The sequence below is a fragment of the Lactuca saligna genome, chromosome 3, assembly GCF_052625555.1.
Source record: "Lactuca saligna cultivar CGN05327 chromosome 3, ASM5262555v1, whole genome shotgun sequence".
NCBI lineage: Eukaryota > Viridiplantae > Streptophyta > Magnoliopsida > Asterales > Asteraceae > Lactuca > Lactuca saligna.
Genome location: NC_136419.1, coordinates 22,470,319 through 22,542,407, shown reverse-complemented (window position 1 = coordinate 22,542,407; position 72,089 = coordinate 22,470,319). Strand labels below are relative to the sequence as shown.

The window sequence follows — 72,089 nt, the reverse complement described above, 5'->3', positions numbered from 1 at the left end:
AAAGCCTCAAAACTAACCCAAATAAACATCACTTGGGTACCGCATTCCTTCATAGATATTAAAGTTGATGACCTCCCCATCAAATTCCATGGACAATGTACCATTGTAGACATTAATTTTTGTCCTTGCTATTTTTAAGAATGGTCTACAAAAAGTATGGAACTCGAGGTTGGGTGGTCATCATCTCCCATATCAAGCACATAAATGTCTACATGAAAGACAAGCTTATTAACTTGCATTAAAACATCCTCTAATACACTTTTTCGGTGTACTATAGAGCGATCTGCAAGTTGGATAATCACCATGGTTTTTGTTAAAGTGCATATGCCAATAGATTTATAAACAGAATATGGTAAAACATTAACTGAAGCTCCTAAATCTATCATAACACGGGGGACATATAGGTTTCCCAATTTTCAAGGAACGGTGAAAACATCCGGATCCTTGCACTTTGGGGGCATCCTTTTCTGCAAAACTGTAGAAACATTTTCACTTACTTTCACTGTCTCCTTACCTCGCAGCTTCTTTTTAGATGTGCAAAGTTCCTTAAGGAATGTAGCATATCTAGGTACTCGTTTGATGGTGTCCAAATGAGGGATGTTGATTTCAACTTTCCGGAACATCGCTATTATTTCACTATCTTGTCTCTCTTTTTTGTTGTTGCTCAATCTTGATGGAAAAGGTGGTGGTGTGATCTTTGTTTCTTTCTCTTCCGAAATTCTTTTTCTCCACCATTTTTTCTTTCTTTTCATCCTTCTTTGGTGGTTCGTCTATCACCAACTCCTCTTCTTCTTCTTCAGGCATCTTGAGGCCATCATATTTCTTTCCACTCCTCAAGCTAGTTGCACAAGCATTGTGCTTTGGCTTCTTTTCAGTTTGAGGAGGTAGCTTTCCTTGATTCTCTATTTTGCTCACCGATTGAGCAAGTTGTGCCATTTGGTGCTCAAGATTCTTGATACTTGCCTTGGTTTCTTGTTGAAAATTTTGAGTGCTAGTGGCAAGGCTTTTGACTGTCTTCTAAGGACATGCTTGAGGACCCGACTTGTTGAGGAGGAGGTTGTGGTTGCCTCGGTTGGTAATTTTGTTGTGGGAATGGAGGTCTTGCTTGGTAATGGGGTGGTGGTCTTTGTTGATAGCCCATGTTTTGATTGTTGTTCCACCCTTGAATGCCTCAGGGATGATCATAAGTTCTTTGATTGTGCCCGGGATAGCCTCCCATAGTATTTGCTTCTTCATATTCTTGTTCTTGCAGTTGAGGACACATATCAGTCGGGTGTCCCACTTGAGTGAAAATGCCACAAGGGAGGGGTGTAGATTGCATACCTTTGTCCTTAGAAAACATCATTACCACCTTAGTCAACTCGGATAGTTGAGCTTCAATTTGAGGAATGTGCACCTCTTTTACACCTCGCGGTGCTTCCGTATACCAGTCTTCATCTTGACTAGTATGCTTTGAATCCTCCGCCATGTTTTTTATGTGATACCGAATCTCAGTTGGGATCTTATCGGTCAAAGATTCTCCACTTGATGCCTTAAGAAGTCTTCTTTCCCAAGGATTCATGCCTTCAATGAGGTATTAAAGGATTTGGTACTCACTAATAACATGATTTGGGAAACGGGCACAAAGCTTTTTGAACCTCTCCCAATATGTATGAAAGGATTTTCTCTTGTGTTGTTTGATCCCAATTATCTCTCTTCTTAGGGCCGAGGGTTTCATTTCTGGGAAGTATTTGTCTAAGAAGAGGCGTGCAAGATCTACCCATGTGTTGACCGTCCCCAGTGGGAGGTCATAAAGTCAATCTTTTGCTGAGTCTTGCACTGCAATGGGGAATGCCCTAAGCTTAATTTGATCCTCTATGACATTGTGTGGTTTCATGCCAACACACACGACATGGAACTCTGTGAGGAACTTATGGGGATCTTCATTTTCTAAGCCTATAAAGGTTGGGAGTAAGTGGATGAGACCGGATTTGAATTCAAGGTTTGTGGCTCCTGGATAGGTGATACAAAGAAGTTGTTGAGTAACCTCTTGCCTCGCCTATTGGCGAAGCGTTTGTTCGAGTGGTGGGTTTGGAGGTGGATTCCATCCATGGTTATCTCCCAGGGTATGAATAGGAATTAAGGATTCTATAGGTGTAGTGTTTGGGATGTAATGAGTAGGTGAACATAGTGGGTGGTATTTATGGGTGAGGATGGTTGAGATGATGATGATGGGTTTTTTCTGTTTCAGCTTCTGACACACTTTAGAGGGGTATATCCTGCCAAATGTTGATGATCGGAGGGGTAGATGATGAAGAAGTTTTAGAAACCGGTTGCCTCTTACAAAGCTTGGCTTGCTTTCGTAGCTTCTTTGCAGTCTTCTCTATCTCCGAGTCAATTAGAAGTGGTGTACATGTACGAAAAGATCTAGGCATAAACAATTAGTAACACCATGTCCCCAGCAACGGCGGCAAATTTTTAGGTGTGTCAAACCCAACAAATGATAGGGGTACAATAGACTCTAAGTACAGTAATTTAATGCACTAAAAAGTGGTACAAGGCAAGCAAGGTCGAACCACAGAGACACCGGAAAAAAGTCTATACCTCTTTACACAAGGCACTTCGCTCACAAATGGGGATTTGTTTGCAAAAGTGAAATAATAAAATAACAATTTACTTTAAATACATGCACAAAATGAAATAGATTTGTAAACAAGTTGTAAAAGTGTTTCCAGTTCTAGTTCTCAATGTTGTTGTTCAACTTGATTATGACTTGATGTAATTCAAGATTGCTATTCTAAGTTGGTACTGAAAGATATTAACACGCTCTAATACCTGTAGCTTACCAAATTATCTAACCAAAATACGCTCTTTGACTAGACCTAGCTTTACTAATTCAACCTAAACACGCTCTTAGATGATATTGAAAAACTGCATTAAGTTTTGTACAAGCTTCCCAACAATGTTCATTTCTTCTCATATGCTCGGAAGTGTGAACAAGAACTAGAAACTAGGGTTTCTTAGCCACACATGGCTAAGAACAAATCAAACAAGAATAAAATTGGAATTGAAATGTTTAATGCTTATAAAAATGAAATCCAAAGTGTTTGCAATGATTAGGTCTTCTAAAAAACTCCAAGAATTCTCCCAAAATCACCAAAGATCACCCCAAACTGCTCTGAAAACCGTCTGCCTTCAAAAAAATGACGTCTCCTCCTATTTTAATTAATGTTCACATGCATGCCATGAGGCCATGCGTTTTTGGCATGGCCCATGCTTTTTGCTAAAATACAAATAAGTCTTCACTGTTGGCTCCATCTTCGGTCAAACTTCACCACGAGTCATGTTGCTCAACTATGAGATGATAAAGGACAAACACGACCCGTATCGGTGCGACAAGAACCGTGTTTCAAATGTAGTCCTTTGCAATGATGACAATGTAACACAGACTCGGGTTATGTCTTCATGCTTTCCTCCATGGAATGGCCGATTCATCTTCTTTTCATTCTCCAAATCTCCATGCTCCAAGTTCCATGCTTCTAAGCATTCATGCACCCAACCTCCATGTTCCATGCTCCATATGCCTTTAAAATAAATCAAAAAAGGTGAAGTAACATGCATTCTTAATGAAATATGCAATTGCCCAAATAATTAACTAAATGCAAGAATTATGAAGTAGAATGCTATGAAATGACAGAAATAACATGCAAAACAAGTGCATAAAATGCACCTATCATTACACCCTAATACCCATAACTCTTCATTTACCTAGGATCCATGGGTTAAAAGCTCCATGGACTATCCATGGACTTCCATATACTCTTAGCCCATCCTAAATAAATTTTAGCCCAATCCTATATATATATATATATATATATATATATATATATATATATATATATATATATATATATATATATATATATATAAGAGTCCATATTTAATTAGCCTCTTTTGATCAGTAAATTAATTCCAAAATCAATTATTGATCAACATTAATTAAATACTATGATTTCATATAAATATATTATAACTTATAATATATTAATAGATCATAGACATCTTATTCTTAAAAGTATATCCATACAAATTGTTAGGTGAAGTGCAACCCAAATGGACCATGTTGGGTCGGGTCAAGTTCATACCAAATATAGTAATGGACTTAGACACCTTATCTAACAACAATATCCTAAACGTATATAATTTTTAAAGCATACACTTAGAAGTTACTGATACCAACAGTCATTCTCATTCCAGCATAGCATACAGTATCTCCAAGGCTACATGCATCATATATCAGGCCAATCTATCACTAAGTACTCAACACTAGCATGCAAGTCTACCAACTCATACAACATATAAAGGCATCTCTCCTAGCCCTAACTAGCATGTGATTCATAGATTCATAAGCCAAGTCATAACAGATAACATATATGGGTATTCTTGGGAAACTTACTTGAGCTCTGCCGATTGCATGCACCACACCCTTTCTTATCTTAGAAATTTTTTTCCTTGAAACCATTTTTCTTTTTGAAAACTTTACAAATCCTTAGTTTGAGTTCAGACACACCCGAAAGTATGTACGAATCCTAAAAACCAAGGCTCAAATACCAACTTGTAATGTCCAAAAAATCACAGGTAAAATTTTTATTTTTATTATAGTGAAACACAATTATCTTTTAAATCTGAACATTCCAAAAACATGATTAATCAAAAACATTTATCAGATTTCATCCCAAAATCACATAATGCGGAAAACACGGGTGTGTGTGCTATGATCAAGATGAGCCCTTCCTTTCCAAACCAACGATACTTAAAACCAAAAACAAAACTATAAACATGAAGCTTAGTGAGTTCCCTAGAGCATACCCTACATAATCCATATAATCCACATAAACCATATCAATCACATAGGCCATATAAATCAGATAAGGCATATCAATCACATAAGCATATAAGGATGTTGTGGGCTCCTCCCAGGGGTCTTACTCTAGGATGCCATGGGCTCCCCCACATGGTATTACATCAAAGTGCCATGGACTCCCCCCATGGTCTTTACCTATAAAGCCATGGGCTCCCCCACATGGTCTTACATCCAAGTAACATGGGCTCCCCCATGGTCTTTCATGCAAATATTGTTGAAATAATGTCTAAGTCCATAACTATAATTGGTGAGACTTGACCCAACCCAGCATGGTCCATTTGGGTTGCATGGCATCATGCATTCGGATAGACTATAATGAGAGAAATAACACTTAAGGTTTGCTAATATATTATAAGATTATTTAATTAGTATTGATCAAGAATTAATCTAGGATTAATTAAGTGATTAAAAGAAGACTAATTAAATATATGGGTTGATTGTGTAAATCATCCATACTTATATAGTGGGCTAATGCTCCATGGATTGTCAAGTTGGGCTAAAACCCATAAGATGCTTCATGGATGCTCCATGGTGTATTTGTACCCATGGATCATGGAAATGAAAGGACATGACAATTAGGTTTTACATGGTGTAACCCTAACTATATAATGATCATATTCTTGGAGAAAATCGGCCACTATGAGTAATAGGAAGGGCTAGCCGATTTTCGTGAAGTGTGAATCTCTCTAAAGTCATTCCATGTGTATTTGGTGTTGTGTGAACCATTTGAGGTGTCACACTTGGGGCACTAGGCACTCAAGCTTCATGAAGACATTCTACATCAAAGAGGTACGTAATTCTAACTTGATATATTCATTTGAATCTATGTTATTATGCTAGTTAGGATGAATACCTTGGAAAGATCATATTTGCATGTATAATAGAGAAAACATAGATCCAAGGTATTTAGGGTTTCATGTACATTTAGGAAGTGTTAGAATGATCAAAACCCAACAGTGGTATCAGAGCCTAGGCTTGTTTTTAATTATACTTGATGCAAATTGCTGAAAAATGCTGAAAAAATCGATTTTCTGGCTTTCTGGGCACTGGACTTGCCGAGTCCATGAAGAAAATCATCCTACTCGTCGAGTAGGTTGATACACTCGATGAGTAGGAGTCCTAGACAGCATATTTTCGAGTTTTTTTGGCTTGAAATGGACTAGGAACATTACCCTAAGCTGTTTTTGGACTTATAAACTTGTTTTTGATGTGGTAATGTTCATGCTAATCCAATTCCAAAGATAATTGTCAATAGATTCATGTGTTGTATTAGTTTAAAAGTTATGCTAATTACATGAAAAAGTTTGATTTGAATTATCTTGTTCTTATGAGTTGCTTAGATTAATAGAAAAGTTAATTGATTACGTGTTTTCAATCCATTTTAATCTAAGAGTTGATTCTAAAATGTGTTTTTGTAACTTGTCCTCAAGTTATATGAAAAGTCATATTTAAGTTTCATAAAGCTCATAAAATTTGGCAATGGTTACAAAAAAATGAAGAGTCTTGTCCTCAAGTTATGGTGGTTCAAGAGTCACTTTATTAAGTAATAAAATGTGTAACCTTAATTAATTTCATCAGTTACAAAATAAAGGAAAAGTTACATTCTTTTATTAGTTTAAAATCTTCCATAACTTGTCCTCAAGTTATGGAACTTGAAGAGTCTTTTAATTAAAACTACTTTAAACACATAAGTTATGGAATTAACTAGTTTTCAATTATGAATACTTCAATTCCAAGTTAGCCCTTAGAATTTTAAAAGTTAAAATTCAACCCTTATACTTTATAATATTATAAGTTAATAATATTTATATATATATATATATATATATATATATATATATATATATATATATATATATATATATATATATATAAGAGCAAGTCAGTCTTACCGTTAGTAGGCCTCATTCACGAAGCCGGTCTATAAGGGAGGTATAAAGTTACTACCTATAAAATGGCAGTTTAATGGGTGTCCACTCTCACCCACCGCTTCCTTGACTGGTGGAGGGTCGTTAGCCGAACGGGTAGGACAAGGACTATAATTCTCCCTTCATTAAAAGTATTAATGATAAATACTAAGTAACTAAACCTTTTATAAATACCCAATCTTAGTTACTTAGGAAAAAGTGAATAAGGTGCTAACCCATGAAATTACACTTTGAACTTTGTTTAAGCCGTTAGTGGAGCGTGTGTGGTTAACTGGAACACTAACCTGGACTTAACAAGGTAGGCAAAGGGTAACTTAATATTTATCATAGTATTGGTGTAGCGTGTGTGGTTAACCGGCACATCGATTAAGGGGTAAATATTAAGGGTACCTAATATATTTGCATGGTTACTTCACACCTTGTTTTGTGATCCTCGGCATCCCAGTCACAAAACCTGAAGGGCACACTCGAGATTGAAACATGCCATTGAAAAGTTCAATGAATCTCAAAGATCTAGGAGTTTCAAAACCAATTAAAACCTAATAATACATTTCATTTATCTTGGTGGAAATTGGTGAATCGTCATTCACCTACCTTCAAATATTTTATAGCTTGGCTTACGGCATCCCTCTTCCAAGTTATAAAAATATTGTGTTGGTTCCTAGCCTTAATATTTCATATTGGGTGTTATATTAAGGACTTTAAATCAACTATCTTGAATATCTCCCAAAAGATGTCTGGTTTAGACATCTATGATCTTCCCAATCTCTTGAAACAAGTTTTCCTAAATGAAGATAATATCCCATGGAAATCATACTTCTTTCACCTCCTCCAATTATTCTCCCTAACCCACAAGTTCTTGAAAAGTTTAAGGTCACTCAAGCCCTATTGGCAAGTAAAGGTCTATGTGTGATCACATCTTGGAGATGTAGTCACATATTGAAAAGTCGGGAAAGTTGTGTAACAGCTCAAATTTTCAAATAAATTTTTCATTTAAAACAAAACATCATTATTCAACAAAAGGGTTTATTCCAAGTTATTTCAAAAGTATAAATAATAAATCTCCAGGATCTTCAACAGTGGCAGTGTGTACGTGTCACGCCGGCGCCTTCCCACGGTCATCACTAGTACCTGAAAAACATAAACACAACTAGTAAGCATAAATGCTTAGTGAGTTCCCCAGTATACGACTTACCCACATACGCCTTCCGGCCCGGACCTTTCGGTCCACATAACATTGCCTTCCGGCCCGTAACATAATCGCCTTCCGGCCCATAACATATCGCCTTCCGGCCCGTATTAAATTGCCTTCCGGCCCATAGTATTTTGCCTTCCGGCCCATAATAGTATAAAACATAACGCATGTAACATAACACACATAACACATAAGTCATACATCATACCGTCCTTTCTATCACATAAAGTCTCGCCTTCCGGCCCGTATAAGCATACATCACATATAAGCATACATCACATATAAAGCATCTACCTCTCCAGACATAGCATGAATATAACACATACGACCTTCCGGTCTCACAGTCAAACCCTTCCGGGTGAAGTATAGTGAGAAGACTCACCTCGTAGTATGCAAGCTATAAACCCTTCGAGCTACTCGCACTCGATCCGCTAATCCGCAGGTTCCCTATAATACCACGTACCTTTGTTAATGATCTTATCAAACAAGACAACTGACCCTACTAAGTTACATACAGGTCAACGGTCAATCTTGACCGGACTCGTCGAGTGCAAAGAGCAACTCGGCGAGTATAGACACCCTGACTCAACTCGCCGAGTCTGAAGAACGACTCGACGAGTTCCAGTAGATCTTCAAGCTACTCGCCGAGTCTGAAGAACAACTCGGCGAGTCCTAGTGAACCTTCAATCTACTCGCCGAGTCTGAAGAACAACTCGGCGAGTTCTAGTGAATCTTCAAGCTACTCGCCGAGTCTGATCATTGGACTCGGCAAGTCCTCGCCATGCAATCAATCCGCTGCCTCCTGTATTTCGCATGATTTCGAAGTATATAGATATGGGGCTTCCTGGACTTTCACATATACTATTACAGGGGTTTTTAAACACTTATAACAACACTATAATCTAACAATTCTTAAATGGGTTTCCTAAACCCTAAACTCGCATACAACGTAAAAGCTACAGATTTTGATCCGAAGATTACCTGGAAACGTGTTCCCTGTGTCCCCAAACCTCCAGTACTTGATTCCTTTGATCACCACCTTGCTCCTCCTTGTCTAACAATCTCTTCAAGCTTCCTCTATTCCTCACTCCTGCTCCAGATGCCCACAAACTCCCAAGGTATCTTCAATCGGCCAAAAGACGCGACATGACGGCCATAAGATCGTTATATACGATTCAGAATTGAAACGGCTAGGGTTCAGTTGAATCAGCGTCGACTCGCCGAGTCCCCATTTGGACTCGTCGAGTCCAGTCGCGTATCTGCGACTGCGACCAAGACCATGGCCCTACTCGGCGAGTCATGCACCAACTCGCCGAGTCCCCTCCTAAATGTGCCCCAAAAATAATTTAAAGAAATACCTGAAATTCCGGGCTGTTACAAGTTGGGTGTCAAAGTCTAGAGAAAGTTGGTGGCTCAACTACTTTCTAAGTCACATAGTGAGTTACTTTGGGACTCCTATGAAACGGACTATGGCAAGACCCTTAATGATCTTATCTATTTGCTAAGATCAACTTCCTAAAACTTGTGGACATTGACAATAATGACATTGGATATCCAGTAAAGCTTTCTCTTCCCAATGGAAAGGTATCGGCCATAGTCAACCCAGTTGACCAAATGGTAAAGAGAAAGTCTAAGTCTGTGATAGTCCCACGTTCCATTACCAAAGTGTACATATGTTAAATTGCCAAAGGAAGGGGCATTGGTTGCGAAGCTGCCAATTTACCTAAGGGTGTTAAAGTCAATAAGTTTGACTCTACTTCAGGTAAAGTCCACTATCTAACTCTGCTAAGTTTCTACTTTGAGATTCTTGATACATGATGTGACTGGGTCACATGGTGATGTTTTAAGAATCAAAGAAAAGTGAAGAAACTAAAGAAAGAATATGTCGAATCTAATCACGTAGATGGATTTCTATCGCATAGTTTGAAGATCGGATTGTAACGACCCAATTTTTACGTCCGAAAATTTCATTTTTAAGATATTACTTTGGAAAACATTAATAAATAAAAACATTGTTTGTTCACACCATAACACATTGCAACCATGTTCTAAAAAGCCAAACCGTACATCCCATCAAAATATCAGAGTAATATCCCAGTAAATCTCATAAATGCGGAAACCGAAGAGTGTGTGTATGACGTGCCGCTACCGCGTCGGCTCCTTCCCCTTCGATGCAGAGGTACCTGAAAACAAAACTGTAAACGTAAGCACAAAGCTTAGTGAGTTCCCCCAACGTACCGCATACCATACAAACACATAACATACGTACTGCCAGGCTATTCTGGGGTGCCTGACTACCCGGTACGGCCATTCTGGGGTGCCGACCTACCCATACGGCCATTCTGGGGTGCCGTCTTACCCGTGTCAAGCCATTCTGGGGTGCTGACTACCCGTCGGTCCTAACGACCGATCCTCGGGGACTATTTCACCCCCTACTACTACGAGCACATATAACATAACAAGCCAGCATGCATACATATCATCACGTACTGTCAGACGTATCTGGGGTGTCTGACTACCCTTCGGTCCTAACAACCGAACTCTACTACTATCACATACAATATATCATGCTAGCATATAACATGTCAGGTAATAGCAAACTTAGATGATATCACAAAGACAATCATCTATCATACATCTCCTACGGGTGGGTCGGCATTGTGGCCTTAGACCCACTGCTACTGGAAGGTAACTCACCTCAAAGTAGCTGCTGAACTGATCGGGAACTAACTGACTGCTGCTGCTCCGGGAGTCCTCCGGCTGCAATTCCCACAACATACTCAATCAAACACTGCTAACTGTCCTTTAGGTAAAATGACCATTTTACCCCTGGTTTAGCTCTAAGCCAATGCTAGGGTAAATTTTCAGTTGACCCGACTCGCCGAGTGGATCACCACTCGCCGAGTCCCTAGCAAACCAATGTCCTGGGTCCCTGGTTCTACTCGTCGAGTCGGGCTATGACTCGACGAGTTCACCTTCTAACCAACATTCAACTCCTTCATCCTACTCGCCGAGTTGCATGAACAACTCGTCGAGTTCATCTTCATCCGATGAACACTTTATGCTAAGACTCGCCGAGTTGTATGAACAACTCGCCGAGTCTGTTCTTGAGCTATGAAGATTGCCTTGGACTCGCCGAGTCAGGGCATTGACTCGCCGAGTCCTAACATGGGTGAGTTCCGCTCCCAACTCACCGAGTCACCCCCTGTGACTCAAGGCTCAACTCGACACATGAAGAAAGGACCAAACCGGTGACTCGCGACCAGACTCGCCGAGTCACCTATGCGACTCGCCGAGTCGTCGCCATGCACTCCTTAAATATACCGATTTGCTCGATTCCAGTCCATTCCATTCATAGATCTGGACTTCTAGGACACGAATCACACGTAAAGTTTCCAACTTTACGTGTGGATATTCACCAATATGGATTATAGGGCTCAAAATGTCTCAAAAGGGTAGATCTAGGGCTAACAAGCCTCATGGGGCCAAAAAGCTAACAGATCTGAGCTCCTGGAGCTCAATCTTGCATAGATCCGAAGGCCAAACGCCTTATTACGACATATAATGCACATACAAACTTGGGGAATTGACCAAGAAGGACCCAAATGAAGTTTTAAGCATAGAATCAAGGGGAAAACGGGTTATACCTCAAAGGAAATGTTGAAATGACACAAAGATGGCTGATCTCCTTCTCCTCTTCTTGATCTACTCCTCTTACTCTTCAAAACCTTCAAGAACACACCAAGAACACCTCAAACTCTCAAGGTAACAAGGGAAAACGATGTAGGGGGAGTTCTGGGGGTGAATGGGGACGAGTTGGGGCGGAATGAGAGTTTAAATAGGGTGCAAACCCTTGAAACTTAGGGTTTCATCCCGCAGCGGTGACTCGCCGAGTCCAGGATGTGGACTCGCCGAGTCGCCTACTTAAAACGTGTCCTGAGTCTCGTCCCTACTCGGCGAGTCGGACCCTATGACTCGCCGAGTCCAAGGCTAAATTAGGGCAATGCTCAAATAAAATTCACATACCGGAAACCAGGTGCTACAAATGAAGGTGGGTTGCACCTGAACCCACATCGGCTGGGAAGGAGAACTAAGCATTCCTTATAAGGTGTGTGGATACCTTCCCTAACACAACGCGTTTTAAAGCCGTGAGGGCAGCAGATCCCATAAGAACTCTGCAGTTAAGCGTGCTCGGGCGGGAGTAGTACCGGGATGGGTGACCCCCTGGGAAGTCCTCGTGCCGAGTGGCCCAAAGCGGACAATATTGTGATACGTGCCAGAGGGGGGTGTTACACAATGGTATCAGAGCTAGGGCACGGGTCGATGTGTTCGACAGGGACGTCGAACCCTATAATGGGGGGTGAAGGTGGGTTGCACCTGAACCCACATCGGCTGGGAAGGAGAACTAAGCATTCCTTATAAGGTGTGTGGATACCTTCCCTAACACAACGCGTTTTAAAGCCGTGAGGGCAGCAGATCCCATAAGAATTCTGCAGTTAAGCGTGCTCGGGTGGGAGTAGTACCGGGATGGGTGACCCCCTGGGAAGTCCTCGTGCCGAGTGGCCCAAAGCGGACAATATTGTGATACGTGCCAGAGGGGGGTGTTACACGGATTCTTGAGCTATTTATTAAGAGTTATGAGATATTTCTTAGGAATAGATAACACCAAGTTTTTATATGGATTGTAAGGATAATTCTTTCTGCAAAGTTTTAAAAAAAATAAAAAAGGAAATTTTTTATTTTATTTATTTTATGTATCCTTACAATGGCATTTGAGGAAAAAAAATTGTTGCTTATATGACTCCATTAATAGCAAGAGTGGAAATATGAAATTGATTCTTTCATTTGTGGTAATGTCTAAATTTACCAAATAAGGAAAGATCCTCATCACCCAAGTTTCAATTGGACCGGAACTTGGAATCATGCAAGTTGTATAGCATGATGAATGAGGATTTTTCATCTTTGGAAAATTAAGACTAGTTCCTTGTTCACATGTATATGTGAGTCAAGTGAAGGACTAAGGGATCGAGTACACATTCTTGTGCACTGGTCAAGTCCACCACAAAATACCGATAAGATTATTCGTCATAGTTTACTAAAGCTCAGTAAATATGGTTATACTTACAAGCTTAAGTGTAATTATGAGAAATTGGAAAAGGTTCCAATGTATGACAGAGCGAATAAGAAGAATCAACTTAGGCAGAAAGATAAAAGTTTCTCAAATCTGAAAAGATGGGAGAGTACTTTAGTATCATGTTTATGATCATCTTAATGATTAAGATACCATACCACAATTGATCCTCTAAGGTCATCTTAGTGCATTCTTATGACTAAGAAGAGGAATCTTGAATTGTTGGAATGGTTAAATCAAGAAGATGAGTCATACTTCGTTCCAATACTAGTATTAGAGTCATACTCCAAGATTGTAACTTGAGTGACATGTCTTAGAGAAGGTTTAAAACACTTGTCAAATGCAAGAGTAAAAGTTTTCTACTCTTGTACATTTGAAATTGGTAAGTTGTGATGTTTTAGATAAAACAAAGACCAAATAAGGCCAATTTTGTGAAGTGTTTGTCTTGATTAGAATCCACACTATCTCTTGAATATTTGACAAGAGAGTCTTATATGTTAAGAGGACAGTGGGAGTCTTTAAGGTCTTGAAAGTCTCAAGAATTAATCAAGAATAAAACCTGAAGTTCTTTATTAGCACACGACTTGAGGTTTATAACCCATCGTGTTGACATATTATGTGCCCATTCCAATTAAAGTTGGATTTGCATATGAGTTCTTAGAGTTATCAATTGGTTGCACAACAACTTGGAAGCAATGGCAGGCCCTTGAGCTGCCAGATGGCAAGAAATTAAGATTAAGTTCAGTCCATATGAGTTTGGATCTGTCATTGTCCTTGTCTTGTGACTATGGTTTTGACAATTCACGTGAATAAGAACACATACACCATTCAGTCTAAGTGTCATAAGGTTTCTCTCCGATTCATGAAAATGATGGTGAGGAAACACTTTCACTAAGTAGATTTTAGCTAGATAGAAATTGTGATATTTGCATTCTCAAATTCATTAGTGGAGCGTGTGTGGTTAACCGGCACACTAACATGGACTTGTGAGAAGTGGCAAAAGGTCTAAACAATCGAGACTATGATTACGGTATCCCTTTTCATAGTTCTTAAAATTGCTTAGACACACCTATGAGCTATCTAAGATGAGGTGTATGATATTGATAAAGTTTTATTAAAGCAATCTAGTATCAGAAATTTGAACTTTGGTAAGAAAGTCAATAAAGTATTGATTTCTAGAAGTCCAGCTGATTTTTGAGTACATGTCAAAGCTAGTGGGAGCATAAGTGTTATGCTAATAATCATCATGTTAGTGGGAGCATGATAATTATGATAAAGGTTGCAAGTTAGAAATGTTAATTATATAAAACAAAAGGTTTCAATTAGGAAAGAGTTGTTTTGCTATAATTAAAGGAGAGGAAATTATACTTCATCTCAAATCTAAAAGCTTAGATTGAGGTTTTAATCGTATTTAGTCAAGTGTGTGTGTGTGTGTGTGTATATATATATATATATATATAAATGTTATGTTGGAATGGCTCAACATAAGAAAATTCTATATTTGGGTCCATTATTTGTGTTCTATAATTCGATTATGATTATGGCACCCCTCTTCATAATCTGAATTATGAGAACTTGGCAAATTGAAATGGAAATATTATAGCAAAAGACTGGTTTAGTCTTTATGTGAGACATCATGAATCGTGTCCCATATGCTTCGGATATAGGATCGATTACATGTGCTATATTCATCCTTTCTAAAATTAGCCAAATGCCTGGGGCATTAAGAAGGGAAAAGGTCTAGAACTGGATATAACTAAAAGGATCAAACAATTATTCAGGACAATCTAAGGTTTACCAAAGATCGGTTGCTCAAGGACAGTTGGAAGTATAGTGTTAATTCTGGAAGGACCATATTGACATAATCTGCAAGGAGGCAGCTCTTGTGATAGTCAAAATGGAATATGGAAATGTTTCAAAGTTAGAAATTAATCAATTTGTGTAAGATTAGGAAATTTAATGCAAATAGGATGTTTCCAAGGAGCTGATCTCCTTTGGAATGCTCTGTAATGGTTGTTGTCAAGTCTTTCTGACTTTGTGCATAATCATTACAAGAGGATCAATGCATATAAGTTTAGAATCTAACAGATTTCAGTAAATTGCATGAATTTGGAATTCTTGCATTAGTAAGGATTTGGGACTGTGAAATGAGAACCATTGTAATTATGTTCAATCGATCTCTTTCACAAAGTAAAGATCATAGACAAACATAGTATGCATACTTGGTGTATGGCATGACTAGTGTTTAGAAAACATTGTGTACATGCTCGAAGCATGGGACAACTAGTGTTTTAACTCAAGAATAAAGTTGATAGCTGAAACAGTATATAATGAATAATGTGTAATCGAATGGTGATAAATAAAAGGTGTTTTATTTATGTTCATAGGTTTTGATACCATATTAGATTCAATTATTCTTGTGTTTCATTTTGCATGTTTTGACTTCCAAAATAACTAGGTTGTTCTTCCTGAATGACTAAGTTATTCAAACCATCCACAGTCGGTCATATGTTGGAAGTAGATATGAATCAATACTGCCATGGGTTGGCTTGTAGAGGTCTAAGATGTTGGACAAAGGGCTACAACACTCATGAGTGCTCATAAGTTCTGAGTATTGGATTCAACCCGCGCTTATTGGAATCACTTCATGGATTTTATCACGAGTGATCATGAGACGATAATATCTTATATTCTTCAAACCTAGAGATATGAGTTGTTACTATGAGTTGTTTGTACATTGATTGCACGAAAACGCATTCGGTAACTCGATGTTATAAAACGTGCCTTTGTGTATGATTCAACAAGTAGTAGAACAAGCCATATGAGTCGAAGTTTATCTATTCCTTTTACCTTTGGGTTAAAAGCGATATCTGTGGGCCCCTCGATGATTTGGTGATGACAAATGTAAGTGCTCGGTCGGGCTAGGACTGATTTGATTTGTTCAATTAGTCAGTCGTCATAAATCGGAAATTGGGAAACAACAAGTGGACATAGAAAATGATTATAATCCATGTCTCAGTCCATATGATATCTAGAATAGAGGAATATACGATCCCTTATCTAATGGACAAGTCATTGACAAAGGTCAGAGATCATCAGCAAGGTCAGAGTTCGACAGAAGCTTTTGAGAGCTACGATTGCCAGTCGGTTCTTGAAGTCATATGCAATAATAGTTTTATACTTATCCAAGTGGAAGACTGTTGGATTAATGTCTAAGTCCATAACTGTAATTGGTGAGACTTGTCCCGACCCGACATGGTCCATTTTGGTTGCATGGCATCATGCATTTGGATAGACTATAATGAGAGAAATAGCACTTAAGGTTTGCTAATATATTATAAGATTATTTAATTAGTATTGATCAAGAATTAATCTAGGATTAATTAAGTGAACAAAAGAAGACTAATTAAATATATGGGTTGATTGTGTAAATCATCCATACTTATATAGTGGGCTAATGCTCCATGGATTGTCAAGTTGGGCTAAAACCCATAAGATGCTCCATGGTGTATTTGTACCCATGGATCATGGAAATGAAAGGCCATGACAATTAGGGTTTACATGGTGTAACCCTAACTATATAATGATCTTATTCTTGGAGAAAATCGACCACTATGAGTAATAGGAAGGGCTAGCCGATTTTCATGAAGTGTGAATCTCTCTCAAGTCACTCCATGTGCATTTGGTGTTGTGTGAACCATTTGAGGTGTCACACTTGGGGCAATAGGCACTCAAGCTTCATGAAGACATTCTACATCAAATAGGTATGTAATTTTAACTTGATATATTCATTTGAATCTATGTTATTATGCTAGTTAGGGTGAATACCTTGGAAAGATCATATTTGCATGTATAATAGAGAAAACATATATCCAAGGTATTTAAGGTTGCATGTACACTTAGGAAGTGTTAGAATGCTCAAAACCCAACAAATATCACATAAACAAATAGAATAACATATAGCATATAACTAACTGTATGACAACCGTCAAATTCTGGTCAATTCAAAGTCAAATAAAGTCAACAAGTCAAACCGATCAGCTCAACTAACCCTTGTGTACTTGGACTTACGTTCAGTATTTACTAAACAACTCGCTATTCTGATAAGAAAATATAAATCGAAAAGTACGTACAACTAGATCTCTTTGACCTAAAAACTGTAATACGTGGCGAGCCAAACCGACAAAACAATGATGCATACTCATCGGGAGTGTGTAGGATCCTTAAACAAGGCTTAACAGGGTTTACGAACCATGCATTGTGATGCCGGACACTCACAACTGTCCCACATGGAACCTCTCTCAATCGTTTTTACTCTATCTCTCTCTATGTCAAACCTCTCCCAAATCTCTCCAAGTATGCGAAATCTCTCTCAAATATCTCTTTGTATGAGAAATCTCTCCATGAATGTCAAATCTCTCCCAAATCTCTCCAAGTATGTGAAATCTCTCCCAAATATCTCTCTGTATGAGAAATCTCTCCAAGAATGTCAAATCTCTCCCAAATCTCTCCAAGTATGTGAAATCTCTCCCAAATATCTCTCTGTATGAGAAATCTCTCCAAGAATGTCAAATCTCTCCCAAATCTCTCCAAGTATGTGAAAACTCTCGCAAATATCTCTGTGTATGAGAAATCTCTCCAAGAATGTCAAATCTCTCCCAAATCTCTCCAAGTGTGAGAAATCTCTCCCAAATCTCTCTCAAAAGTTTCCCTTAACTTTTTGGAATCATTCGGGTCATTCCGACCCTTAACCGGGTCAAAAACGGCTTAAAACGGGGCGAAAACGGGAAAAATAGGCTTTAGGAACCGAAACCGGAGTGAGAGGCTTCTTAGGCGAGGACCGAGCCTCTGTTGGCTTCTTAGGCGAGGACCGAGCCTCTGGTGGCTAAAGCACGCGAGGACCGAGCCTCTGGTGGCTAAAGCACGTGAGGACCGAGCCTCTGGTGGCTAATGCACGCGAGGACCGAGCCTCGGTCTCTGTCGCTACCCCGCCTTTCTGTCTCGCTCGGTCTCTGTCTCTCTCTGTTCCCTTCTCTCGCTCGGCCTCTGTTCCTTCTTTCGCTCTGTCTCGCGCCCCTCTGTTCTCCCTCTCCCTCTCGGTTCCTTCCATTCTCTCTTCTTCCCTCTCGGTTCTGCCTCCCTCTCTCTCTCTCGGTTCAGCACCAGAAGGCCGAGCCTCGGCCAGAATTCGCATATTTGTCACTTTTAGCCCATTTTTGATATTTTTAACATTTTAAGCCCGTTTTTCGTGATTTTAAAGCGGGATTTTCTCCAGAAATTATATTTTAACATAATAAACTCTAAATATTCATAATTTAAACATATTTTGATGAAAATCATTATTTAAATAATAAAAAAAAAATCAAATGGGTGAATTATTAAAGGTGGAGTGTTGACTTTATCTTATCCAATATCACAAGCAACCACTCCACACCCACTCTTTGACTAACCACACCTCCCCACCTTACCTAGGTCACATCAATGTCATTTCCACTCAATTTACACTCATTCCCACATTTTTAGAGCTGGAACAAACATCCTCTCTCCTCATTTTCTCTCATTTGCCCTCATTTCACTAAGTATCAAACACCACTTTCTCTCAAACTTTTCCCACTCCAAACTCGAGATTCAAGGCTGATCTTCACGTGTTCTTCCACTCTTAGTAAGTATAATTCATCCTCCTTATGATTATTTCACTTCATTCTACTCAAATCATGAATATCTTACACAAACTCCATCATATTAGCGTTAGAGCTTCGAATCTTCAAGTGATTCTTCAAGTGTTCTTGGGTTGAACACTTCTCTTCTTCAACACTTACCTACTGAAATCACTCAAGGTGAGTTCATACCCCTATATTTTCATGTTTTCTCAAGTTTTCAGGGGGGGGGGGGGGGATACAAGTTAAAACACTAAGAACATAACTAAATTTTTCTAACAGCCTTCATCAGAAAAGTTCAACTCCATTCACGGACTGTTTTGGGCATCTTAAACATTTTTGTTTTCAAAACTGTACAAGGTGAAAATAGTTCAAGTTTTTAGCTTTAAAATGACTACTTTCACATCTCCATACGATTTTTCTACAATTTATGGTGATTTTTACAAAACAGCCTATCATTTCAAACAACAATCCGGACCAGTCTGTGATTATGGACTTTTTCACCCAAGTTGGAGGTCATTAAAAATCGTGATAAAAATTATGAGTAAACTAGACACATTTTGTGAACTCTCAGAATTTACGGATCTAGTTTTTGACTTCGTATGATTTTTCTATGATTTTTCCAAAACAGGGCAGAATTGCTAAATTTAGCCAACAGCATGTAAATATCATAACACTTTGTATTATGTTGAGCAAAGTGTGTAATCATAAGTTCTAATCTTTGAATGTGTTTCTTTGCTAGTTTATCATTATGAACTGAAACTAAGTCATTCATATTAAATATTATTCGTTCATTTAGAACACGTAGTATGTAACTATAAAGTATAGTTCGATAAATTCACAACACTAATACATTTCCATAAAAGAATTCATACATATTATATACATTTTAGATAAACTATAATAGGTATAGTTTATGATACATCACTCAACACACTTATACAAAAAGGGGTACAAATACAAAGTGCCGGGTCTCTATACAAAAAGGGGTACAAATACAAAGTGTCGGGTCTCTATACAAAAAGGGGTACAAATACAAAGTGTCGGGTCTCTATAAAGAAAGGGGGTACCAATACAAAGTACCAGGTTCACTTAAGTTAGTTATTATGATATTAAAACTATATTGCATCTAGAACTGTTAGACTTCAACTATAATCGTTGAGCGTACATGTTTGAGTCCTATAAGAATTTTGTCTCGATTGGCCTAGAATTAGTGATGCCTGCCTCATCTCCTGTTCCTTGTTTGGTTGTGGACCTGGGGCAGACCCACTATATTCAACGGTTTATCTAATTTAAACCTTATATAACTTATATACGTTGGACGATTATAGAGGAACTCTACGGGTCATTCTAGGGTTCATTAATGCATCATATAGGAATATTTCTATTCACACGTAACTAAGAAAATATTGGATTTTCTAGAAATCAAACTATATTGATTTTACAAGGAAAAACGGTTTCTACTTCAAACAAAACTCTTATGAACTCACCAACCTTTGTGTTGACACTTTTTAAAACTACTTGTATTCTCAGGAAATCAGTGAAACAGGAAAACTTCATCGCTTTGAGGATGGGACGTTAAACCGTCAACAATTTATTTTGTCATCATAATGTAATTGCTTTTGAAACATGTAAACATATACTTTGGTGTAACTTTTGCAATTATATATATGGTGGTTGTTTTTACTTTGAGCACTATTATACACGTTGTTGTGATACTGTACATGAAGTCCTCCACCCCCAGACGTTTCCGCCATCCTTGGTTTGGGGGTGTGACAAACTGGCATACCACATACTACATCAAATAGTGTACCACATAATACAAAATGGGCTAGCCTTGGTTCCTTCGACCCATTGGTATGGTGAGGAGACTCACCTCGCACTGCTGAAGTCCTGTGGATAAAACTCTAGTTACTGGTTGACATGTTCCTGAACTGCTAACATCAAAAAGACCCCCAATTAATAATTAGATTCCAATACGTTGATCGGTTTTGAGCATTCTAACACTCCTATGGTGTACATGCTACCCTAGAAACCTTGGATCTATGTTTTCTCTAAAATACATGCAAATTTGATTTCCAAGGTTTACAACCTAACTAGCATGTTATGGGGTACTTGTAATACAAAACTTTAAGTAGAATAATGAACCTTTCTTTTGTAGTTTATTGCTTGGAGTTTTAAAGCCTAGCACCAATAGTGTGGATGCCTCAAGTGGTGTCACAAATCACCCAAAACATCTTGGAAATACTTGAGAGAATATGATGTTCACTAAAATCGGCCCACTCTTGTTTCTCACACATACTAGTGCCAATTCTAGAACCAAGGACCTCTTTATATAGAATGGAGGATTAGGGTTACACCCTAATACCCATGACTCTTCATTTACCTAGGATCCATGGGTTAAAAGCTCTATGGACTTCCATATACTATTAGCCCATCCTAAATAAATCATAGCCCAATCCATATATATATATATATATATATATATATATATATATATATATATGTAAGAGTCCATATTTAATTAGCCTCTTTTGATAACTAAATTAATTCCAAAATCAATTCTTGATCAACACTAATTAAATAATATGATTTCAAATTAATATATTATAACTTACAATATATTAATAGATCATAGACATCTTATTCTTAAAAGTATATCCATACAAATTTTTAGGTGTAGTTCAACCCAAATGGACCATGCTGGATCGGGTCAAGTTCATACCAAATATAGTTACGAACTTAGACACCTTATCTAACAGTCTCTCACTTGGATAAGTCTGATAACTATAGTTGCAAGTATAACTTCAGGAACCAACCAGCAATCGTAGCTCTTTAAAACTATGTTGAACTATGAAGCGCCATTTTAGATAAGTGATCATATAATCCTTTGTTCTCAAGATATCAGTCGAAAGAATACATGGAACAATGTCGTACTTATTGTCCAACAGTTGTTTCTCGATCTTTGATATGTTTGACATAGAGCTAAATTGAACACATCAATTAGGTTCTGACCGGGCCCGATACATAATTCAAAACCAAATCATCGAGGGGCCCAGATATCACTTCTATTGCTAGAAGGAATAGATAAACTTCGACTCATATGCTTGTACTAACTACTAGTTGAATTATGCACAAAAACACGTTTTATGACATCAAGTTACTGATGTGTTTTCGTATAATCAATGGATAACCAACTCATATTCAACAACTCATATTTCTAGGTTTGAAGACATATATGATATTACCGTCTCACGATCACTGGAGATAAATTCCATGAAGTGACACAAGTGAGCGTGGGTTTAATCCAATACTCAGACCTTATGAGCACTCATGAAGGTTGTAGCAACCATTGTCATGTCTAATGCACCTTAGACAAATCTTACAAGTCAAATTCATGACAATCTTAATTCAATACCTACTTCCAATGTATGACCGACTGTGGAGAGTTTTGAATAAAATAATTATTCTAGAAGTCAAAACATGCAAAGTTGAAACAATAGTAAACGATTAATATAAGATAGTAACACATTTCTTATAAATAAACGACAACTTTTATTTAATCATCAAATGTCAATTACAACGTGTCAAAATCTTTTACCCAAACCTGATAATTTCGTGTCGGGTTCGTGTCGAGTTATTGTGTAACATCCCAAAATTCAAGGCTGAAAATTTCATTTTAAAAAAAGTTATTATAAAACCATAAGTAATAAAACATCCATAATAACATCTCATGTCAAAACCAAAGTAGAAATAATCAAAACATGTTGTCATAAAACAATATCAGAGTGTAATCCCTAAGATCTCATATGCGGAAATATAGTGTGATGTGTTGCGATTGAGTCGGCTCCTTTCCTTTGAAAACGAAGTACCTAAAACCAAAACTGAAAACCGTAAGCACAAAGCTTAGTGAGTTCCCCCATCATACCACATACCATATAAATACATAATCCCTAGAATATCTGGGTGCTGGCATCCCCTTCGATATCTTTCAACCGGTAACTGCCTAGCATATCTGGGTGCTGGCCTCCCCTTCGGTATCTTTCAACCGGTAACTGCCTAGCATATCTAGGTGTTGGCCTCCCTTTTCGGTATCTTTTAACTGGTAACTGGGGACTATTTCACCCCTACCACTACCAAATAATAACATAACACATATATCATAAACTATCTAACATAACTGGGTACTAACTACCCCTTCGGTCCTTTCGACCAGTACTGGGGTCTAACCTACCCCCTCCTATTACATAACACACAACATCGTAGCATACTAGCACATAATCATAACAGATAGCAGCATACCAGATAATTATCATAAAGATAATTATCTCTACTATAACTCTTACTAGTGGGTCGGCATTGTGGCCTTAGACCCACTTATACTGGAAGGTAACTCACCTCACACTACTGAAGTCCCGCAGACTCAACCCCACACACTGCTGAAGTCCCGTAGACTCAACCCCGACTGCTGGATGACAGATTCCCAAACTGTCAACACCAAAAAAACACTCAATTAATAATTGGGTCCCAACACACAACCATAAATACATACTTGGATAATTACTACATTACCCCAAGGTTATCTTTATTCAAGCCCAAATTCAACTAGAAATCAAGGCCCAACATATTTGCATGACCTTATTCTAAGGCCCTACCAAAAAGTCCAGTCCAACATTTGGTATTTCTAATAGTCCAATGTCTTATAATCATAAAGGCCCAAACTATAGCCCATTTATGGCCCAATTTTCCAATTTGGGCCCAACCCCTTAAATGGGACTTACCCTAGGCCCATTAAATTATTTTAGCCCATTAGCTTGTTTTTGGATGGCCTATTATTATCCTAATCATCAAAGCCCAATAGAAATGCCCAAGTGAAATTAGGGTTTCACATAAAATGATGATTAGGGTTAAGTTTCCTACTTAACCCATTAAGGACTTAATCCACTAAGGACTTAATCCATTAAGTCCAATATTGCTTAGATTAATTTTTGCCTATGATTATTATTTAATATTTCAAGTTATCAAATAATTCATGTGTGTTCCGATTAATTCACCAAATTAAGGTTTCATTGCATTAGGGTTTTCCAAACCCTAATTAGGGTTTTCAACCCATATTAGCCCAATAGGCCCAATAGCTAGGTCCTTAAACCCATTAGGGTTTTCCTTAGGTCATTAAGGTCCATTAGACCCATTAGGGTTTTCACTAGGCCCATCAGTCTCATATTTGGGCTTTTAGGTCCAACAGGGATTCATTGGGCCCATTAGGGTTTCAAGCACCCCAAGCGATTCAAACTCAACAAGGCAAGCACACCACCACCCGACACGGCGGCCGGTGGCGGTAGCCACCACCCTACGGTGGTGGTTTGAGATTTCTATTATTATCTTGGCACTTTTATAAATGTACAACTCGATAATACACACCCCTACACATGCACTAATAATAACATATGTACACACAGCCACACTATGGTAGCCGGCGGTGATGCATGGCGGCAGCCACCACCTCACGGTGGTGGCAGTGGCTTTTTCCGATCCACAAAACACATATACAACCTCATAACAACCGGAAACATCAATAACATACGAACACACACCCACAGCCACCACCCACGGCGGCTGGTGGCGGCGGAATAAGGAAGAAATGGCAGCGGCGCGTAATTCCTTTCAGCTCTTCAGCTCCGCCATCCATCAACCGACTCGCCGGTCCTTCAATCATTGGCATCTCCAGCAACGACGTTGTGGCATGGCGCTGGCGAAGGAGAAACAACAACAACGGTGTCTTCCGTTGACAATAGACACGATCAGCTCTTCTGGTCTCTCCCAAGAGTCCCATCCCCCCTATCTCGTTAAACTTTGTCCATGTCGGCGGCAGATGAAATGGCAGCGACAATATAACATTACCAGCTGCAACAACAACGGTTGGCGGCAGCGCCCGACAGTCCTAGCGACATTGGCAGTGTGGCCGAAGGTGAGATAAGAGAAGAAGAAAGAGGGAAATGTTCGAGATCGACAACAACACTACCAAGGCGGCAGGCGGCGGTTGCTCGGGACTGCATCTGGTCGGAAAGCATGAGGGAACTCGGAGTGGTGGCGGTTGTGAATCCTTGGGTTAGGGTTTTAATGGCAAGGGTGGCGGGTTATAAATCCCGACCACTCAACATCTTTTGCAAAAATTACACTTCTGGCCCCTCCCTAAAGTATCTTATCAAATGTAATCCAAATTTTACCCTTTCTACCCTGGCTTTGGAAATCTTCTTCAAATTAAATCTGATAATTACCATCTAAACCCTCAACATTAAAATCCTTTACATGTACAAAATTTACCAAACAACCCCCAACATTTTAATTATGACATAATCAGCCCTTCAACCTCATTTCCTTTTAATTTAATTCCAAATAATTACCACAGAGCCCCTTGTCTTCATAAATAATTATAAACTGAGTCCGGAACTTACACTTTTAACTCTCAACTTCTAAATTATATCAATTAGCTCTTCCATACCATCCTTTAATATATAATTATTTATTTTAGAGCTACCGTCCGTCCATTAATTAATTCATTTATTTAATAAATAAACGGGGTGTTACATGTCGTGTCGTGCCAAGTTTTGTCAGATCTACATGAAACTGATAAGATATCTATATGTTCTTTGTAGGATTTTGTATAAGAAAAATTAGTATGAATTAACCAAAATAATGTTATATTCATATTATCTTTATCATGTTTTTCGTATTGAATTTGTTTTAACTTAATCATTTTCGTTTTATATTGAAATAATACAATATTATTTTGTGTGGTATTAATATTTTATAAAGTTTTATCGTGTTGTATAGATTTAGATAAAAATACGACACATTTGTCTAAATGTGTACCCATAAATATATCCGCTCATAAATATGCTAACCATTTACTTATATTGATACGATATGTCGTTTCCATTTACCAAAAAAGATTAGTGGTATATTGGCACAGATATATCGTAAATTGTTCTTAAAAAAAAAGAAAGAAGAAATTTAAATTGTTCTTAAGAAAACCCTCGACTCGAAATTGATATATAGTAAATTAATATGTGAATTTTTTTATTTTTTTATTTTTTATTTATTATTATTATTATTATTATTATTATTATTTTTTTTTTTTGTAAAAGGTACTACTATTTTGTACCCTATTGAAGTATTGATAATCGCTTTCTGGCCCAAAAATAATCGCTTTCTGGCTTTCGGTGGATGGGCTAGCTCATTTATGAATACCTTCCCGAATAATAAAAAATATGAAAGTCTTTGACTAATTTTGCAAAGAGGTTAGTATGTGGTCGGTTCTTATTTTATATTTTACGTTGATACACGTATCACAAATAACTTGTTGCCCACAAAGACTTTCCATTTCATTCTTATCAGTCTTTATTAATCTCCTATTTTCCTCCTCTGATTCCAAGTGCTTGCTGACACCACCACCACCAGTACCACCACCGAAGCCGCCGGTTTACCACTTCAGACTCTAAAATGACTGACAGAGTTTATCCTTCATCAAAACCCAACGGCAACACAACCACCGCCACAACAAACACAATACTACCACCACCACCAAGCAAAGCCCAGCAACCCAATCGCCACCCCTACCGGCCAAACTCAGTCACCAACCAACGAACTCGGCGCCGCAGCCGCCGTGGATGCTTCTGCTTATGCTGCTTCTGGTCAGTTCTTATCATCACTCTCCTCCTCCTCATATCCGCCATCGCAGGTTGTATACTTTACCTCCTCTACCGCCCCCACAGACCAACGTTCTCTATCGCCGCCCTCAAAATCTCGGAATTCAACCTCACCACCACCGCCGATGACACCACACGACTCACTTCAAACCTCAATCTTACCATCTCTACCAGAAACCCAAACAAGAAAATCACATTTTACTATGATTCAATCTCGATTACGTGTTTATCCGAAGGAACGCAAGTCGCGAACGGATATTTCGCTAACTCGTTTGTTAGTAATCCGAATAACATCACCATTATCCGCTCATCATTGTCTAGCAACTCCCAGCTTCTGGAAACAGAAACAGTGAATCGAATGAGATCGGATCTGAAAAAGAAATCAGGGCTGCCATTAAAGTTGCTGCTTGATACTAAAGTTCGAGTCAAAATCGAGTCCATAAGAAGCAAAAAGATTGGGATTCGGGTAAAATGCGAAGGAATTCATAGCTTAATTCCAAAGGGTGGCAGTGGGAATTCAAGAAATTCATCATCTTCATCGGTAGCTGCTACTGTTTCTGCTGCCAAATGTAAGCTTGATCTTCGGATCAAGATCTGGAAATGGACTTTCTAAATTTCTTAAATTTTACGATTCTTTTAATGTTTTATTTATTATTCTTTTATAAATTCGTGAGGTTTCTCTTATGTACGTTGATGATGTCAAAAGAACCCCAGGAGATGAAAAATACAAGAATCCCATAACTATTTTATATCATAAAACTGTACATGTAACCGTTAATATATATATATATATATATATATATATATATATATATATATATATACCCAAACTCACAATGTTTAGTCGTTTTTTATCATATAATACATTATAATTGTCCAATGTTCTTATAATTTAATTTCTAAGTTGATTTACTTCCATGATTTTTATAAATTACACATTTATCTTCCTCTTACTTAATTTTCATTTTCAACTACAATAAATATAACTTAATAAGTGTTCGACAAAAAGATGTGACATAAGAGAAAGATAATAGTGAAATTTCGAAAATTTTGAAACTAAATCAAGTTAGGGGTTGAAGTTTAAGAACATTATGATGAATATATCAAACAAAACAATGTATTATGGTGTGTTTTGGTACCTAACCTTATATACCCTTAAGAGTATATTCACTTTTCCCATATATATATATATATATATATATATATATATATATATATATATATATATATATATATATATATATATATATATATATGGAGTAATATTTGTTTTTTTAAATGTGTTTATTATGAGAGACTTTTGTGTGTGTGTATATAACAACGATACATTTGTCGGTAGCATCAATTGAATTGCAGCTTTTTGTTTCGTTTACTCGTATTAAAGAATAAAATTATTGATAAATATACAAAAGGTTAATGCTCCAGCTTGCATATCGTTCAAACCAGCTGTAGTATGTTGTAAAACTTAAAATGGTCTTATCCAATATTCCAATGTCAAATAAATCTGTATTGAAATAATAAATAACTTTTTAAGTTTGATGTAAATGACTGAAATAATTTATGGGAAAATATTAAATCATAGCATAATTGATAAAAAAAATTATGTAGAATTCGTAATTTTACTTTAAACCGTCAAATTTTAACTTTTTAATTACTGTCAATTTTTTCTTAATTAATATGATATAGTAGTATGGAAAAATATATGTTTGATTCGGTGTTTTTTTAGGAACTTGATTTTTCATACTAGTTATTTTTATTTTTAATATTAGTTTATAACATATGAGAGTCACAGTTATAAAATAAATTTAATTTTCATATTAAAAAATCAAAATTGTTAATTAATTATTTTAAATAATTAACTATTCAAAAGATATTTTTTAATTATATAAAATTATAATTGTTGATCTAAATAAATATGTGAAGTTATATCATCTTATAACCTGTATTGATTTTATTTTATTTTTTAATATAATGTTATTAATTTAATATAATTAGAGTAAACAAATTAAAATTTGAAATTGAAAATGGAGAATCAAGTAATAATTTAATGTAATTAAAGTGTAATTTTAAAATTTTAAAATTGATAATTAATAGGTTGACAAGTGGCACGATTAATGGTATATCTCTATTCTAATAAAAAAATAGTTTTTAATCTTCTTTTGATATGTGTCACCATATTAAACCTCATAATTAATGTAATTTTTTTTTGTCATGTTTCACCTTATTATGTCTTATAATTAATACATATAATTTGTCAACATATTCTTTCTCCATTTCAAATTTTAAATATTAAATTTCTCATTCTAATTACATTAAATTAACAACATTAGAATAAAAATTAAAATAAATTTAATACAAATTATAAAGTGATCTAATTTTACATATTTATTTAAATCAATGATTATAGTTTTATATAACTAAAAAAACCTCTTAATTAATAATTTATTTAAAATAAGTTATTAATAATTTTAAATTTTAACTATTAAAATTTAATTAATTTTATAACCGTGGTTCCCACAAGTTATAAACTAGTAATATTAATAATGAGTTTAATAGTATTACACTTCTCAATAGAAAAATAAACCTATTCATTTATTAGAATAAAGAATATTTGAGTTATACGTTTTTATATGTTTATTTTTAGAATTCGAGTTCTAACCGTTAAGAAACAAACCAATTAATGGAAATATAAAAATCATTATGACCGGTATTTTGCATAATAAAACAGCTTTATTTATAACAAAGTTCTTTTACATAATACATTCCCAACATTAATTTGCTATTGTACATATAAAGTTAATAATAAATGTGTATGTTTTATTTGATAGTCCTTCATGTCAAATGTTAGTATTTACCACATTTTAACGGCAATGACTATACAAAATAGATGGAAAAAGTAATAATGATTTTTCTGGAACCCTACACATCCTACCTATAGAAAAAAGCATAATGATTTTTTAACCTTTAACTATTTTAATTTAATAAAACTTCTATTTTAATAAAAAAAAACATAATTTTTCATTACTTGAAAATTAAAAAAAAAACATTACATTGCATTACCAAAAAAAATAAAAAAATAAAAATAAAAATAATTAAACACAAAAACCACACACATAACATTTAAATAATCCTAGAAACTTAAAAAACATAAATAAAATAACTAAATCAAACTACATAAAGTTGTTCTCCAAAAACTCGTCTTCAGGGTCATCCGGTAGATCCAAATTAAGGTTAATGTTTTGAACCCCGTAAATGTGTTCCACCAAATCATTGCGAAGATTGTGAAATGTTTCAGTGCAACGTATCTCTGCTCTCCTATTTATATACTCTTCGCTACTAATTTCTATCTGATGTGTCTTTGGTATGGTTTCTTCCTCGTCAAACGCACATGTCGCTCTTCCTGCGTCTTCAATAATCATGTTATGCAATATAAGACATGTATACATGATTTCTTGAAGTTTTTCGTCGCCTAAATAAGTTGTTGGTTTTTTCAATATGAACCACCGTTTCTTCAGAGCTCCAAAAGCACGCTCAACATCCTTCGTAGCTCTTTCTTGAGCTCTCTTGAATTTCTTTCGTCTATAACCATGTGGAGTTGTAACGATTTAACAAACACAACATACTCATGATAGATTCCATCGACCAGATGATAATCATACTTATATGGCGTTCCATGCACTTAAAAAGAAGAATCTAGTGCGGATCCATCGTATATGTTGTTAAATATTGGTGAACGATTAAGAACGTTGATGTCGTTAATCGAACCAGGAGAACCAAAAAAAGCATGCCAAATCCACATATCTTGTAATGCAACTGCTTCAACTATGACCGTTGGGTGACCATGATCACCTCGGGTAAATTGCCCATGATATACTGTAGGGCAATTTTCCCATGCCCAATGGAGATAATCTATGCTTCCTAGCATTCCAGGAAACCCATGTACACTAGCATGATGAGCTTGCAATTGCAGAATGTCATTACGTGTAGGTTACGTAAATATTTTGGACCATAAAACTGAATCACAGTTTTGCAGAAAAAATAGAGACTGTCTCGTGCTATCCTAGCAGACATCCTAAAACTTTCGTCTAACGCATCAAGCAGAATGTCATATGCTAACTGATGAAGTGCGGTCGTGCATTTTTGTAAGGGAGTGAAACCGGGTGTACCTCTAGCATCGTAGCGTTGTTGGAAAAAACTGCACTCCCTCGTTACATCTTCAACTATACGTTCGAATAAACCTTTGAGCATTCTGAAGCGCCTACGAAAATAATACCCTTGATAAGTGGCATTCTCAGCAAAATAGTCTTGCACCAAACGTTGATTGACTTCTTCATGATTTCTGCAAATATATCTTCGTGTTCTCTGTTGAGAACTTGGAGCTGCGTTGTTACATACAACGTTGTATGTTTGTTCCGCCATTTGAACACACGCAATAGCGGTATCAAAAATAGTCTGAAATTCTTCAGAAGATGAAGAATATGACATTTTTTAGAGAGTGTTGATTTTTTTTAAAAAAGTTTTTTGAGAGAGACAAGAGATTGTGTTGTGAAAAAAAAATGATGTTAGATATGTATATATAAGAAAGAAAAAGCAAAAAAAAAAATTTAAATAAACACAAAAGTCGACGATCCTCCCTTTTTCCCCTCAACCAATCAGAAATCGCGGCACTTAAGGACCGCAGTGAGGCCAAGACCGCACCTGACCGCGGTCTGGGGGCGGTGTTCCTGGTCTACGTGTCACAGAGTGCGGTCTGAGACCGAACCCATACTGTACAGACTTACAGATCCTACCTAAGCTAGAGTCCCCTAATAAATGATCTTTTTCCAAAGACACTTCTAAAACTCCACGGAGCATCGGGGGAAGGGTCAATGGGACCTTTTCCGGCCAGTGGGAACACCGCATCGGAAGTACATGAACGTCGGTGTAGGGAGAAGATGGAGGGAGGGCTTCATGCAGTCTCTCTCTTGCTATTATATACCGATTTTTCCTATTTGAAACGTTGAAAAACGGTAAAATAAAATAAATTTTTTTCAATCCACTCGTTGAAAACCGGTAAAAAAAATTATATATATATATATATATATATATATATATATATATATATATATATTTTGTTTTTTACTTAACAACGGCTACATATCTAAAAATTGAATTTTTAATCCTTTACAACATCTATAAATATACACACATTTTACCCTTTAAAGTCACACCTCCTTCTATTAATTTCTCTCTATTTTTTTCAAAAAATTGAATCCTAACAACCAAATCCCAAACTCTAATAGAATGAAAAAAAAAATCAACGTTTCGAGTTCAAGTACCCAATATCAAAACCTTTTCGTTATCTGTAAAACCTCAAATTTTAGAACAATTTTGTAGCACCTGGTTTCCGGTATGTGAATTTTATTTGAGCATTGCCCTATTTTAGCCTTGGACTCGGCGAGTCATAAGGTCCAACTCGCCGAGTAGGGACGAGACTCAGGACACTTTTAAGTGGGCGACTCGGCGAGTCCATATCCTGGACTCGGCGAGTCACCGCTGCTGGATGAAACCCTAAGTTTCAAGGGTTTGCACCCTATTTAAACCCTCATTCCGCCCCAACTCGTCCCTATTCACCCCCAGAACTCCCCAGCATCGTTTTTCCCTTATTTCCTTGAGAGATTGAAGTGCTCTTGGTGTGTTCTTGAAGGTTTTGAGGAGAAAGAGGTGTAGATCAAGAAGAGGAGAAGGAGATCAGGCATCTTTGTGTCATTTCAACATATTCCTTGAGGTATAGCTCGTTTCCCCTCTGTTTTCAAGCTTGTAATCCCTTTTTGCTTCATTGGAGTCCTTCTTGGGCTCTTCTCCAAGCTTGTTTGTGCTTTGTGGGTGATAATAAGTTGTTAGCCTTTAGATCTAGGCATGATCTAGTCCCTGGAACTTGGATCTAATGCCTTTATGGGGTCATATTGCATGAAAGCCCTAGATCTACCCCTTTTGGTGCACTTTGAGCCTTAAAATCCATATTGGTGAATATCTACACGTAAAGTTGGAAACTTTACGTGTGATTTGTGTCCTAGAAGCCCATATCTGTGAATGGCATGGGCTGGAATCGAGCAAATTGGTGTATTTGATGGATGCATGGCTGTGACTCGGCGAGTCATCTATGTGACTCGACGAGTCTGGTCGCGAGTCACTGAACCGGTCCCTTTAAGATGTATCGAGTTGAGCCGTGAGTCACAGGGGGTGACTCGGTGAGTTGGAAGCTGAACTCACCCATGATAGGACTCGGCGAGTCAATGCCCTGACTCGGCGAGTCCAAGGCAATCTTCATAGATCAAGAACAGACTCGGCGAGTTGTTCATACAACTCGGCGAGTCTTAGCATAAAGTGTTCTTCGGATGAAGATGAACTCGACGAGTTGTTCATACAACTCGGCGAGTAGGATGAAGAGGGTGAACGTCAGTTTAGAAGATGAACTCGTCGAGTCATAGCCCAACTCGACGAGTAGAATCAGGGACCCAGGACAATAGTTTGCTAGGGACTCGGCGAGTGGAGATCCACTCGGCGAGTCGGGTAATCTAATAATTGACTTCGATTTGACTTAGGGCTAGACCAGGGGTAAAATGGTCTTTTTACCCAAAGGACAGTTAGCAGTGTATGATTAAGTATATTGTGGGAATTACAGCCGGGGAGTTTCCGGAGCAGCAGCAGCAGTAGTAGGTGATCAATTCCCACACAGATCAGCAGCTATTTCGAGGTGAGTTTCCTTTCATTAGTAATGGGCCTAAGGCACCAAGGCCGGCCCGTATAGATGAGACGTTAGTATTATAGTGTGGGCCGAGCCCGTATCTATTAGTCGAGTTGATTGTGATATATATAAACCAGTATGATAGAACTGTTTATACTTGTTGTCTGCGTGATACTTGTATGATATGTGTTGACGGTTGGGTGTGGGCGAGGCCCGTATCCCTCTGAGAATGGAGTGTGGGCTAGGCCCGTATCTCCCAGGTAGCGAAGTGTGGGCGGGGCCCGTATCTTCACGAGTGTGGGCGGGGCCCGTATCTCTCAGAAAGTTAGGTGTGGGCGGGGCCCGTATCCTCACGAGTGTGGGCGGGGCCCGTATCTCCTAATTGCATGTTGTCTGTTATGTGCTGTATAGTATGGGGTATTATGGGGGAGCTCACTAAGCTTTGTGCTTATGGTTTCAGTTTTGGTTTCAGGTACCTCCTCAGCTAGGGGAAAAGAGCCGGCACGGTAGTAGCATGTCACACACACACTCTTCGGTTTCCGCATTTACGAGATTCACTGGGATTGTACTCTGATATTTGATGGATTGTATGGTTTGAATATTAAAACATGGTTTGCGATGTGTTATGACGTGATCAAACAATGCTTTTATTTATTAATGTTTTCTAAAAGTAATATTTTAAAATGAAATTTTTGGACATGAAAATTGGGTCGTTACAAGTTGGTATCAGAGCCCTGGTTTGAGGGATTCGGACACGCCTTCGGGAGTGTCTGAACTCAAATTGAGGGATTGAAAGATTTTCCAAAAGAAAATGTTTTCTAAAACTCGGAAAAGAGTCATAAGAAAGAGCGAAGTGTGTGACGTGCGCGACCGGCCGAGCTCAAGTAAGTATTCCCCATGGTACCCATACAAGTTTATGTTATGTTTATCAGCTTACGTAGAACTGCATGCTAGAATAGGCTAAGGATCTAGGAGTGATGCCTTATGTGCCTGCTTATGTGTTACAGCTTTATGAGTATTGCATGCTAGAATTGAGTAGACGGTAGTAGGATAGCCTGTTTAGGTTATGCCTGATAGTATGAGCTTAGCATCCTATGCTAGTGTCGTTTCTTGTTATAAGAATAGTTTTGGCTTGAGTCTATTTCCCCTTATCCGAATGCTGCTTGCTTCGTGCTTGGTGGGGTTCCGAGTAATGGGAGTTAGCCACTAGGTAAACACGTCACACCACATGTAATCAGGGTTGAATAATCCCAAAGTATTGGAACTGGCCCTATTGCGCAGCTCTTGTTTGAGTCCAACCGTTGTAGGGACGGATCTTTTACTTGAAGGATTATCTAATCCTCGTCCCATGTGATGGTGTTTAGGTGGTGGCTAACTGGCACTATGAGGAGACCTACAGCAGCTAAGGACCAATCGTGTTGAACTTGAGTTTTCCCTAGGGCAAGCCTAGGATGAGAATAACAGAGAGGAGCAGTAGTAAAGGGGAGCTGGTGGAGTCAAGGAATTCCTTGGAGAAGGTACGGGTAGATGTGGAAGGTAGTATGGGCCCGTACTACTGAAAGCAGAGGATCCGTACCCGAGCCGAGGAAGGCCAAGACGAGACCAAGGAACCTGTAAGTAGATGAGATTCCTCAGAAAGTAGCAGTACCACTAATGATTATTATGATGTTTTGCAGAATGGTGGTACTTCGACCGAGACCGACAGATGGCGGGTCAGGAGAGGGGTCAGGTTCGGGATCAGGCATCGAGCCGATTGATGAGAGGTTACGTGAGTTCATCACGTCGGAGATCACTAGGGGCATCCTTGAGTCGACCCCCATCATCTTTGGGTCGATCAAGGAAGGGATCGTGGAGTTGATGGAGGATCGCCTACGGGCATTCAGGAGCGACTTGGCCTCTAGCCAGTCGGGATCTCGCACACTGTCCTTCAAGGACTTTAGGGGCAGTGGTGCGCCGGATTTCCATGGGGTGAAGGACCCCATTGTCGCCAGGCGGTGGATTGCAGATATTGAGTCCGCCCAGTTGACCAGCTTCTGCCCCGAGGGGTCGAAGGTGAGGTACGCAGCAGGGTGTTTACGGGACCGAGCCCGAGATTGGTGGGAGTCAGTGGGTGACTCGTTGGGAGCCTCGGCTATCGAGGCAATGACCTGGTCGGACTTTGTGGCTAGGTTCAGGGCAGAGTTTACACCCGCGGTCGAGCTTCAGCAGCTGGCCAGGGAGTTTCTAGACATGAGGCAGACGACAGAGACCGTGGCGGAGATCACCGCCAAGTTTCGTGAGAGGGCTTTATTGGTTCCCCAGTATGCCGGTGACGAGGACATGAGGAGGACTTGTTACCATGATATGCTATGAGCTGACATCCGGGAGCATGTTAGTTTTTCGGCTTGCCCCACCCTGGACTCCATGATTGCCAGGGCTAGGGAGAGGGAGATAGATTTGGAGCACATCCGGAAACAGAAACTGGAGGACGGTCAGGCAGGAGGGGCTTCGGGGAAGAAGCCCAAGGGACCAGACGGTAGACCGAAAGGTCATTCAGGATCGAGCCGCTGCGGGAAATGCGGCAGGACGCACGTGGGGATATGTAGGATGGGATCAGGAGGCTGCTACAAGTGCGGCAAGACAGGGCACTTTAGCAGGGATTGTACTGCTCCAACTTCAGTTATTCAGACATCCGAGTTGCTGTGTTTTCACTGCAACCAGAGGGGCCACAAGAAGGCGAATTGCCCCCAGTTGTCAGTTGCAGCGCCAGTGAAGGCGCCGGCTCCAGCGACCCTGCGGATCACGGATGGTCGGCAGGGCAAGGCAGAGGCTCCAGTGGTGAGGAGTCGGGCATTTCAGTTGACTGCCGAGGAGGCACGCGCCGCGCCCGATGTGGTGACGGGTATGATTCTTTCCTTCTATCTTTTGTTTTATGATGTTATGGTATTGATGTAACGCCTGTATTTCTGGGCTTGCCATTTTTAGCAATGTAATAGTCTAGGTTAACCTTTGTAACTCAACTTGAAATAATAAGAATGTATTATTTGTGAATTATGTGATTTATGTGTTTATTTTCTTGATTTTTATAATTTAATGAATTAAGAATGAAATAAGCGTCAAAATTAAAGTGTGAGATATGCCCGATATCTTTGCATAAAGTTGTAGTGGTCGAAACAAGGATTTCGGAGATATAAGGAATGCCAAAATCCGAGTTATAACGAAGAAGTTATGACCTGTCGAAGTTTCGAGACAGAACCGGCACGACGCCGAGTGACGTAAAATATGAATTTAAGATAGAACGATATTTAGCCTTAGCGATCTAAACGAAAGTCTTAGATTTCGTTAAACCGAGAGCGTGCATAAAAGGAACGCCCAAATCTGACTTCGTATGAGGAAGTTATGATTTTTCTAAGTTTCAACTTAGCAGTATGCAACCCGAATACTCGATTTGAGATCGAGCGGTTTTTAGCCGAAACAATCTAAATGAGAATCGAAGATCTCATTGTTAGTAGCAAAACGATGAAAAGTTAGGCGAGAACGGACGTCAGACGAAGAAGTTATGAATTTATAACGAAGTTTTTCTGTCCCGGCCTTCTAAAAATAAATAATAAAAATAAAAGTCAAAATTAGCCAATGGACTCTAAATGAAAGTTGTAGAGTATGGTCTGACCTTCGCGTGGATATAAAGAACGTCGAAAACGGAGCTCGTATGCGAAAGTTACGCAATTTAGAAGTTTGACAAGTCAATTACGCCCCGCGTAATTTGAGTACGCCCTGCGTACTCAGTCGGTTGCAACTTGTCTGACCAATACTCGAGTGCCACCAGTCGACGCACGCAGTGACGTCAAAGTACGCCCCGCGTAATCCCAGACCCAACAGCCTATAAATAGAACTCGAATTCAGCCATTTTCTCTTGTTCAAACTCTTCTTTCTCTCTAAGTTTTGCCTTGTTTTGCGTGCCGTTTATACCCCGAAGCCCCGGTAATATTCTCGAACCCCGAAGCAAGATCCGAAGCCCCGAGAATCCCGAAGAGCGTTATTCCCGAGCCGAAACGCTGCCCGCGAGGAGCCCGGTTTCGTGAAGATCTTCCAGATCTACGGAGAAACACCTCTTCTGCAAGCCGTAGTGCTGCCCGATCATCTTCTGATCATGTGAGTGTGTAGTTACTTTCATTCCAACACAATATTATGAAGTATTTCCTATAAAATACGTGTTATGTGTATATATTTGGTTGTTATACGTGTGAGTGTATATTCACTCTCTTCTATCTTATAGATCTGAAGTATTCTCTATGAAATACGTGTTATGTGTGTATGCCTCATCTGTTATGTGAAAAATGTTTTGATTGAGCATGCTATACAGGTTTTGAAACTACGTATAAAAATGTATATTTTATCTACTAATATGTTGGGTAGACTATGGGTAGATAGTTGGTGTGTAATAAACAGATGAGAGGCCTCGATGTTGTTTTGATCCAGTCATCTAGCGGAATTTAGATGACGACCACGGACTTTTCTAGATAGTCCAGTGGAAGGCTAGCAGGCTCATAACCTGTAGGTGTTAATGAACTTGGGTGTTCATTCGCTGTATTCCATCCCCCCCATGGTTGCCTTATTTGACTTATATTGCTGAGGAACCCCCGAAGCATGTGTAGTTGCCCCGATGAAATATTCTTAGACTAGGTCCCTTGTGATAGTTATTTTAGGGACATAAAGTGAGAATAACGGGAATGGGTAACTGGGTTATTGTTGGTTGATAATAATTAATTAAATTATTTATTGTGGGTTGAAAACCCTACATGCTCACCAGGCTCCCAAGCCTGACCCACTCAGTTGATTTATTTTACAGGAAGTGGCGCAAGAGCTTAAGATGGGCGAACATCAAGTTGTTTTGTTTACAAGTCTGTATATGTATATATTTGTTGAAAGACTTGTAATGCTATCGTTTATGCTTTATGATCTGTATCGGAACATGACATCCCGACTTTTGATTATGAAATGAAATCATATTTCTTTATGAAATGTTTTGATAAATATCTATTTTATCATGTTTTGTTTTTGGGAACAAATTCCGCATCTCTTTTAAAATTAAAAGGATTTACTCTGAAAATTATTTTAAAAACCATAAATGAAATCGGTCTTTTCTGGCCGAGATTTTGGGGATGTCACAGTTGGTATCAGAGCATTAGTTTAAGCGAACTAGGAATTTGTAGGATTTCTAGACTTAAACTTAGAATGCTAAGTGGAATTTTGAGATGTGTCTGTTATGTTTTAAGACACAAGCACTAGTTTATTTTAGGAAAGTTGCCTAAAATGCTTTATGTGCTAAATGTTATATGTTGCCATATATGATATTATTTGTTCGAATCTATGGTCTATTGCCGACCGGATCTAGAAACCTTATGTGTGTAGGATTCTAAGCGTACGTCTACGATATTAGAACTAGCATGTAAACGTTTCGGAGTGATAAGGATGATTTGAATATCTATCGTGAATAAGGATCTAATTTCACCTTATTCGGTGTGTAGATCAAAAATGGCGAGAACAAGAAGTGGAGTTGGAAATGCTGATGAAAATAGGAATCAACCACCAGTGATTGAACAAAGACCTGTTGTAGCAGCAGCATCTGAGCCAATAACCATGGCTGGTGTGCAATTGATGATTCAGACAATGTTGGATCATCAGATGGAGGAAACTAGACGGTTGCTTCAACAAAATCGTGAAGAACTGTCGATTCGTGTGGAAGAGCCTGAATTAAACGAAGGGCACTCGGAAGGTGGAAACTTCAGTGGATCAGTTGGTCAAGCCAACCCACCGATAGTTAGGCAAGATAACCACGATGGAAGGAATGATGGAATGGGATGCAAGTACAAGGACTTTTTGACTTGCAAACCATCAACCTTCAATGGAAAGGAGGATCCGATTGGAGTTATGGATTGGATCTCAGAAATGGAATTGGCATTCATGACGTGTGGCTGCAGAGGTAAGTTGCAAACTATCTATGTCGTGCGTCAATTCCGAGGTGGAGCCGTTCGTTGGTGGAACACTCTAGGGAAGACTTTGAGCCCTAATGAGCCACTGCAATTGTCATGGGCAGAGTTCTTGGTGCAGTTTAAGCGCAAGTTCTGCTCGGCTCAAAATCTGTTGGAGTTGGAGAACAAGTTCCTGACATTGACTAAGGGCAGTATGTCAGTTGATGAATACACCAATAACTTCACCGATAAGATGGAGTTTTCCTTGCGTATCGTTCCAGACGAGCTGACGAAGGTGGATCGGTAAGCGAAGGGACTCCCATGGGAGTATGAGGTGCCAGTACGTCAGGCACATACTTTAGAGGCAGCTATCTGGGCTGCCAAGTCTGTTGAGAACATGATAAAGGGGAGAACCACCAACAAGGTTGAGGTTGGTGAGAAGAGGAAGTTTGAGGGAACATCTGGTTCCGGTAAGAAAAGCAAATTTTCGAAATCTGATTCGAAAAGGTTTGGTGGGGGTAAAGGAGGGGAAGCGAAGTGGTGTGAAAAGTGTAAGAAAAAGCATTTTGGGAAATGTAGCGAGGATGTAACTTGCTACAAGTGTGGAAAGGTTGGACATTTTGCCAATGAATGTCCGAACAACAAAAGGATGTGTTTTGGTTGTAATGAAGAGGGGCATATTTTGAAAGATTGTCCGAAGAAGAAGGAGGCAGCTAAGCCCAACATTCCACCAAAGCCGAAGGCGAGAGCATTCCAGATGACACTGGAAGCTGCTAAGGATGAAGCTGATGTCGCTTCAGGTACCTTTCTCGTTAACAATTTGCCTGCCCAAATTTTATTTGATTCTGGAGCCAACTACTCCTTTATATCGCATGAATTTGGTAGAAAACTAGCTTTGCCTGTTGATAGACTAGATAATGCTTTATTAGTCGAAGTTGCTAGTGGCAAGTTTGTACCTGTTAGCCATCGTATGAAAAACATCTTAATCGACTTGAATGGGAATAAGTTCCACGAGGAATTATTGCCTATCGAACTTAATGGTTTCGACATCGTGTTGGGAATGGATTGGCTCAGCGCCAATGATGCCGAAATTTTATGCAAAAAGAAGATAGTTAAAGTAAACCCGCCTGGAAATAAATCGTTTATGGTGTATGGGGACAAACGCCGAGTGAATTCTGTAATCATTTCCCTAATGAAAGCCAGAAAGTGTTTGACCAAGGGATGTACATCATATTTAGCATTCGTGATTGATGCTAAGAAGGAAAAGAAGGTGATGCAGAGTATTCCTGTGGTGTGTGATTATCCGGAAGTATTTCCCGAAGATCTTCCTGGATTACCACCTGATAGACAAGTAGAGTTCAGAATAGACTTGCTACCAGGAACTACGCCAATAGCAAAAGCACCTTATCGATTAGCACCAACGGAGATGCAACTTCAAGAGTTGTTGGACAAAGGTTTCATTAGACCTAGTTCATCGCCCTGGGGAGCTCCGGTGTTATTCGTGAAGAAGAAAGATGGAAGTATGAGAATGTGCATTGATTACAGAGAGCTGAACAAGGCAACAATAAAGAATAGATATCCGTTGCCAAGGATTGATGACCTATTTGATCAATTGCAAGGTTCGAGCTATTTCTCGAAGATCGATCTTAGGTCAGGATATCATCAGCTGAAAGTAAGAGAGCAGGATATAGAGAAGACTGCGTTCAGAACTAGATATGGACACTACGAGTTCTTGGTTATGTCGTTTGGACTAACCAATACTCCGGCATCATTCATGGATTTAATGAATAGGGTTTGTAATCCGTTCCTTGATAAATCCGTGATAGTGTTCATCGACGACATTCTGATTTACTCAAAAAGCCAGGAGGAGCATGGCAAACACTTGCGAGAAGTGTTAGAAGTTTTGAAGAAGGAGAAGCTATATGCTAAGTTCTCCAAATGTGATTTTTGGATTCGTGAAGTCCAATTCTTGGGTCACGTGGTCAACCAGGAAGGGATAATGGTTGATCCAGCAAAGATTGAAGCTGTAATGAAGTGGGAAGAACCGAAAATTCCCACGGAGATTCGAAGCTTTTTAGGATTAGCCGGATATTACCGAAGGTTTATCCAAGGCTTTTCTTCGATTGCTAGTCCATTAACAGCTTTGACCCACAAAGGAGCTGCTTATGCTTGGAGTGAGAAGCATAAAGAAGCATTCGAGAAACTAAAGAAGAAACTATGCGAGGCACCGATACTTTCTCTACCCGAAGGAGTTGAAGACTTCGCTGTTTATAGCGATGCGTCTGGGGTTGGATTGGGTTGTGTTTTAACCCAAAGAGAAAGGGTGATAGCATATGCGTCTCGACAACTGAAAGAGCATGAAAAGAACTACCCGACTCATGATTTGGAGTTGGCAGCAGTAGTTTTCGCTCTGAAGATATGGAGGCATTACCTCTATGGCACTAAGTGCAAACTTTTCACTGATCATAAGAGTCTCCAATATCTCTTTAATCAGAAGGAATTGAATATGAGGCAACGACGCTGGCTAGAATTACTCAAGGACTACGACTGCGAGATACTTTACCACCCCGGTAAGGCTAATATTATTGCTGATGCTCTCAGTCGGAAAGTCAATCTTGAAAGGAAAAGGCCAAGAGCGTTGAGAATTGAAGTTGTCTCGACCATTGTGGAAAGTATAAAGAAAGCTCAAGAGGAAGCTTCTGAGAAAAATGACCGAAAGGAGGAACGTTTGGGTAAAACGTTGGTGTTTGGTACAAACGGTCATGGACTGAAGGTATTCCAAGATCGTATTTGGGTACCTAAGTCAGGAGGAATTAGAGATCTTCTGATGGAAGAAGCTCACAAGACCATGTATTCGATTCATCCTGGTAGCACTAAAATGTATAGGGACCTGAAACCCTACTACTGGTGGCCGACGATGAAGCTTGATGTTGCAAAGTATGTGGCCGAGTGTGTGACTTGTGCGAGAGTCAAGACACAACATCAGAAACCGTACGGGAGTTTAGAACCTTTACCTGTGCCTATGGGTAAGTGGGAAGACATTGCCATGGATTTTGTCACTAAACTGCCCAGAACAAAGAATGGTCACGACATGATTTGGGTGGTCGTTGATCGATTCACTAAGAGTGCGCATTTCATAGCAGCCAAGGAGAAATGGTCTATGGAAAAGCTTGCGAATTCTTACGTAAAGGAAATTGTGAGGCTTCACGGTGTTCCATTAACAATTGTGTCGGATCGTGATAGCCGTTTCACCTCACGATTTTGGAAAAGTCTACAAGAGGAATTGGGTACCAAGTTGTGTTTAAGTACAGCTTACCATCCGCAGACTGATGGTCAGAGCGAACGGACGATACAAACACTTGAAGATATGTTAAGAGCATGTACCTTGGAATTCCTAGGTAATTGGGATGAACATTTACCTTTGGTAGAATTTTCCTATAATAATAGTTTTCACTCGAGCATAAAGATGGCACCTTATCAAGCCTTGTATGGACAGAAGTGTCGTACGCCGTCTTGTTGGCTTGAGGCTGGGGAAAAGCAGTTTATGGGGCCGGAGATAGTCCATCAAACTGCTGAAAAGTTGAAAATAATTAGGGAGAGAATGTTAGCAGCTCAGGATCGTCAAAAGAGTTATGCTGACAAAAAGCGAAAACCGATGACTTTTGAAGTTGGAGATTCGGTTTTGCTTAAAGTCTCGCCGTGGAAGGGACTTATAAGATTTGGAAAAAGGGGAAAGTTAAGTCCAAGGTTTATTGGACCGTTTAAAGTTCTTCAGAGGATTGGGAACCAAGCTTACAAGCTCGAACTACCAGAAGAACTGAGTGGAATTCATAACACTTTTCATGTGTGTTATTTACGAAAGTTCACGGGGGAAGTTCCCGACATGATTCCACTTTCAGAGTTGAGGATTGATGAGAACAAAAGGTTGATTGAGGAACCAGAGGCAATTGTTGACCAAAAGACTAAGAAATTGCGATGTAAGATGGTGGAGTTAGTGCTTGTCCGATGGAAACACACGAATGGGCCAAACCTCACCTGGGAGACGGAGAGTGACATAATGAGTTGCTATCCGCATTTGTTTGTTGGAGTGTGATTCCGGGGACGGAATCATTCTAAGGTGGAGAGAATTGTAACGCCTGTGTTTCTGGGCTTTCCATTTTTAGCAATGTAATAGTCTAGGTTAACCTTTGTAACTCAACTTGAAATAATAAGAATGTATTATTTGTGAATTATGTGATTTATGTGTTTATTTTCTTGATTTTTATAATTTAATGAATTAAGAATGAAATAAGCGTCAAAATTAAAGTGTGAGATATGCCCGATATCTGTGCATAAAGTTGTAGTGGTCGAAACAAGGATTTCGGAGATATAAGGAATGCCAAAATCCGAGTTATAACGAAGAAGTTATGACCTGTCGAAGTTTCGAGACAGAACCGACACGACGCCGAGTGACGTAAAATATGAATTTAAGATAGAACGATATTTAGCCTTAGCGATCTAAACGAAAGTCTTAGATTTCGTTAAACCGAGAGCGTGCATAAAAGGAACGCCCAAATCTGACTTCGTATGAGGAAGTTATGATTTTTCTAAGTTTCGACTTAGCAGTATGCAACCCGAATACTCGATTTGAGATCGAGCGGTTTTTAGCCGAAACAATCTAAATGAGAATCGAAGATCTCATTGTTAGTAGCAAAACGATGAAAAGTTAGGCGAGAACGGACGTCAGACGAAGAAGTTATGAATTTATAACGAAGTTTTTCTGTCCCGGCCTTCTAAAAATAAATAATAAAAATAAAAGTCAAAATTAGCCAATGGACTCTAAATGAAAGTTGTAGAGTATGGTCTGACCTTCGCGTGGATATAAAGAACGTCGAAAACGGAGCTCGTATGCGAAAGTTACGCAATTTAGAAGTTTGACAAGTCAATTACGCCCCGCGTAATTTGAGTACGCCCTGCGTACTCAGTCGGTTGCAACTTGTCTGACCAATACTCGAGTGCCACCAGTCGACGCACGCAGTGACGTCAAAGTACGCCCCGTGTAACCCGAGTACGCCCCGCGTAATTTGAGTACGCCCCGCGTAATCCCAGACCCAGCAGCCTATAAATAGAACTCGAATTCAGCCATTTTCTCTTGTTCAAACTCTTCTTTCTCTCTAAGTTTTGCCTTGTTTTGCGTGCCGTTTATACCCCGAAGCCCCGGTAATATTCTCGAGCCCCGAAGCAAGATCCGAAGCCCCGAGAATCCCGAAGAGCGTTATTCCCGAGCCGAAACGCTGCCCGCGAGGAGCCCGGTTTCGTGAAGATCTTCCAGATCTACGGAGAAACACCTCTTCTGCAAGCCGTAGTGCTGCCCGATCATCTTCTGATCATGTGAGTGTGTAGTTACTTTCATTCCAACACAATATTATGAAGTATTTCCTATAAAATACGTGTTATGTGTATATATTTGGTTGTTATACGTGTGAGTGTATATTCACTCTCTTCTATCTTATAGATCTGAAGTATTCTCTATGAAATACGTGTTATGTGTGTATGCCTCATCTGTTATGTGAAAAATGTTTTGATTGAGCATGCTATACAGGTTTTGAAACTACGTATAAAAATGTATATTTTATCTACTAATATGTTGGGTAGACTATGGGTAGATAGTTGGTGTGTAATAAACAGATGAGAGGCCTCGATGTTGTTTTGATCCAGTCATCTAGCGGAATTTAGATGACGACCACGGACTTTTCTAGATAGTCCAGTGGAACGCTAGCAGGCTCATAACCTGTAGGTGTTAATGAACTTGGGTGTTCATTCGCTGTATTCCATCCCCCCCATGGTTGCCTTATTTGACTTATATTGCTGAGGAACCCCCGAAGCATGTGTAGTCGCCCCGATGAAATATTCTTAGACTAGGTCCCTTGTGATAGTTATTTTAGGGACATAAAGTGAGAATAACGGGAATGGGTAACTGGGTTATTGTTGGTTGATAATAATTAATTAAATTATTTATTGTGGGTTGAAAACCCTACATGCTCACCAGGCTCCCAAGCCTGACCCACTCAGTTGATTTATTTTACAGGAAGTGGCGCAAGAGCTTAAGATGGGCGAACATCAAGTTGTTTTGTTTACAAGTCTGTATATGTATATATTTGTTGAAAGACTTGTAATGCTATCGTTTATGCTTTATGATCTGTATCGGAACATGACATCCCGACTTTTGATTATGAAATGAAATCATATTTCTTTATGAAATGTTTTGATAAATATCTATTTTATCATGTTTTGTTTTTGGGAACAAATTCCGCATCTCTTTTAAAATTAAAAGGATTTACTCTGAAAATTATTTTAAAAAGCATAAATGAAATCGGTCTTTTCTGGCCGAGATTTTTGGGATGTCACAATTGATATGTGCTCTGTGTGTATACATGTGTATTAGGATCGTTCCATGTGAACGGCATCCCGGTTCAGGTATTGTTCGACTCGGGTGCATCCCGATCGTTCGTTTCTCTTGCTCTTAGCAAGAGATTTCATGAGACTTCAGGCGAGTTAGATTGCCCGTTAGAGGTAGAGATTGCTGACGATCGATCGGTGCGAGCATCAATGGTGTTTCGGGATTGTGTTCTGCGACTGTTTGAGGAGCATTACTTGGTAGACTTGGTTCCCATCCCATTGCGTGGGAACAAGGTGATTATTGTTATGGATTGGTTGAGCCCTAATGGGGCAGTGATAGATTGCGCGCACCAGCTAGTGCGAGTCAGGACCCCAAGCGGGGGAGAGTTAGTGATTCATGGAGAGCGACCGCAGTGTGGACTCGCTGTATGTTCAGCAGCGAGGGCTAGGCGCTACCTTCAACAGGGATGCGCGGGTTATGTCGCGTATGTGATGGATACCCGGGAGGCGGGTAAGGCGACCGTGAGCGAGGTCCCGGTGGTTCGAGATTTTGCTGATGTTTTCCCGGAGGAACTACCTGGGATACCTCCGGAGCGACAGGTGGAGTTCAGGATTGACCTCATTCCCGGTGCGGCTCCGATAGCCAAAGCACCATATCGGTTGGCTCCTCCCGAGATGCAGGAGTTGTCTACGCAGCTACAGGAGCTGCTGGACAAGGGATTTATTCGGCCGAGCAGTTCACCCTGGGGAGCCCCGATTCTGTTTGTAAGAAAGAAGGATGGGTCGCATCGGATGTGTATAGATTATCGGGAGCTGAACAAGGTAACGGTGAAGAACCGATACCCGCTTCCGAGGATTGACGACCTATTTGACCAGCTTCAGGGAGCATCTTGGTTCTCCAAGATTGACTTGCGTTCGGGGTATCATCAGATGAGGGTCAGGGAGGAGGATATGCAAAAGACTGTGTTTCGGACGCGCTATGGTCATTACGAGTTCGTGGTGATGCCGTTTGGGCTCACCAATGCTCCTGCCGCGTTCATGGACCTCATGAACCGCGTGTGTAGACCGATGCTGGATCGGTCTGTGATAGTCTTTATCGATGATATCTTGGTCTATTCCAAGACTCGGGAGGAACACGAGGAGCATCTGAGGGAGGTATTGGAGACCCTGAGGAGGGAGAGCTTGTATGCCAAGTTCTCCAAGTGTGAGTTTTGGTTGCACGAGGTGCAATTTCTTGGACACCTCGTCAACCAGAACGGGATTCTGGTTGATCCGGCCAAGGTCGAGGCCGTGATGAGATGGGAGGTCCCGAAGTCTCCATCCGAGATTCGGAGCTTCCTGGGACTGGCGGGCTACTATCGTAGATTTATCCAAGATTTCTCCAAGATAGCCGTACCCCTGACACGACTGACGAAGAAAGCCGTGGTCTTTCGGTGGGGACCCGAGCAGCAGGCTGCGTTTGAGATGCTGAGATAGAAATTGTGTGAGGCGCCTATCCTAGCCCTGCCTGAGGGCGTCGAGGATTTTGTGGTTTACTGCGATGCATCCATTTCGGGGTTGGGCGCAGTTCTGATGCAGAGAGGGCATGTCATTGCCTACGCTTCATGGCAGCTCAAGCCTCACGAGGCAAATTACCCGACGCACGATTTGGATTTGGGGGCGGTGGTCTTTGCCCTCAAGATTTGGCGACATTACCTCTACGGGGTTCGGTGTACCATCTACACGGACCACAAGAGTTTGAGGTACCTCATGGACCAGCCGAATCCGAATATGAGGCAGCGGCGATGGTTGGACGTGGTGAAGGATTATGATTGCGAGATCCTTTACCACCCGGGGAAGGCCAATGTGGTGGCCGATGCGCTTAGCCGCAAGACGATGCCAATCAGGGACGTCTGTTTGAGGATGACTGTGGTGACTCCCCTGTTGGAGCAGATTCGGGAGGCTCAACAGGAGGCTATCAAGGAGGAGCATCGGAAGAGCGAGCGTGTGGTGGGTCAGGTTTCCTCCTTTGATTATGATGACAGAGGACTTTTGACATTACACCGTAGGGTGTGGGTGCCGTATCACGGTGGCGTGCGTCAGATTTTGATGGAGGAGGCGCACAAGTCCTGATTTTCTATTCATCCTGGGGCGACGAAGATGTATAGGGATCTTCGTCCGGATTACTGGTGGCCCTGCATGAAGCGGGATGTGGCATGGTACGTCGAGCGGTGTTTGACCTGCAGGAAGGTCAAGGCCGAACATCAGAGACCGCATGGCAAGATGCAGCCGTTGGACATTCCACTGTGGAAATGGGAAGATATCACAATGGATTTTATCACAAAGCTCCCCAGGACCGCACGTGGAGTGGATTCGATTTGGGTCATCGTGGATAGATTGACCAAGAGTGCTCACTTTATTCCAATTCAGGAGAGCATATCGGCCGAAAAATTGGCCGACATCTATATCAGGGAGATTGTGGCACGACATGGAGTGCCAGTATCGGTGATCTCGGACAGGGATGTGCGTTTTACTTCCAGATTCTGGAAGAAATTTCATGACGAGTTGGGCACTCGTCTACATTTCAGCACCGCCTTTCACCCGCAGACAGATGGTCAGAGTGAGCGGACCATCCAGACTTTGGAGGACATGTTGCGGGCGTGTGTGCTGGATTTCGGTGGTAGCTGGGATACCTATCTTCCTTTGGCTGAGTTCTCCTACAACAACAGCTACCACGCGAGTATTGACCGACCACCGTTCGAGATGTTGTATGGGCGGAAGTGCAGAACCCCGATATGTTGGGGTGAGGTTGGCCAGAGAGTCATGGGAAGCACCGAGGTGGTGCTAGAGACGACCGAGAGGATCCAGTAGGTTCGGAGCAGACTTCAGACTGCACAGAGTCGGCAGAAAAGCTACGCCGATAGACGTCGATCCGACTTGGAGTTCCAAGTCGGGGATATGGTCCTCTTGAAAGTGTCGCCTTGGAAAGGTGTCATTCGATTCAGGAAGCGGGGCAAGTTGGACCCAAGGTTCATCGGGTCGTTCAGGGTTGCAGCCCGGGTGGGCAAGGTGGCGTATAGGCTGGATCTGCCAGCCGAGCTCAGTCAGATCCACAGCACCTTCCATGTTTCACAGCTGCGGAAGTGCCTGGTGGACGATTCAGCAGTAGTACCGTTGGAGGATATTCAGGTTGACGACAGCTTGAATTAAATTGAGCGCCCAGTCGCAATACTTGACAGAAAGACAAAGATGTTGAGAAACAAGAGGGTAGAACTAGTAAAGGTGCAATGGCAGCACCGCAAGGGTTCGGAATGGACTTGGGAACCGATGGATGAGATGATGGAGCATTACCCCGAGCTGTTTCAGGACCGGGCAGCAGACTTCGAGGACGAAGTCTAAAATAAGTGGGGGAGATTTGTAACACCTGGTTTCCGGTATGTGAATTTTATTTGAGCATTGCCCTATTTTAGCCTTGGACTCGGCGAGTCATAAGGTCCGACTCGCCGAGTAGGGACGAGACTCAGGACACATTTAAGTGGGCGACTCGGCGAGTCCATATCCTGGACTCGGCGAGTCACCGCTGCTGGATGAAACGCTAAGTTTCAAGGGTTTGCACCCTATTTAAACCCTCATTCCGCCCCAACTCGTCCCCATTCACCCCCAGAACTCCCCAGCATCGTTTTTCCCTTATTTCCTTGAGAGATTGAAGTGCTCTTGGTGTGTTCTTGAAGGTTTTGAGGAGAAAGAGGTGTAGATCAAGAAGAGGAGAAGGAGATCAGGCATCTTTGTGTTATTTCAACATATTCCTTGAGGTATAGCTCGTTTCCCCTCTGTTTTCAAGCTTGTAATCCCTTTTTGCTTCATTGGAGTCCTTCTTGGGCTCTTCTCCAAGCTTGTTTGTGCTTTGTGGGTGATAATAAGCTGTTAGCCTTTAGATCTAGGCATGATCTAGTCCCTGGAACTTGGATCTAATGCCTTTATGGGGTCATATTGCATGAAAGCCCTAGATCTACCCCTTTTGGTGCACTTTGAGCCTTAAAATCCATATTGGTGAATATCTACACGTAAAGTTGGAAACTTTACGTGTGATTTGTGTCCTAGAAGCCCAGATCTGTGAATGACATGGGCTGGAATCGAGCAAATCGGTGTATTTGATGGATGCATGGCTGTGACTCGGCGAGTCATCTATGTGACTCGACGAGTCTGGTCGCGAGTCACTGAACCGGTCCCTTTAAGATGTATCGAGTTGAGCCGTGAGTCACAGGGGGTGACTCGGTGAGTTGGAAGCTGAACTCACCCATGATAGGACTCGGCGAGTCAATGCCCTGACTCGGCGAGTCCAAGGCAATCTTCATAGATCAAGAATAGACTCGGCGAGTTGTTCATACAACTCGACGAGTCTTAGCATAAAGTGTTCTTCGGATGAAGATGAACTCGACGAGTTGTTCATACAACTCGGCGAGTAGGATGAAGAGGGTGAACGTCAGTTTAGAAGATGAACTCGTCGAGTCATAGCCCAACTCGACGAGTAGAATCAGAGACCTAGGACAATAGTTTGCTAGGGACTCGGCGAGTGGAGATCCACTCGGCGAGTCGGGTAAACTAATAATTGACTTCGATTTGACTTAGGGCTAGACCAGGGGTAAAATGGTCTTTTTACCCAAAGGACAGTTAGCAGTGTATGATTAAGTATATTGTGGGAATTACAGCCGGGGAGTTTCCGGAGCAGCAGCAACAGTAGTAGGTGATCAATTCCCACACAGACCAGCAGCTATTTCGAGGTGAGTTTCCTTTCATTAGTAATGGGCCTAAGGCACCAAGGCCGGCCCGTATAGATGAGACGTTAGTATTATAGTGTGGGCCGAGCCCATATCTATTAGTCGAGTTGATTGTGATATATATAAACCAGTATGATAGAATTGTTTATACTTGTTGTCTGCGTGATACTTGTATGATATGTGTTGACGGTTGGGTGTGGGCGAGGCCCGTATCCCTCCGAGAATGGAGTGTGGGCTAGGCCCGTATCTCCCAGGTAGCGAAGTGTGGGCGGGGCCCGTATCTTCACGAGTGTGGGCGGGGCCCGTATCTCTCAGAAAGTGAGGTGTGGGCGGGGCCCGTATCCTCACGAGTGTGGGCGGGGCCCGTATCTCCTAATTGCATGTTGTCTGTTATGTGCTGTATAGTATGGGGTATTATGGGGGAGCTCACTAAGCTTTGTGCTTATGGTTTCAGTTTTGGTTTCAGGTACCTCCTCAGCTAGGGGAAAGGAGCCGGCACGGTAGCAGCATGTCACACACACACTCTTCGGTTTCCGCATTTACGAGATTCACTGGGATTGTACTCTGATATTTGATGGATTGTATGGTTTGAATATTAAAACATGGTTTGCGATGTGTTATGACGTGATCAAACAATGCTTTTATTTATTAATGTTTTCTAAAAGTAATATTTTAAAATGAAATTTTTGGACATGAAAATTGGGTCGTTACAAATTTTTTCTAATTTTTAGAACTTCCCAAACAGAGCTTTACATCTAGATCGAATGTAAATCATTTCAAAACAAAAGTGTCATAGTTATCAGAGTACAAAAGATCATGTCCCTATAATAAACTCTTAGTGCGAGTGTACAATCAGACATTCGTCTTTCCGTGGTCCTGTGAAGTACCTGCCACATACAAATCAACAACTATAAGCATGAAGTTTAGCGAGTTCCACAAGATACCACATACAACACAACATAAAATAAACCGCTATGGGTTATCAGCAACCATGAGACTATCAACAATCTCGGTGAGCTAACAACATGCTCGAGAGGTTATCCGCAACCCCCAGTTACAACATATATCAAATCCGCACATAACATAACATAACAGCTAGACCTAACTAGTCATAATATTATAGTTATCCTACCACACATGTAAAAGTAAGTGAGGAGACTCACCTGATATTGATGACACGAAAACCTAGCACCCGAACTACCGGATCTAGACGCTGCCTAGTTAAAAAAATAGTTAACTTTAATTAAAATTAAGGTCCAAACCACTCACAGATCCAAAGTCCACAATAAAACCCACTAAGGGCAAAAAGTACCATTTTGCTACTTCCTAGGCCCAAAGCCCTAAACTTTGACCAAAAGTCAATGTCATAAAAGTGTTGGAATAGTGTCTAAGGCTATAATTATATTCGGTGGTGCATGGTCCTTTTGGGTTGCCTTCACCATAGCAACTTGAAGGATGATTTATTAAGAGAGAGTAAATATTATAAGGAATAATATTTAGCTATTTGATTAATATAAGTCATAAATTAATTGGTATTAATTTGGTGACTTAAAGAGATTAATTAAATAAGAGGGTATAAACTGTCAATTGTTTGATAGTTAAACTTTAGACTATAAATCCATTAGGATACACCTTGGACGGATTCTAAGAGCTTTAGGATAGCTCAAAATCATCCATAGGGTTATCTATGGAATGGATTTGGATAGCCTTAAGAGAAGATTATCCAATTAGGGTTTAGGGTGAAACCCTTAAGGAGTCTGATAGTATAAATAGACCCTATGAATGAGGAAGTTGGACACATAACCTTAAGCAAGGAACCTCTGGTCGAACTCCTCCCCTCTCCTCTCTCCTAAATCATCTTGCTTGCTATTGGTGTTTGTAAGCCATTAGAGGAGTGACAATTGTGACTCCAGAAGCTCCAAGACAAACAAGATCAACAAGGGATTCAAAGGTATGATTCTAGATCTGTTTTAATATTGTTGTTTAACCTAATTAGCCATTATAAGTCTTGGATTCAAAAGCATGTTTATTAGAAAGCCTAGATCCAAGCAATAGGGTTTTGCATGCGCACATAGGAAAGTTCTTATGGCTAAAACCCATCAGTGGTATCAGAGCCTAGATTGGTTTTCTTTAAATTGTTGCTTGAATAACTGAAACAAACCTGCAAAATTCGATTTTTTGGGTTTTGAGTCACTGACTCGGCGAGTTCCAAGGTGGACTCGTTGAGTAGGCCTGACTCGGCGAGTCCCCTTGTGCACTCGGCGAGTCCAGGCGTCAGGAATGGCCAGATTCGGGATTTTTTCATAATTATCTTATGGAAACTTACCTTAATCATATTAGATCAATGTAAATCCGATTTTTTGATAAATATGACTATTATCTTGATCTAATTAAAGATATTTATCATCCAATAAAATATTTAATATCCTTATATGATAATGATTAATTATTTTGGTAATTATCTTCAAAGAAATCAAGATAAATCAAATAAAGATAATTAGAATATTAATTGTTAATTGGAATTATTTGTTATTTGATCCTTCATGTTTTAAATGTTTAAAACCTACCCTAAAGTTTTGAAATTTATATTTGTGATTAAAAGTTTTATTTTAGACAACTTAAATGTCAAACCCTAGATTTTGAAAAGTTTAAAATGCAGCCCTATACTTATATGATATTACTAGAATAATATATATATATATATATATATATGTATAACTAAATGCTAGTCTTACCGCTAGTAGGCCTCATTCACGAAGCCGATCTATAAGGTGGGTATAAGGTTACGGCCTATAAAATGGCGCTTAATGGGTGTACACTCACACCCACCGCTTGCTTGATTGGTGGAGGGTCGTTAGCCGAACGGGTAGGATAGGGCAACCTCATCCTCTCATTAAAAGTATGATAAGAAATACGAAGTAACTAAACTTTTAAAATTTCCCAATCTTAGTTACTTTAGGAAAAGTGAATTGATGCAATCCCATGAAATTACACTTTGCACCTTGCTAAGATGTTAGTGGAGCGTGTGTGGTTTACCGACACACTAATTGGTTCTAAGCGAAGGTGGCAAAGGGTGATTCATTGTTCATCATAGTTCGATGGAGCGTGTGTGGTTTACCGGCACATCGAATAGGTGATCGTTACAATGAAGGCACCATGTGAATTTGCATGGTAATTCACACCCGCTTTGTGATCCTCGGCATCCCAGTCACAAACAAGAGGGGCATATCGAGATTTAAACATGCCATTGAATAGTTCAATGAATCTCATCCGAATCTAGGAATTCTCAAAAACACTTAGGACTAATAGTTTAAGTTTTGTAATGGAGAATTAGTGAATCGTCATTCACTTACCTTCAATTTATTTGCATGTTAGATTACGGCATCCCTTTTCTAGTATGTAAATTTTATTGTTGGATCCTAGCCCTAATTTTTCTTATTGGGTGATAATTAGGGATTCTTATTCTAATCAATCTTTGTCCTTTCTATAGATGTCAAACGCAAACAACGCTGCTGCTAGTTCTTTCACGTTGATGAGCCTTTGCCAAAAGGTCACCTTCGATGGAACGAACTTTAGTGAATGGATAAGATACATTCGCACCATTGCTCGCTATGAGGATAAAGAGTATGTCCTCGATGAGAAGCTCGAGAAAATCAACCCCGAAGTTGCTACTCCCGCCGAAATCACCGCCTTTGAAACTCATGAGCGAGATGCAACGAAGGTACATTGCATCATGATCGCCACCATGAACTCCGAATTCCAAAAATCCTACGAGGACATGTATCCATACGAAATGCATCAAGACTTGTTGGAGAGGTACCACCAAAACGCGAGACAAGAGCGTTATGAGATTTTCACTAACATGATTTCCGCTAAGATGGGTCATGGAGAATCTCTTACCGTGCACTTGCAAAAGATGCAAAGGTATGTCGACCGCCTTCGCAAGTTAAATGTTGACTTCGGCGAAGACTTGGCGATCGACATGGTGCTTCACTCTTTGCCTCCGATGTACAATCAATTTAGGATGACCTACCACATGAAAAAAGAGGAGATCACTCTAAGTAAACTCCAAGGTCTCTTGAGGGTTGCTGAGAGCAATTTCAAGGACAAGTCTGTTGCACCAACTCCCAATCCATCCGCTGCTCCTGTCTTGGCTATTGGTCAAGGGAAGGGAAAGAAGAGGAAAGCTTCTTCAAATAACTATCGAAAGGTGAAAGCCCGAGATGGTTCCTCTTCTAGTGGGACCAAAGTTGATCCCTCTAAGCCCTGCTCTAACCCGAAGGAGGCAGAGTGCCACCACTGCCACAAGTATAGATAAAGCATCCTTGTGGCATTGTCGTCTTGGACATGTCAACAAGAAACGCATAGCCCAACTCCAAAAGGATGGAGTGTTGGAGTCATTCGACCTTAGGGAAGATGACACATGCGAGTCTTGTTTACTTGGAAAGATGACTAAGTCACCCTTCACGAGTACTTGTGAATGGGGTGAGGGACAATTAGACCTAATACATACCGATGTATGTGGACCTTTTAGATCAACCACGAAGGATGGGAACCGCTTCTATGTGACTTTTACCGATGATTATAGTAGATATGGGTATATCTATTTAATCAAACAAAAGTCAGAAACCTTTGAAAAGTTCAAAGAATTCAAGAATGAAGTGGAGAATCAATTGGGCAGGAAAATCAAGATGCTTCGATCCGATCGAGGAGGAGAGTACCTAAGTCTTGAATTCCACGATTATCTCAAGGAGTGTGGAATAGTTTCGCAATTGACGCCTCCTAGGACACCGCAGTTGAATGGTGTGGCAGAAAAGCGTAATCGAACCTTATTGGATATGGTTCGCTCTATGATGAGTCGTGCTTCACTACCTATCTTCTTTTGGGGGTATGCCTTAGAGACTGCCGCCCATATCCTTAACCGAGTCCCTACTAAGAAGGTTGCCAAAACACCTCACGAGATGTGGACGGGGAAAGCTCCCTCGTTGGCACATATCAAGGTTTGGGGTTGCGAGGCTTTCGTAAGACGAGATACTCACGACAAGCTTGAACCTCGAAGTGAGCGATGTATTTTCATCGGCTACCCGCAAACTTCCTTTGGATATCTCTTCTATAGACCGAAAGATAATGTTATCTTTGTTGCGAGGAGAGGAGTTTTCCGAGAGCGAGAACTCATAAGCCAAGGAGACATTGGGAGGCAAGTCGAACTTGAAGAGATTCAAGAATCGATAGATGAAGGAACCTCTACCGCTGGCATTCAACCCGAGGAGGAAACTCCGATTGAACCGATTGATGAATCCTTACCTCTTAGACGTTCCGATAGAGTTAGAGTTCATCCCCAGTTTTATGGTTTTCATATTACTACCGAAGGGGACACGTATATTAGTGATGGTACACTAGTAAATCTTGATGAACCTAATAGCTATAAGGAAGCCATGGCAGGCCCGGAGTCTGCGAAATGGAAAGAGGCGATGGATAGCGAGATCCAATCCATGTACGATAACCAAGTTTGGAATTTGGTTGATTACGTGCCCGAACGTAAGACCGTAGGGTGCAAGTGGATCTTCAAGAAGAAGAACGACGTGGATGGGAACGTACACACATATAAAGCGCGATTGGTTGCGAAGGGCTTTACTCAAACTCCCGGAGTTGACTATGATGAGACCTTCTCACCAGTTGCGAAGATTAAATCTATTAGAGTGATGCTAGCAATTGCCGCATTTCATGATTATGAGATTTGGCAAATGGATGTCAAGACCGCTTTCCTTAACGGAAAGTTGGCTGAGGATGTTTACATGGCTCAGCCAGAGGGGTTTGTGGATCCGAAGCATCCGAATAGAGTGTGTAAGCTTGAGAAGTCCATTTATGGACTTAAGCAAGCGTCTCGCAGATGGAATCTTTGCTTCGATGAGAAAGTCAAAGAGTTTGGATTTGTACGAAGCGAAGACGAATCTTGTGTATATGTCAAAGCCAGTGGGAGTATAGTAAGCTTCCTCGTTCTATATGTCGATGACATATTACTCATAGGAAACGACATCCCGACTCTGCAGGAGGTTAAGTCCTGGCTCGGGAAGTGCTTCGCTATGAAGGACCTCGGAGAGGCTTCTTACATTTTGGGAATAAGGATAGTAAGAGAAAGAAGTAAGAAACTAATTGGACTTAGTCAGAATACTTACTTGGAGAAGGTACTAAAACGTTTTAGTATGGAAAACTCAAAGAAGGGAGAACTGCCGATACAAGGAAATGCCAAGTTGAGTAAGACTCAAAGTCCGAGTACCGAAGCTGAGATAGCAGAAATGAGCCGAGTACCATACGCTTCCGCAGTTGGCTCAATCATGTACGCTATGACTTGTACTCGCCCTGTTGTAGCCTTCGCTTTGAGCATGGTTAGCAGATATCAAGGGAACCCTGGCAAAGCACATTGGATTGCGGTGAAGAACATCCTTAAGTACCTTCGGAGGACGAAGGAATGGTTCTTAGTCCTTGGAGGGAGTGATGACTTGAAGGTGCGAGGGTATAGTGACGCCAGCTTTCAGACCGACAGGGACAACTACCGTTCGCAGTCGGGCTGGGTCTTTACCCTAAATGGAGGAGCAGTGACATGGAAAAGTTCCAAGCAGGAAACCGTAGCTGATTCAACGTGCGAATCAGAGTACATCGCAGCGAGCGAAGCGTCGAAGGAGGCAATATGGCTGAAGAACTTCATCGGTGATCTTGGAGTTGTGCCGGCCATAAAGGAGCCCATGGAGATTTTCTGTGATAACGAAGGTGCGGTTGCCTTGACCAAGGAACCGAGGGATCATGGTAGATCTCGACATATCGACAGAAAATATCACTTCATTAGACATCGTGTAGAAGAAGGACAACTCGTAGTGAAGAGGATATCATCAGAAGATAACCCAGCAGATCCGCTTACGAAGGGACTGAGTAGGGTTAAGCACTTGCAGCATGCTAGGAGTATTGGGCTGAAGGATGATATTAGCATAGATTAGATAGTATTAGAAACGCATAATAGATAAATGTGATTGACATTTGATGATTAAATAAAGGAGTTTTATTTATGAGTAAAGTTACTGTCACATGTTAATTGTTTAACTATTGTTTCACTTTGCATGTTTTGACTTCCAGAATAATTGAGTTTATTAGGAATAATCGAATTATTCAAATGGTCCACAATCGTTCATATGTTGGGAGTAGATATGAATGAAGATTGTCATGAATTGGTGTGTAGAGTGTCTAAATGGTGTTAGACATAGCAAGGGTTGCTGCAACGTTCATGAGTGCTTATGAACTGGTTTTGAGCATTGGAATAAACCCGTGCTTGCTGGAATCACCTTATGGAATACGATATAAAAAGGTGATCGCAAGACGATAATATCATATGGTCTTAAAACCTATATATATGGTTTATTATTTGTTAATTGATTGTGCATTGATAATGCGAAAACACATCAGTAACTTGATGTTATAAAACGCATTGTTGTGTATAGTTGGTTAATGAATAAGTAAATGCATATAAGTCGAAGTTTATCTGTAAATTTTATCCTAAGAGGGTAGAAGAGATATCTTGGCCACTCGATGATTTGATTTGACTTATGTGCCGGGCCCGGTCAGAACTGAATTGATGTGTTCGATTAAGTTCTATGTCAAGTAAATCGGAGATCGAGAAATCTAAATGCTAAACTAACCATTCCATAGGATTGTCAGCATGATATCTAACAGAGGACTGTACGATCCCTTATCTAAAGGACAAGATTGATTAGATCAGAGTTGACAGCGTCTTTGAGAGCTACGATTGCAAACCGTATTGTACTTGTATAGTTACTAGACTTATCCAAGTGGGAGACTGTTGGAATAGTGTCTAAGGCTATAACTATATTCGGTGGTGCATGGTCCTTTTGGGTTGCCTTCACCATAGCAACTTGAAGGATGATTTATTAAGAGAGAGTAAATATTATAAGGAATAATATTTAGCTATTTGATTAATATAAGTCATAAATTAATTGGTATTAATTTGGTGACTTAAAGAGATTAATTAAATAAGAGGGTATAAACTGTCAATTGTTTGATAGTTAAACTTTAGACTATAAATCCATTAGGATACACCTTGGACGGATTCTAAGAGCTTTAGGATAGCTCAAAATCGTCCATAGGGTTATCTATGGAATGGATTTGGATAGCCTTAAGAGAAGATTATCCAATTAGGGTTTAGGGTGAAACCCTTAAGGAGTCTGATAGTATAAATAGACCCTATGAATGAGGAAGTTGGACACATAACCTTAAGCAAGGAACCTCTGGTCGAACTCCTCCCCTCTCCTCTCTCCTAAATCATCTTGCTTGCTATTGGTGTTTGTAAGCCATTAGAGGAGTGACAATTGTGACTCTAGAAGCTCCAAGACAAACAAGATCAACAAGGGATTCAAAGGTATGATTCTAGATCTGTTTTAATATTGTTGTTTAACCTAATTAGCCATTATAAGTCTTGGATTCAAAAGCATGTTTATTAGAAAGCCTAGATCCAAGCAATAGGGTTTTGCATGCGCACATAGGAAAGTTCTTATGGCTAAAACCCATAAAAAAGGTCAACAGAAAGTCAACACCCAGCGAGTCCGTTGGGCGTACTACTCTCAACGCTAGGCGTACAGCTCATCAAGCATGCGACGGGGAACAGCCAGGCTACGTTGCACGTAAACAAGAGTACACACAACGTACTCCCCAGAATTCCAAATCCTTCACCAAATGTCTTAATCCGTTAATACATTCATCCCAACTTCAGATCTTACTAATTTTAAGTTTCTTATTCCATAAAATCGTGGGGTATAAGCCTTTCATGGCTATGGGAGGCTAACACAACATTTCACCCCTTTCAAACTACTTTACTCATGCAAGAGACACAGGGGAAGATCAGGCAAGCATTTTTATCCATCTAGATGCCCTAAAATGCATGAAAGGACAGCCTAAACTCCCTAGAGAGTCACAAACTCGAAAAGGTCTAAACTTGAGGACTTAAACTCATAAATATTGCACCAAGAGATATCTAAGAGAATACTAGCCAGGGAACAAGCTTTATACTTGAATATGATGCACAAAGGTGGGGAGTTTTTGGATCTCTAAGTTGGATGGCACCTTCTTCTTCTTCTATAACCTTCTTCTTCTTCTTCAAGGGTCAAGAACCACTCAAACTTGCAAAAACACACACGAAATTAGGGTTTTAGAGAGGGTTGGAGGCTAATAAGGATGGATGGAAATGAGTCCATGATGTTCTTTATATAAGGGTCAATTAGATATTAGGGTTTTACATCTGAGCCTAGTATGCCCAGCGTACTAGGTGGCCTTCGCGATCTTCATGGTGCATGAGTACGCTGCGCGTACTCATGCATAAGCCCCACATACTGACATGCCAACTTATCATATAAAGGGATTGATTTTGACATAAAAGGAAAGATTCAAGAATAACAATTATACCTCATTTTCAGGATGTTACAATTCTCCCCCACTAGAATCAAACTTCGCCCTCGAAGTCATACTACGAAAACAACTTAAGAGGCTGCTCGGGCATATCGGACTCCGGTTCTCATGTCTACTCAGACCCTTTACGGTGCTGCCACTAAACTTTGACCAAGTTCGCTACCTTGTTCCTCAAGGTCTTCACTTTACGATCCCATATGGTCACAAGCTTCTCCACATAATCCAAGCGATCATCAACCTGAATGTCCTCTAGGGGAACCACAACCGCCTCATTGGCTACACACATCCTAAGTTGGGATACATGGAAGGGATCATGGATCTGACTCAACTTCTCTGATAGCTCCAACCGGTAAGCCACCTTGCCCAAATAGGCCAACACTCGAAAAGGACAAATGAATCTAGGGCGCAGCTTGCCCGCTTCTTGAAGCGGATAACACCCTTCCAGGGTGACACCTTCAGAAGCACAAAATCCCCCACCTGAAACTCTAACTCAGAGCGCCTCTTCCACATAACTATTTTGATGGCTCTGCGTAGTCAAAATTCTTTGCCAACTTGATGCACAAGCTCTGTCGTCTTGAGCACGACTTCCGTGCTCCCCATGACCCTTTGCCCCACTTCGCCCCAACAAATAGGAGTTCGGCACCTCCAACCATAAATGATCTCGAATGGGGGCATATCGATATTGGCATGATGATTGTTATTATAAGAGAATTCGGCCAAAGGAAGATAGGAATCCCAACTCCCACCAAAATCAATAGCACATGCGTGCAGCATATCCTCGAGCGTCTGAATCGTCAGGTTGCAATGCCCATTCGTTTGTGGATGGTACGTGGTACTAAAATGAAACCAGGTACCCAACTTCTCATGGAATCTCTTCCAGAATCTGGAAGTAAAACTCACATCCCGATCAGACACAATCGATGCTGGCACCCCATGCCGAGCCACCACCTCACGAACACAAATATCAGCCAACTTCTATTTTAGAAGAGTTCTTGCTTATAGCTAAGAATTGAGCACTCTTAGCCAAACGATCTATTATTACCCAGATAGTGTCAACATCTCTCACAGTCCTCAGTAACTTAGTGATGAAATCCATAGTGATCTGTTCCCACTTCCATAATGTCACTCCCCCAAACCGAATTGGCGGAAACATTCGGCGGCGGAGGATGTCATGTACAATATCATAACAATGCATAATAGTAAACAAGCAACAACATCAACCATTGCATTAATAGTATAGTTCAATACAAGTTTGTTCTGTGTATTAATAATAAGACACCAAAAATGAATAATCAAAATAAAGACGAGTCTTGAAAGTGCTTCGCCTTCTCAAAACCTGTCATATGTACCTGTCTACTGGTGACCTGAGAATACATGTTATTTTGAAAGAAATGATCAACATTTAAGTTGGTGAGTTCATAAGTATTTAGTGTCAAATGTTGTATAAGTTTGAAGAAAGTGTTTATAACTGTTTGTTGTAAATATTTGTAGTAAATGTTTGTATCTTCTAGAAAATCCTATATTTTCTACTAGAAATGTAGCCTTCTACCAAGGCCCGAATGTTCTGAATGTTGTTTGTTTGTAAAAGTGAATGTTTTCCCAAGAATGACTATCATTACCAAAATATAGTTTTACATTACCATTTATGTGAGAAGATCACAATGTGAATGGAATGGGAAAATAATAATGTACTGTAGTATTGAATATAGTAACTATTGTTGTACTAACTACCTTAAATCAATTGTTAATTAAGGTATAATGTGATATGATTGTAACCATGATTAATCGACTAGTAGAAAACACGATGCTAGAATACGTCGAAATGTTATGACATTCGTCACCCGTAGACCTGCAGGTGCCACTGTAGCTAGCAGCAAGGTGTAGGATGGTCAATCCAATATAGATCTATACACAAATTCACGTTCTCCCTCTAGGAGACTCTGGTTACAAAATGTGACACAACAGTATGATGTCATCCCACAAAGTAGTGGCTCACATTAATGTTATAGTATTCTTGTGTCTGTATAGTATGTTCTCTCTGTTCTAGTGTATTGTATGTTCTCTTTGTATATTATATAGTATGTTCTCTTTTTATAGTGTATAATATGTTCCTCCTTGTTTTTCATTATAGTATGTTCTTTCTGTTTCTCATTATAGTATGTTTGAACTGACTCTTGTATGTTTCATTGTACTAGAAATAGTGAGTAGTAATCTCCTAAACTATGCCTATTATAGTTTACTCGTAATGTTGTTTGTATGATTGAGTATATTTGTACACCTTTGTTACCCAAAGGCATTGTACTAATGTAATAACTTTTATATGTATACATATATACATAATATATAACTACGATTTAAACGACATTCGAACAAACAGTCGATACCCTAAGTCCACAACCAAACAAGGAACAAGAAATAAAGCGAGTTATCGGTCCTAAGTCCTTTCAACCTTATTTATATAACTATATCTGGATAGACATGATTTTGACAATATATAAGTTTAAAAGAGTTAGTTAAAGAGTTTTATGTGACATCCCCAAAATCACGGCCAGAAAAGACCGGTTTTGTTTATACTTTATTTCAAAATCAGAGTTATCTTTTAATAAAAGAATTGCGGAATTTGTCCCAAAACAATAATATGATAAAGATTTATCAAAAGCATTTCCATAGAAATGTATTTCATTAAAAGACTCGGGATGTCATGTTCGTACAGATCAAAAGTATAAACAATACAATATAAGCCTTACTACATTATTTCATATCTACAGGCCTATATCCGTAATCCCTCGTCCAAAACATCACACCTATGCTCATGCGCCACTTCCTGTAATACATAAAACTGAGTGGGTCGGGCTTGGGAGCCTGGTGAGCACATAGGGTTTTCAACCCACAATAAATAAGTTTATTAATTTCATCAATCAACAATAACCCGATTACCCGTTCCCGTTATCCTCACTTTACGTCCCTAAACACCTATCATATGGGACCTAGCCTAAGGATCATCATCGGGACGGACACTACTGCTAAGGGGATTCCTCAGCAATAAATGTCCTAATAGGCAACCATGTGGGGGATGGAGTACACCGGTGAACACATCGTTCACAACACCTACAGGTTGCGAGCCTGCTAGTGTTCCACTGGACTGTCTAGAAGAGTCCGTGGTCGTCATCTATACTCCGCTAGATGACTGGATCAACAACAACAACATCGAGGCCTCTCATCATTTTATCACACATCACCTATTACATCTACCCATGTTTTACCCCAACATTTTCGTAGATATAAAATACATATACAGTTTAAATCATTGAAAACATGTATAACAACGTTCATCTAGCATAGATAGCAAGTATTCAGATAATATGCACACATAGCACGTAAAATACTTCATATCTATGTGTAAGTTGAAGGTAACTATGCACTCACTTGATTAGGTGGTGACTCAGCACTCGAACAGCGCTTCGATACTCTCAAAATGATATTCCTTCGATAAAACCTAGTATCGATACCACTAGGGTTTAGTTTAATGATAACCGCGATAAATTAATTAGTTTGACTATTATTAAGCGTTAATAATGCTCAATATAACTCATAATAATAGCCCAAATAATTATTTTAAGGACCTAATAACATTCCTATAATTATTTGAAAGCTATATTAAAAATTGCGTAAGCGTAGCATACTTACAGCGAATTTTATTGAAAACCGGGACTCAATTGGAGCAGCGTTTCGAAACCGAAAAACTCCTTTTTCTCGGGACTCCGGGAGTCTCGGGGCTTCCTTAGGGTGCTAGGGGTTCACCTAGACCTTAGGGAGGCTTCAAAACCTTAGAGAGAGAAAGATTTTAGAGAAAGAATGAGAAATGGTGTGAAAAATCCGGAGAAGTTCGCACCTATTTATAGGGGCCGAAGGTCGCCTCTACGCGGGGCGTACCGAGGGTACGCTGGGCGTACTGCTCGGATAAGGGTGCCAGCTTCGCACCAGCTGGCTCGCAACACCGGTAGGCGCGAGGCGTAGCGACTTCCGACACGAGGCGTACTCGGACGTGGGGCGTTCGCTTCATACGCGCGGTGTAAGGCGAGGTGTCGTGGCACGATCCGGAGCGAAGCCGTGGTCAGCAAGCGACGGTTCAGAAGTGGCCACGTCATCTGATTTCGCATCAGTTTCGCATTTTCGAGTTCAAACTTCAAAAATTCGTAACTTTCGCATACGAGCTCCGTTTTTGACGTTCTTTATATCCACGCGAAGGTGGGAACCTACTCTACAACTTTCGTTTAGACTTTGTCGGCTAATTTTGGCTCGATTTTAGATTTTATATTATTAACGGGCCGGGACATGATTGGTTCGTTAAATCCTCATAACTTCTTCATCCGACATCCGTTTTTGCCCATCTTTTTCTCGTTACGCTACTCTCAACAAGATCTTCGATTCTCGTTCAGGTCGTGTCGGCTAAAAACCGCTCGATCAAGCATTCGAATTTCGGGTAGTACACTGCTAGTCCGAAACTTCGAAAAGGCGTAACTTCTTCATACGAAGTCGGATTTGGGCGTTCTTTTTATCGATGTTCTTAGTTTAACATATTCTACAACTTTTGTTTAGATTTCTAAGGTTAAAAAGTCTTCTATCGTAAATTTACTATTTTATGTCTTCCGGTGTCGTGCCGGTTTTGCCGTAAAACTTCGGCGGGCCATAACTTCTTCGTTATAGCTCGGATTTCGGCATTCTTTATATGTATGGAAACCTTGAGACGTATTCTACAACTTTATGTAGAGATATCGGGATTATCTCACACTTTAATTTTGACGCTCATTTTTATTCTTTGTTAATTATACATTTATAATAAACACATAAACACATAGTTCACATAATACTCAAATATTTCATATTTATTACTTCAAAAAGAGTTACAATAGTTGACCTAGACTATTACATTGACAAAATGCTTAGCCCTGAAAACCCGGGTGTTACATTTTAGCATATAAAAATGTTTTGAAATAGTTGTTTGATAACGCAGTTTTGAAGTATAAGAAATCCATCTGTTTGATAGTTATTAATCACATGCGATGATATACTAACTATAATGTTTCAACTTGTATCCCCCCCCCCCCCATAAAAGCATTTAAAATCATTTAAAAGGTAAGTTATGGGTATGAACTCACCTGTAATGAGTGATCTGGCAAGAAAGACAGATATAGGATGTTAAGTGTCAAGTGATGTCTCGAGCACAAATGGATCCTAATAAGCATATAATTACACATATAAGGATATAATTAGTGTATAAGAAACTAATTGTGCAAGGAAACCACCTTATGGTCTAGGAAACACTTATATTGAAGTGTTATAATCACAAATGATTGCATCAAAGGGGTTTACGGTTACACAATGGTGCGTACGGCCGTGGAGTGTACGGTCAAGGGTGTTTATGGCTATAGAGTGTACGGTCATGGAGAGTTTACGGCCATATAGTGTACGGTCATGTAGTTTACGACCGTACACTCATAGAAGAACTTGCAAAAGAGGTGTTTTATGGTCCTCTCTAGCATTCATTAAGGGTTTACGGTCCTAGGTTTGGACATAAAGTGAGTTTGAGACTAAAACATGTACCAACACAAGGGTTTACGGCCATGCAAGGGTTTACGACCGTAAACTCTTGATGTTCGTGCACTATGTGATGTTTCAAGGCTAGGAATCAAGTGTTTATCAAGCCTAACTAGAAGATAGAAGAGATACTCACACTTTTGAAGGCTTCTAAGGAGTTCAATGCCCAAGAACAAGTGTGTGTTCTTGGTGAAAGGTGATGAACTTGAAGATCTAACCCAAAAAGATAACTTCATAGATGAAATCATGGATCTTCATTAGATAAAGCAATGTATCAACTAATCAATGGAAGGAATACGTACATATTTGAAGATCAAGGTGAAAAAATTGATGATGGTTGAGAGAGAATTCGGGTTCTTGAGTTGGAAGTGGGAAAAAGTGGTGAAAATTAATGAATATCATGTAAGAGGGAGGATTTCACGGTCAGCCAAGGGTTTACGGCTGTAAACTCCAAATACTGTTGGATTAGTGTCTAAGTCCATAACTATTTTGGTATGTACTTGACCCGATGGTGCATGGTCCTTTTGGGTTGCCTTCACCAAAGCAACTTGATAGGATGAATTATGGAGAGAAAGGATTAAATATGATTTATTAATATATTATGGGAATAATATATTAAAGGAGAAATCATATTGTTTAATTAATATTAGTCAATAATTAATTGGTAATTAGTTTTGTGACTAAAAGAGATTAATTAAACTTAAGGGACTGGAATTGTAATTATAAGATAATTGCAATTAGGGCCATGGATTGCCTTGTATTAAGGGATGGACGAATTCTAATGGGAAACCCATAAGGAAATCGTCCATGGGCTGAATAAAAGGAGTCTATGGGTTGCTTAGGGCTTAAGCATCCAAATTAGGGTTTCCTTGTTAGATAACCCTAAATAGCCCAACTATATAAAGACCCCTTAAGGCTCAAAAACGGGGCTAAGCTTCTTGTAAGGGTTTACACACGTTTTTGGCAGCCTCCAACCTCTCTCCTCTTCATCCTCTTGCTTATGGTGTTTTTGAACCATTAGAGGAGTGACACTTGTGACTCTAAGCATTCCAAAGTCAATTCAAGGAGGAATTGGGATTGTATTGCTACATAACAATCAAGGTATGATCTTAAACCTAATTACATATTAATATGATTACTTGTATGCTAGAATTTAGGGTTTATAGTCTTGGATTCAAAGCATGTACAATAGAGAAACCTAGATCCAAGCATAAGGGTTTGTATGAGCACATAGGATGTCTTATGACCAAAACCCATCAGTGATATCAAAGCCTAGCTTAGTTTCAATTGTATTGATGCATTGTATAACTGGAAAATTCGATTTTTTGGATTCTGGAGGCTGGACTCGCCGAGTCCATGCAGACTCGACGAGTCCATGCCTGACTCGACGAGTCAACTCGTCAGATAATGCTTATCTCGGGATTTCTTGTTGTTTCTGCATATGGATAGTTACCTTATCATGTTAGATCAATATTAATCCGATTATATGATATATTTGACTATATTTTTGATCTAATTGAAGATATTTATCAATTCATAAGATAATTGTTTCCTTATAAGATAATTGATTAATTATTTTGAGTAAATTGATAAATTGTTTTGCAAGAAATCATTAAATAAATCAAATATGGATAATTATGTGATTAAATGTTAATTTAAAATTATTTGTTATTTGATCCTTGTTGTTATGAAAGGTTTCATATTTTCCCCTTTAGGTTTTATAGTTTAAATTTGAACCCAAAAGTCTTGAAGTTTTGAAATTTAAATAGTTAAAACCCTAATGTTTTGAAAAAGGTTTCAAAACTTGCCCTCAAGTTTTGGAATTTAAAAGTTGATTAAAAGTTAATTAGGAATGTTAAATTCTAAAACCCTAGGAATGTTTTGAAAAGTTCAAATACACCCTTATGGTTTTATTAATTAATTAAGGAGTATAATTAAAAGAGATTTAATAAATCCATAAAAGTTTAGGTTAACCATTTAATTGAATTAAAAATGTAATTGTTAAAGTTAACCACATAGTATTTAAAAAGTATAAAATGCACCCTATACTATATATAACATTAAAAGTCTAACATTATATATATGTATAAGTAAAGGTCAGTCTTACCGTTAGTAGGCCTCATTCACGAAGCTGGTCTATAAGGGGTGTTTAAGGAAATTGCCTATAAAATGGCGATTGAATGGGTATGCACTCTTACCCACCGCACTCTTGACTAGTGGAGGGTCGTTAGTCGAACGGGTAGGATAGGACGAAACCTTCCATTATAAGTATAATGAAATACAAAGTAACTAAATGTTTTTCTAATTCCCAATCTTAGTTACTTAGGCAAAAGTGAATTGATGCAATTCCATGAAATTACACTTTGTGCCCTTGCGAAGACGTTAGTGGAGCATGTGTGGTTTACCGGCACACTAAATGGTTCTAAGCAAAGGTAGCAAAGGGTGACTCAATGTTTGTCATAGTTCGGTGGAGCGTGTGTGGTTTACCGGCACATCGAATAGGTGACTGTAACATGTGAGGGCACCATGTAAGTTTGCATGGTTATTCACACCCGCTTTGTGATCCTCGGCATCCCAGTCACAAACAAGAGGGGCATATCGAGATTTAAACATGCCATTGAAAGTTCAATGAATCTCAAAGGATCTAGGAGTTTTCATAGATTTAAAACTTAAATTTCTTTTTCGTTTTTTATGGTGGAAATTAGTGAATCGTCATTCACTTACCTTCAAATGTTCTGCAATTTGGGTTACGGCATCCCTCTCTCGAGTTGTAGAATATTGTGTTGGGTCCTAGCCTTGGAATTTCATTTGGGTGATTTACCAAGGACTCAATCAATCAACTAACTTGAATTTGTTTTCTCCCATTTTGTAGATGTCAAAGTTCGACAACTATGGTCTTCCCAAATCCCGTGGAACAAGCATTCCACATGAAGATGATATTCCACGATTCGATCGAGGAACAAGAAATCATGCTTCACTTCCTCCTCATCCTCCTAATTATTCTCCCTAACCCACAAGATTGTAAAATTGAAAGGTTCAATATCACTCAAGCCCTTTTGGCAAGTAAACGTAAAAAGGGAAAGTCCGTGTGTGCACACGTCCTAGGGATGAAGTCACACATTGATAGGTTAAGAATGTTGGGATCCGTTGTCTGTGAGGAAATGGCTGTTGATTGGGTTCTTCAGTCACTTCCCAACTCATATAGTAAGTTCGTAAGAGAGTACTATATGATGAGCTACGACGTGACCCTTATAGATCTCACCTATATGCTTATTGTTGTTGAATCTGCAATGATTTGGCGCAATAGAAAAGCAAAGTTGATTGGTGAATATTCCTTCAAGACCTCTATGGATATAGACAATGGCAATGAAAGACATGCAATGATCGAAAAGTTTGATCATAAGAGAAAGGCGATGTCTGAAGTAGTTCCATGTGTTGTTCCAAAAGAGATAATTTGCTTTTATTGCCAAGAGAAGGGGCATTGGAGACGAAGCTGCCCTATTTACCTAAGAGATCTAAGAGATGGGAGAGTCGAAACGTATGGCTCTAATTTAGGTAAAATCCATTGACTAACTCTTTTAAGCTTCATTCTAGATTCTGAATACATAATGTGATAAGATTACAATTGATGTTTAGAAGGATCAAAGAAAAGAAAAGAAGCTTAAGGGAAGAAGTGAGCAGAATCTAACCGTGAAGGAATGGATTTCGATCGCGTTTCTCGAAGATTAGATTCTTGAGCTACTACTTAGAGTTAGAATTAGATTGCTAAGAAAGATGTATTAGCATAAGATTTTCAATGAGTTGCATTGTAAGGACAAATTTTTCAGCAATAAAATAAATTTTTGATTTTAAATTTTATTTATTTATCCTTACAATGGCGTGTATGAAAAATTGATGTTAAAATTATTAGTAATAATGGATTTGTTTCTTATTGTGTTATGGAAAGTCAAGAATTTACCAAATAGGGAGAGTTTCTCATCGCCCAAGTTTCAATTGGACAGAAACTTGGAATCATGCAACCTGGTTGCACGATGAATGAGAAATTTCATATTTGGAAATTAGACTAATTCATTGACAAAGTGTCAAGTGAAGGACTAGGAGATCGAGTACACAAAGTTGTGTGTTGATCAAGTTCACCATAAGAGTAACAAAGATATTCGTCATGATTTACTAAAGGCTTAGTAAATATGATTACACTTACAAGATTAAGTGTAATTTTGAATTGATTAAAGGGTTTAGATCAATAGCAAAACGAATAAGAAGAATCGAGTAGGCAGAAAGATAAGAGTTTCTCCATTCTAAGAAGAAGGGAGAGTAGCTTTTATGCTTTATGATAGGTCTTAATGATTAAGAACCATATCTCAATTGATCCTCTAAGTGAGTCTTGGTACAATTGTATGTTCAAGAAGAGGAATCAAAGATTGAAGAAATGGTCAAATCAAGAAGTCAATCATACTTTGTTCCAAAACAAGTCTTAAAGTCAAGATTGTGACATTGAGTGAATAGTATTAAGAAGGTTTATAACATTCATCAATTGTGGAAAGTTGTGATGTCTTGGATAAGACAAAGACCAACTAAGACCAAAATTATGAAGTGTTTTGTTTTGATAAAAGCTACACTAACTCTTGAATATTTGTTTGTCAAGAAATGTTTTGATAAGAGAATCGTATATGTCAAGGAGTCAGTGGGAGTCTTAATAGTCTTGAAAAGTTTCAAGAACAAATAAAATAAACCTTATCGATCATCACTAGCACACGAGTTGAGGTTTACAACCTATCGTGAAGACATTATTTTGTTTCTGTGCCAATCCAATCGAGTTAATTATGCATATGAGTCCTATGAGTTCTCATTTGAATGCATAAAAGGCAAGGACCTTGATCAATGGAAAGTACATTGATAGGAAAAGGTGAGCTGCTTAACTACTTGGAAGACGTGGTGGGCAGCTGTGCTACCATAAGGCAAGAAATCAAGATTAAGAAAGTTCGATCCATATGAGTTTGAATTTGTCGTAAACTTTGATTTTTAACAAATTCACATGGATAGGAACACATACACCGTTTAAATCTAAGTGTCATAAGATTTCCTCCTTCATGAAAATGATTGTGAGAAAATGCTTTCACTAAGAAAGATTTTAAGAAGATAGTGATTGTAAAATTGCATTCTCAAATTCGATTATGGTTACGGCATCCCTTTCCATAATTTGAGGTTTGGCAATTAGTCTTAATTGTTTAGACACACATATGAACTATCGAAGGCAAAGGTGTATAAGTTCAAGAAGCCTTGATAAAAGATTATCACAGCACTAAGTATTAGAAACATGAACTTAAGAAATTCAATAAGTATTGTTTTTCTGAAAGTTAAGATGTTTATGAATACATATCGAAGCTACTGGGAGCATAAGTGTTATGTTTTATAATAATCATCATGATAGTGGGAGCATAAATGTTATGATTGTATGATTATTAAGGCACGTATTGCATAGTTGGCAATATTAATTATAGAAAACAAGAGTCATACTTTGCAAAGTTGTAAGAGTTGAAAGGTTGTTTTGCTATAATTAAGGGAGAGAATATTATGCTTCATTTCAAATCTAAAGGATTAGGTTGAGAAATGTTAATAAACTTAGTCAATGGTACATAGTGTGTTCTTAAAATTTCGATTATGATTACGGCATTCCTCTTCACAATTCGAATTTTGAGAACATAGCAAATAAAACATTATGCGTCGTGTCCCATACGCTTCGGGTATAGGATCGATTGCAAATGCTTTAATGTTTGACCATTCTAAAATTTTCCAAATGTCTAGTGCATTTAGAGGGAAAAGGGACTAGAATCGGTTTTGACTAAAATAATTAAACAACTATCAAAGAACAATCCAAAGTTCGACGAGGATTGGTTGCTTGTGAGTAGTTGGAAGCATGGTATTAATGGACCATATTGACATTATGATGAATAGAAAAGATTCTATTAAGAAATGAGTTGTCATATCGAAAGTATGGAAATGTATCTATATTGGGAAGTAAATATTGAAAATCTATGACTAGATTAGAAACTTTTATGCAAAAGGATGTTCAAAGGAATGTACTTTGAGTGAGAGACATCATATCTAAGGAATTGTCTTGTAAGAATCTATGTTAGAGGACTTTGTAATATCATTGACAATAGTCTTTGAGACTTTGGTGCAGTGGCATTACAAAAGGATCGTTGCATAAAGTGTTAGAATCTAGTATATTCTATAAGCAACAAGAATTTGATATTCTTACACTTAAGAAAATGGATTTGGAGTTGTAAAATGAGAATGATTGGAAATGTGTTCAATTTGTCTATTTCACAAAGTAAAAACCATAGGTAAACATTGTGTGCATGCTAGGAGCATGGGACAAGTGTAATAATTCAAGTATAAAGTTGATTACCCGAAACGACAAATAATGAGTAATCGATATGGTGATAAATAAAACGTGTTTTGTTTATACTCAAAGGTTTGAGGCCATATGGGATTAGTATTATTCTTGTGTTTCACCTTGCATGTTTTGACTTCCAGAATAATTGAGTTTATTAAGAATAATCGAATTATTCGAACGGGCCACAGTCGTTCATATGTTGGAAGTAGATATGAATGAAGATTGTCGTGAATTGGTGTGTGGATTGTCTAAAAGAGTATTAGACATAAGCAAATGTTTGCTGCAAC

At 39.4% G+C, this 72,089-nt stretch overlaps 2 protein-coding genes across 2 annotated transcripts; one reads left to right on the top strand and one right to left on the bottom strand.

Moving 5' to 3' along the window:
• The first annotated feature begins 26,114 nt into the window (after window positions 1-26,114).
• Window positions 26,115-27,211, top strand: LOC145034745 (NDR1/HIN1-like protein 13). The gene has a single exon (XM_078983250.1). The coding sequence runs from the start codon at window positions 26,318-26,320 to the stop codon at window positions 27,134-27,136; it is 819 nt and encodes a 272-aa protein (XP_078839376.1). The 5' UTR covers window positions 26,115-26,317; the 3' UTR covers window positions 27,137-27,211.
• A 2,482-nt stretch (window positions 27,212-29,693) lies between these two features.
• LOC145035256 (uncharacterized) lies at window positions 29,694-31,008 on the bottom strand. The gene is made up of 2 exons (XM_078983830.1): window positions 30,467-31,008; window positions 29,694-30,102 (listed from the first exon to the last, which is right to left on the bottom strand). The coding sequence occupies exons 1-2, from the start codon at window positions 31,006-31,008 to the stop codon at window positions 29,694-29,696; spliced, it is 951 nt and encodes a 316-aa protein (XP_078839956.1).
• Window positions 31,009-72,089: the final 41,081 nt, after the last annotated feature.

Coding starts and splice junctions, on each gene's coding strand:
- LOC145034745 (XM_078983250.1), top strand. CDS start 26,318: ATGACTGACAGAGTTTATCCTTCATCAAAACCCAACGGCAACACAACC.
- LOC145035256 (XM_078983830.1), bottom strand. CDS start 31,008: ATGTCATATTCTTCATCTTCTGAAGAATTTCAGACTATTTTTGATACC. Junction 30,103..30,466: donor TGCAAGCTCATCATGCTAGT/GTACATGGGTTT, acceptor ACATGGTTATAG/ACGAAAGAAATTCAAGAGAG.